This window comes from Schistocerca cancellata, chromosome 9, assembly GCF_023864275.1.
Source record: "Schistocerca cancellata isolate TAMUIC-IGC-003103 chromosome 9, iqSchCanc2.1, whole genome shotgun sequence".
Lineage (NCBI taxonomy): Eukaryota > Metazoa > Arthropoda > Insecta > Orthoptera > Acrididae > Schistocerca > Schistocerca cancellata.
Genome location: NC_064634.1, coordinates 182,578,821 through 182,650,909, shown reverse-complemented (window position 1 = coordinate 182,650,909; position 72,089 = coordinate 182,578,821).

The window sequence follows — 72,089 nt, the reverse complement described above, 5'->3', positions numbered from 1 at the left end:
TAGACCTTGTGTGTGTGGACGTTAATGGACCTTTGCCTAAGTCTAAGAATGGATTTTGTTATGTTCTTGTGGTGGTTGATGTATTTTCGAAATGCATAAGGTAGTTTCCTCTTAAGAAAGCTATCAGTAAACAAATCATTTGTAAGTCTGAAAACACATATTTTCATCGGGTTGGTATACCTCAAACAATTTTATCTGACAATGGTTCTCAGTTTACATCACAAGCTTGAAAGACTTTGTTGATCATGTTAAATTAAGGCATATTCTAACCTCTGTGTACCATCTGTCAAGTAATCCTGCAGAAAGATATACACTAAGTGATCAAAAGTATCCGGACACCCTCAAAAACATACGTATTCCATATTAGGTGCATTGTGCTGCCACCTACTACCAGGTACTCCATACCAACGACCTCAGTAGTCATTAGACATCGTGTGAGAGCAGAATGAGGCGCTCCGCAGAGCACATGGACTTCGAACGTGGTCAGGCGATTGGGTGTCACTTGTGTCATACGTCTGTACGCGAGATTTCCACAATCCTAAACATCCCTAGGTGCACTGTTTCCGATGCGACAGTAAAGTGGAGACGTGAAGGGACACGTACAGCACAAAAGCGTATAGGCCGACCTCGCCTGTTGACTGAAAGAGACCGCTGACAGTTGAAGAGGGTCGTAATGTGTAATAGGCAGCCATCGATCGAGACCATCATGCAGGAATTCCAAACTGCATCAGGATCCATTGGAAGTACTATGACAGTTAGGCGGGAGGTGAGATAACTTGGATTTCATGGTAGAGCGGCTGCTCATAAGCCACTCTTCATGCCAGTAAATGCCAAACGACGCCTCGCTTGGTGTAACGAGCGTAAACATTGGACGATTGAACAGTGGAAAAACGTTGTGTGGAGTGACGAATCACGGTGCACAATGTGGCGATCCGACGGCAGGGTGTGGGTATGGCGAATGCCCGGTGAACGTCATCTGCCAGCATGTGTAGTGCCAACAGTAAATTTCGGAGGTGATGGTGTTATGGTGTGGTCGTGTTTTTCAAGGAGGGGGCTTGAGCCCCCTCTTGTTTGGCGTGGTACTATCACAGCACAGGCCTACATTGATGTTTTAAGCACATTCTTGCTTCCCATTTTTGAAGAGCAATTCGGGGATGGCGATTGCATCTTTCAACATCATCGAGCACCTGTTCATAATGCAGGGCCTATGGCGGGGTGGTTACACGACAATAACATCCCTGTAATGGACTGCCTGCACAGAGTCCTGAGCTCACTTCTGTAGAACAACTTTGGGATGTTTTGGAACGCCGACTTCGTGCAGAACGACATCGATATCTCTCCCCAGTGCAGCACTCCCTGAAGCATTGGTTGCCATTTCGCAAGAAACCATCCATGACCTGACTGAAGGTATGCCTGTGAGAGTGGAAGCTGTCGTCAAGGCTAAGGGTGGGCCAACACCATACTGAATTCCAGCGTTATCGACGGAGGGCGCCACGAACTTGTAAGTCATTTTCAACCAGGTGTCCGGATAGTGTGTGAGAGAAATTGGAAGACGGTTTAGAACATACTGTAGAAAGAATCATCCCAGATGAATAGCTTACGTCAGTGTTTTTGAGGACATTATGGACAGCTTACAACGGTTTTTTTCACCATTTGAAATCACTTTTAACCACAGACCAGCTAACTTTTTTTCTGAGAACGTTGAGTTCCCACTATGTAAAATTCTTTCACCAGAGAGAGAGAGAGAAGATTGTGTCAGGGGGATAGGAGAAAGCAGAGACATGATGGTAAAGGCAGATTTTCAAAGTTTGAGGTAGGAGATTTTGTGTTGGTGAAATCCAAAGAGCAATCTAAAGAAATTCTTCGATATTTGTATGGGACCATTAGAAATTCTTGGAAATCCGCATCCTAATGCATAAAGACTTTTGTATGCTAAATCTAAGAAGTTGTACGTATTACACAATATCACTGAACTGAAAGCTTATAAACGTGATCCATTAGTATCTATTTATTTTTCTTTGTCCTTTGCCAGGAATGTAATATGTAAGATGATGTGATTTCCAAAGTTCTGTGTGTCTATTGTCTGAGTTTAAGTCTACGCCACACTATGTTTGCAGGTTCCTACAACTATATAATTCTGTCATTTAACAGATTTGTGCTTTAGATTTTGATATATTTGTGCCATGACACTAAACGGATAGATCCTTTTATAATTTTGAAATGTGACAATACCATTAAATATCTAGTGAAAGATTTCTTATTTTAGAATGCTATTAGTGTTAAATATTGTTATTATTATTGTGTACTGTGCGGCAACGGCCTTGCCGCAGTGGATACTCCGGTTCCCGTGAGATCACTGAAGTTAAGCGATGTCGGGCGTGGTCGGCTCTTGGATGGGTGACCATCCAGGCTGCCATGCGCTGTTGCCATTTTTCGGGGTGCACTCAGCCTCGTGATGCCAATTGAGGAGCTACTCGACCGAATAGTAGCGGCTTTGGTCAAGAATACCATCTTACGACCGGGAGTGCGGTGTGCTGAGCCCACGCCCCTCCTATCCACATCCTCCACCGAGGATGACACAGCGGTCGGATGGTCCCGGTAGGCCACCCGTGGCCTGAAGACGGAGTGTACTGTGCAGAAAGTGATCTAATTCAATTGTCAGGAACTCTTTTGGGTAAAGTAATGGATGTTACGGTGATTGAGTGAAGACTCGTTTTATTCATGTGTTTAACATTAGGAATGGTATCTTGAAGTTTCGTATGTGCAGATAAACACATGTGTATGTTAAACACAGAATTCTCATGTCAATATATCGTGGACTATGGTCCATACCTCATTTTGTAGGCATCTTGCTTGTGTACATAATTTCTTTTAATCTGCTGATTGCTAAGTGAATGTTATTTTGAGATATCATTAGTATATATGTGTATATTAACTTACAAGTTCTTGTTTTCATTGGATTTAGCTCTGCTTATTAATGTACCGTATATGTGAACACTTTTTGAGTCATTCTGACGTAAAGCCTGAATACTTATTTTTTCAATATAGATAGGCAAAACGTGCTGTGTGATGTGAGGGAGGTTGTGAACAGCATACTTAGTACATAAAACAAAGTTTCACAATTCCATGTGAAAGCTACACAGCAAGTTTCCTATCTATTAGAGCATGTGATGAGAAATCTAGGGAGGAAATGAAGATGTGATTGGATCCATTCCGACACCCCTGTATGACTGCACCCCTGCTGGTCCAGTTGACTTTCAATAGATCATAGATGCTGGGTAATATACTCAAACATCTGTCTATTAGATCAGTCTTGTGACTGAAATTTGTAAACTGTTAGCCAAGAAATTACCCTATATGCAAAATTCTTCTACTCTCATAAATTTCAAGGAATTATTTGTTTAGAAAAGAAGTCACTGCTGAGGACAGTGTTATTCAACATAAATGTATGTTTTTCAAGTAACTTTAAATCTGGTTTGACTTGTGTATAATGCTTTGGAAGGTTGATGTTCTATGACTGATGATTTGTTATGTTCAACACAGAAATCTGAAAACTTAGAAAGGTGAGGAGTATGTTCTATGAACCATGTTGTAATTAGGTTAGTAGTCATACATTTCAATGAATTTTCTTATCTCAGCGCTCAGTAAGAATTTTTTTAATCAATTGTAAATGAATCTTCTAGATTTCTACATACATAGGTTAGTTTGTATGAACAATTAGTAAATAGTGTGGAAAAAATTTACGTTTGGGATCATAAATTGTGTGTAGTCTGTATAACAAGGTGTATACATTTCTGAATTCACAAACTGATTTTGGTCCTCATGTAACTCGATTATGTCATTACTCAAAGCTATTAATGACTCTGATTGCCTGTATTTCTTCTGAGTACTGAATTATTGTATCTCATTGGAACTTGAGTTGTATGAAAACTCATGCTTGAGTCTGTTTTGTGTACCCCTAGTCATTGCAACTGTGTGTGTGTACTCAGGGAGGGTGTGCAGCTATTGATAGAGGCTAAATGCTTCTTCTAACTATTCTTTATATATGACTGAACTTATTGATATATGATTATGAATTTATTCATTTTGTTGTGTCAAAACATTTCTGCTGGTGTGTACCCATTGTGGTCTGGGTTGATGGGTCAGTCCTCACATCATAAGCATAGGTCCTAATATTTTTTCATTATTTTCTCTTTTCACAAGTCAACATATTCTTACACATTCTGGTTTATGTCGCTGTTTGATTTTGTGCTGTACTCCTACTTGTGACTGAGTATATTCCTCTGCTCAGTAACTGTCATTGTGAGTTTTTCGAATTGTACACTTAGATTCTGAATTTTTTCTTCTCTTTTTATGATTTTGAAGGTGTGACTTTATATATTTAAACCTGCAATTTGTAATTCTAGTAATTTACATTCCCTCTGAACTTATTTCTATATTTTAGTCTTGTAATGTCGTTGTACTGACTTTTTATCATCTGTCTTGGATTAGACTGTTCCATAGATCTAAGAATTCGAATGTCATGTCCTCATATATGCATAGATTATGACTTATATAATGGATGTTTTTCTTACACTTTGAACAGCTTTATATGTGCATATTGTCCATAATTTTGGAAATTGTCACCATATGTTAATTTTGCCATTTCACTACTCAGGTTTCACACTTATTTGGACTATTGACTAATTGTAAGCAAGAAGAACTTTGTTTGTTGTAGTCAGAAATTTGTCAGATGCTGTGATTTTCTTCTGCACCTTTTGCAGTTCTCTGTAAGTTAACCTATACTTATGTTCATAGGGAAGTGATGATCATATAACCTAAAATTTTCCTGTAATTTTGGAATTTAACTTTGACAATCTGTATATTATCTTTTGGCATCACTTTGTACACCGTTTGGCCAATCTTATAGTAGGTCGCAAAATACTGTAAACACATTGTTTCCAGACTATGTGAGGGGGATGTTGTAATAGGACATCCCCCTCTAGCATTACTTTTCCTCAAAGTAGGTGATGGTACCAGTATTATTTTTCGGATTATGGAAAGGGCAATATTATGTCAGTTGCTTTTTTGAAAAAGCTAAAATTTATGTAAAGGAATTACTTTATAAGATATTTTAGTTTCGATGTCAAAACCAATACGTACTAGTTCTGAATGTACAGTTAAAATTATTTTTTTTATAAACATTTGAAATTACGAAATATTTTCACACTTACAATTTCTGCTATTAATTACACAATCCTTTACTGTTTCTTATGTTTATTTCTGGATTAATTTATGAAATAATAATCGAAATTAATAATGCAGCGAAAACTATTAAGAATTCATTTGTTAAGAAAAAACTCTTTGGAATATTGTTTTTTCCGCAGAGTGTGAGAATCGTAAGCTTCCCTCTGATATGATCGGACGTAGTTTTGTCTAATAGGTGCGAACAGTATAATTTCGGCTTTGTTAACGTGAAAATATAAGATTGTATGATATACTAAAATGTGAGAAAATATATTTACGTAATAAAACTTCTGCAATAAGAATCTTCAAATCTATTTAGTTCGAACCAGCTGTGAGAACCTAATGTGAGATTTTCAGCTTCAAGAATCAGACCCCTAGACAAGAAGAACTGAAGCTATCTCAACATTACAAGCTAATAAACTTGACAGTTTATTGCAGTCTTCGCTCCTCTCAGAATCTTCGTAAATACTTTGCTTATTAATTACTTGGACTGGGCATTGTTTAATGTGGACAATAGCTGGATGAGAAGGAAGGAGGGAAGAGATTACATCTGGATGGGTTAATTTTCGTTTTTAGCAGATTACATTTCGAAATCGGGATAGAGTGTATATGCATGGAAGACTCTGGTTGTAATGGAACATTTGTTTATGGTTAGAGGAAGTAACAAACATAGCATCATTGTGCTTAAATACCACTGACTGAAGTTTGAAAACTGTTGTTGTTGTTGTTGTTGTTGTTGTGGTCTTCTGTCCCAAGACAGCAGCTCTCCATGCTACTCTATCCTGTGCAAGCTTCTTCATTTCCAAGTAACTACTGCACCCTATATCCTTCTTAATCTGCTTAGTGTATTCATCTCTTGGTCTCCCTCTACGATTTTTACCCTCCACGCTGCCCTCCAGTACTAAATTGGTGATCCCTTGACGCCTCACAACATTTCCTATCAATAATCCCTTCTTCCTGACATGTTGTGCCACAAATTCCTCTTCTCCCCAATTGTATTCAGTACCTCCTCATTAGTTACTGATCTACCCATCTAATCTTCGGCATTCTTCTGAAGCACCACGTTTCGAAATCTTCTATTCTCTTCTTGTCTAAACTATTTATCGTCCACATTTCACATCCATACATGGCTACACTCCATACAAATACTTTGAGAAAAGACTTCCTGACACTCGATGTTAACAAACTTCTCTTCTTCAGAAACACTTTTCTTGCTGCTAACAGTCTACATTTTATATCCTCCCTATTTCACCATCATTAGTTATTTTGCTCCCCAAATAGCAAAACTCATTTACTACTTTAAATGTCTCGTTTCCTAATCTAATTCCCTCAGCATCACCTGATTTAGTTACACTACATTCCATTATCCTCGTTTTGCTTTTGTTGATGTTCATCTTATAGTCTCCTTTCAAGACACTGTCCACTTCGTTCAACTGCTGTTCCAGGTCTTTTGCTGTCTCTGACAGAATTACAAAGTTATCGGCAAACCTCAAAGTTTTCATTTCTTCTCCATGGATTTTAATTCCTACTCCAAATTTTTCTTTTGTTTCCTTTACTGCTCGATCAATATATAGATTGAGTAACAATGGGGATAGGCTACAACCCTGTCTCACTCCCCTTCCCAATCACTGCTTCCCTTTCATGCCCCTCGACTCTTACAATTGCCATCTGGTTTCTGTACAAATTGTAAATAGCCTTTCGCTCCCTGTATTTGATCCCTCCCACCTTCAGAATTTGAAAGAGAGTATTCCATTCAACATTGTCAAAAGATTTCTCTAGGTCTACAAATGCTAGAAACGTAGAATTGCCTTTCCTTAATCTATCTTCTAAGGTTAATCGTAGGGTCAGTCATCCTTCTTAATCCAAACTGATCTTCCCCAAGGCCGGCTTCTACCAGTTCTTCCACTCGTCTGTAATGAATTTGTGTTAGTATTTTGCAGCCGTGACTTATTAAACTGATAGTTCGGTAATTTTCACGCCTGGTTTCTTTGAGATTGGAATTATTATATTCTTCTTGAAGTCTGAGTGTGTTTCGCCTGTCTCATACATCTTGCTCACCAGACGGTAGAGTTTTGTGATGGCTGGCTCTCCCGAGGCTATCAGTAGTTCTAATGGAATGTTGTCTTCTCCCAGGGCCTTGTTTCGATTTATACCTTTCAGCGCTCTGTCAAATTCTTCATGCAATATCATATCTCCCATTTCATCTTCATCTTCGTCCTCTTCCATTTCCACAATATTTCCCTTGTATAGAACCTCTATATACTCCTTCCAGCTTCCTGCTTTCCCCTTTTTTTTTTATTAGAACTTGTTTTCCATCACAGCTCTTGATATTCATACAAGTGGTTCTCTTTTCTCCAAAGGTCTCTTTAATTTTCCTGTAGGCATTATCTATCTTATCGCTAGTGGTATATGCCTCTACATCCTTACATTTGTCCTCTAGCCATCCCTGCTTAGCCATTTTGCACTTCCTGTCGATCTCATTTTCTAGACGTTTGTATTTCGTTTTGCCTGCATCATTTACTGCACTTTTATATTTTCTCCTTTCATAAATTAAATCCAATATCTCTTCTGTTACCCAAGGATTTCTACTAGCCCTCGTCTTTTTACCTACTTGATCCTCGGTTGCCTTCACTATTTCATCTCTCAAATTCACCCAGTCTTCTTCTACTGTATTTCTTTCCCCTGTTCTTGTCAATGGTTCCCTAATGCTCTCTATGAAACTCTCTACAACATCTGGTTCTTTCAGTTTATCCAAGTCCCTTCTCCTTTAATTCCTACCTTTATGCAATTTCTTTGGTTTTAATCTACAGTTTATAACCAATAGATTGTGGTCAGGATCCACAACTGCCCCTGTAAATGTCTTACAGTTTAAAACCTGGTTCCTAAATCTCTATCTTACCATCATATAATCTATCTGAAACTTCTTTTTTTTTAATTCCTAAGAGGAAAATCTTCTTAGGGCATCGGTCAATAGACTTACACACTAATTGAAGTAACTTAAACTAACCTATGCTAAGAACAACTCACACATCCAAGCTCGAGGGAGGACTCGAACCTCCGGCGGGAGGGGCCGTCTGAAACTTTCGTGTCTCCAGGCCTCTTACACGTACACAACCTTCTTTCATGATTCTTAAACCAACTGTTAGCTATGATTAAGTTATGCTCTGTGCAAAATGCTACCAAGCGGCTTCCTCTTTCATTCCTTACACCCTTTCCATATTCACCTACTACTTTTCCCTCTCTTCCTTTTCCTATTGTCGAATTTCAGTCTCCCATGACTTTTAAATTTTCCTCTCTCTTCACTATCCGAATAATTTCTTTTATCTCTTCACACATTTCTTCAAACTCTTTGTCATCTGTGGAGCTAGTTAGCATATAAACTTGTACTGCTGTAGTAGGCTTGGGCTTTGTGCGTATCTTGGGTACAATAATGCGTTCACTATGCAGTTTGTAGTAGCTTACTCACGCTTCTATTTTTGTCATTATTAAACCTACTCCTGCATTAGCCCTATTTGATTTTGTATTTATAACCCTGTATTCACTTGACCAGAAGTCTTGTTCCTCCTGCCACCGAACTTCACTAATTCCCACTATATCTAACTTCAATCTAGCCATTTTCATTTTGAAATTTTCTAACCTACCTGCCCGATTAAGGTACCTGACATTCTACGCTGCGCTCCGTAGAACGCCAATTTTGTTTCTCCCGATAACGACGTCCTCCTTAGTAGTTCCCGCCCGGAGATCCGACTAGGGGCTATTTTACCTCCGGAATATTTTGCCCAAGAGGACACCATCATCATTTAACCATACAGTGAAGTTGGATACCCTCGGGAAATTACGGCTGTAGTTTCCCTTTACTTTCAGCCGTTCGCAGTACCAGCACAGCAAGGCCGTTTTGGTTTATGTTACAAGGCCAGATCAGTCAATCACCCAGCCTGTTGTCCCTGCAACTATTGGAAAGGCTGCGGCCTCTGTTCAGGAACCACATGTTTGTTTGGCCTCTCAACAGATACCCCTCCGTTGTGGTTGCACCTACGGTACGGCTATCTTTATCGCTGAGGCACGCAAGCGTCCCCACCAACGGTAATGTCCATTGTTCATGTGGGAGCTTGGAAACTATCCGACAATATTTCGCTAATAACTTTTTGTGTATGCTTTTTATTCCACATTTATTGCGTATAACACCCGTTGGAATAGGTACACTACCTTGCAATGAACTTTCGTTGATCTTAGAAAGATTGAGTGACAAAAATCACGAACAGCACATATCCATCTCAATGCTCACACTATCTTAAGCAAAACAATACCACTGATATTCTCTCGCTCCACTGCATCGGATACCATTTCCTGCAGACTATGTGTGTGTGTGTGTGTGTGTGCGAGCGAGCTCGCGCGTGTGTGTGTGTGAAAGCATTTTTTTGCTATAGAAATACGTTCTGTGATGCCTCTCGAGCAGTCAATTTTAACGTAGCAACACCAGGCACAGTGAGAAATTGCCGCACTAACACAGCTGTTGTCGAAGAAGGGGGATGCTGAAACAGAATCTGTCAACTGCCTCCCGATATATTTCTCCCGGAAACATGAGGATGCATTAGGATGTATATGTATGTATATAGGCAATTTTTTCTTACTTGATCAGCGTGTGAGATTGGGATAGAGGGGTAATCGATAATACAGGTGTTATTTATCCTCCACCATGCACCAGAGCCGCTTTCAGTGTGTTTGTTTTAGATGAGGAATATTCGTCGGTGTTGGAGTTGTCTGCCAGTAGTCGAGATGACCTGTGGTGGAATTGGTTGTTGACGTGAACGTGCGTAAATGTATGGCATGTTAATAGGGCTAGAAATACCCTACAATGTTAATGCATGCTAGTGTGTGTTGTTTATAGTATTTAGTATGTGTTGCCGTTGGGCTCGCACTGCCTGCTGTTAAGAAAGTGATTGTTTTTGCTGATATGACTGCGCGAAACGCTGCTATCTCGTTCGGGGTGCTACGGCAGACACCCTCTCGAGCATCCCGAAGACTTCTTGAGCCCTCGACTGTGATGGGTTTCAGGCTACCAAAAGAACTATCGTGTGTGCATGCGCGGACGAGAGAAAGGCTGAGGGAACTTTGAGTGCACAAGGATGGACTTTTTGTGTCCATCGTTTCCGTAGTGTAGCGGTTATCACGTCTGCTTCACACGCAGAAGGTCCCCGCTTCAAAAAATGGTTCAAATGACTCTGAGCACTATTGGACTTAAAATCTGTGGTCATCAGTCCCCTAGAACTTAGAACTAATTAAACCTAACTAACCTAAGGACAATACACACATCCATGCCCGACGCAGGATTCGAACCTGCGACCGTAGCAGTCGCGCGGTTCCGGACTGAGCGCCTAGAACCGCTAGACCACCGCGGCCGGCCCCCGGCTTCAATCCCGGGCGGGAACAGTATTTGTTTGCCTGTGTACAGTGAGCCACGTCATGTGTGGATCTGCTGCATGTACCTTCGTTATGCAAGTATCGCATTTATTGAATTTTTAAGTTACGATGGCAACCTCATTACAAGTTCTGTGTGAAATAAAGCACACAGAAGCAGTTTCCGTGGTGTAGCGGTTATCACGCAGAAGGTCCCCGGCTCGATTCCGGGCGGAAACAGTTTTTCATCACTTTAAACAATACATACTATATAACAAAATACAACAAAAAAGGTGACATATTTCCCATAATACATTATGCTGTCTACGAAGACACTGATGCCATTACATTGTTCATGTAGTAATCACAGAAATTTGCAGTCCATGGCATATTATTGTACATCGTTTTCACGAACTTTAGCGACGTGGAAACGTGTTTCTATGAATAGAAGGCGGGGATATACATTTGGGAACGGGTGGTCGGTAAACAGGTATTTTGCTATTGTTCACAATGCAAGCACGTTTCGGTTTGCAGAAAGCGTTTACCCTCAGTGCTCAGGAATGTCATTGAAGCCAGAACGATTAACGGTTTGTGAGATATTCTAGACAGGAATTTTTCCTATGAATAACTGTTTGGTTCCATTGGCCAGATACCACACACACACACACACACACACACACACACACACACACACACACACACATAAACACACACACTCACAAATATACACACAGGTATTGTTTCAATGCAGCACCTGCTTGTGCTTGCTTTCCTCGATCTATACATGTAAGATTAATTGCACTTTTCTGTGTTTGCATCGTACAGAATGGACATCATCGAAGAAAACAGGGAGAGGGTTAGGGAAGGAGGACTGTACCCTTCTCAGCTACTCTTTGTACACTACGTGTGTCGATTCTTCCTGCTCAGGCATACCCTGACTACCGTGCAAGATTGAAAATAATATAAATAAAAGACGCGAGGGATTCAGGTGGGCGACAGGAAATGAGCGTCAGGCAGGTGCGGAAATCAACCTTCTATGGGGTGTTTGTATTACACATCACAGAACGGGCATCGTCGACATCCAAGAAATTTTAAAAACAAACCATTAACTTACATCTCAAACACCGAATGAAAAATGGCGCGCCACAGTGATAAAAAGGTTCACCATCAAGATCGAAGACGAACTCCTTCCAAATTACAAACCGTGCAGGACGTTCAGACAGGTATCCACTGTTAAATGAAGTACACACAATCATATTGGTGTAAGGGGGTGATGGGAACTGAGGGAATGTGATGGCATGTAACCGAATGCGAAACAGTCTATCGTGGGGCTCATCCTGACACTACCTGCTCTTTAAGGTGTAGCTGCAGATGGTGTGGTAATATGTTTTACAGGCACGGAAAAAGCAAACATCCGGAGGCTGAATTTGTCCAGTGGTTCCAGATGGTATGAATTGCAATGTCACACAGTTTTCACGAGAGATAATTTGCTCTAAAGCAGTATGATTTTTATACTAAGACCAGAAATGGAGAAAAAGCAAGTTACTTTGAGTAGCTATTGGCAAAAACCAGCGCTCACACCAAAATTGCAGTTCTCTTACGCCCATTTTCCAGCTCTTGCTTGTTGCGACGTAAATATTCCCTATTGCCCTTGCAACATCACGCAAACGAGAAAAATCGAAGGGGTCAGAGCACGTCCAATTTCTTGAACCGTAATAAATAACTTTCCAGCTAGTTTACCATCCAAATAAACAGTCACCATAATTGTATGCGAATACGTTAAGATATTCATGTTGATCTTGATGCAACTCTCTTGGTACCTCTAATATCCAGGGTCCCTTTCATATGCATTTTCTATTCAAATCCCAGTTGGCAGGAGTTGAAAACAAATTGCTCACTGAGCAATGCGATAAGTTTGTTTATCTCATCTACAAATTTTCGGGCCGATTCCGCAGTTTGCTGTGCATCCTCAAGTTGACGCTTTGCTTGAAATTTCGTTATCTTATATCTTACAGTTCTGTAGCACTTTTGAAGTTGTGCATCCATCCGCTGCTTCCCTTGAAATCAATGTTATCTATGTCGCTTGCAATTTGACGTACGTAACGTAGTAGGTAATTATCACGCAAATCCTGTAAATTATATAGAGAATCCTTGAAAGGCGGAATAACCAGTTTTTGTAACAAGTACGCCTTCTAGTCCCTTGAATATCTGTAGTTCTTCTTATGCATCTTGGGCTACCATTCCTCTACAGGTATTCAGATATCTCACTGAAAGTGCCCCAGAAGATTTCGAGCGATCATAAAAGCGAAGGATGGACACATTAACAGCTGTCAAGTGTTTACAAAATATTGAAAAATTCTAAAAATTGGTAATTGGATCTTTAGAGGGGTGTACTTTCGCTGTATAACATGGACGGCCGCGGTGGTCTCGCGGTTCTAGGCGCTCATCCGGAACCGCGCGACTGCTACGGTCGCAGGTTCGAATCCTGCCTCGGGCATGGATGTGTGTGATGTCCTTACGTTAGTTAGGTTTAAATAGTTCTAGGTTCTAGGGGACTGATGACCAGAGATGTTAAGTCCCACAGTGCTCAGAGCCAGCCATAACGTAGAATTTTTCGTTGCCGCGGGCTTTCTTCAGAAAAAAATCCTGCTTATAAACTGTTCGTTATTGCAGTAATCACACTGATTAGGTTAACTAAGGAACGCAAAATGAACACTCATGTTGTGACATACTTACATTCAAAGACTCAAAGACTAACCGAAAGCAGAACTCATGATTTTGAAGTCAAGGTTCATTCATCAAAACTGGCTTGTGCTTCACAACGAAAACAAGTACGAAACGTAATCGGAATTACGATGCATGACGTGAATCGTCAACAGCTGAATCTGAATCTGTTTAAACGATAGCAAAATAATCACTCACAAGAACCCAGTAACGCTTGTGACAACTGACTATAAGTTGTAGAAAGTGTCTTACACGAAAATCGTAACTAACTTCGATTCAAAGTCACCTTCCAATCGCACCTAGTGGCGGCAGATCATACTCACTGGAACCCAGAAACGATTGTTGCTGTGCAGAAAATCCAACTTGACTCGACTCTGCTAACACAGACACAAAGAAACCTGGAAGAGATTGAAGTGATCAATCAGCGAGACGAGGTTTCCTGTGGTACTGTGTACTGTAGTGGGGACCTAGAAACGACGGAGAGCCTTCGTTCCCGCCGTAGCCCTCAGTGGTTCACAGCCCCACAACAGGCCACATCAGTCCACCGACCTCACCGCCGCCCCACACCGAACCCAGGGTTATTGTGCGGTTCGGCCCCGAGTGGATGCCCCCCCCCCCCCCTTACCGTCCCTGCCCTCCACCCTACTGGAATATGTCATACCAGACGAGTATAACCCCCAAATGTGTGCGTGGTAAAGTAATTGTGGTGTACGCGTACATAGAGGCAGTGTTTGCGCAGCAATCGCCGACATGGTGTAACTGAGACGGAATAAGGGGAAGCAGCCAGCATTCGCCGAGCAGACGGAAAACCACGTTAAAAACCATCCACAGCCTGGCTGGCACACCAGATCTCGATACTAATCCGCCGGGCGGATTCGCACTGGGGACCGGCACGCCTTCCCGCTCGGGAAGCAGCGTGTTAGACCGCGTGGCTAGCCGGGCGGTACTAGGCGTCTTTCCCAGTCAGAAGGTGGGATATACAATGCATCGTTCCTCTTCTCAAAATGTTCGATCAGTTGAACGTCTAAAATATGAAGAAACGCTTGGCTTATGTGTGGGTATAAGGGAATCATTTCCGAGGCTGTGCGTTAACAGCGTCTGCACAGACAGAAGCTCCGCAAAACTGGCACCTCAAGCTTCGAAAAATTAAATTCATTGGCCGTTGCTGCTGTCAAGCTGTGCCAAGCAAGTCTACCTGAATTTACCTGTCTGCATGTGTTTGAAGAGGATGGTATGATAAGACCGGTAAATTTCCATGAAAGAAGGGAACATTTTTGTTGCACCTTTATGGTTGGTGAACTTTATTATTCCAGGAATCGTGTAAAAAATTTCAACAACGTACAGCGTTAGTTCATTGTTGGATGCTGGCTGAATTGATCAGTGCGTCGACTGCTATTAAAGATGAAGGAAACAAAATTTCGTGCTGTTGTTAAATATTTTCGTTTGAAGTGTTGGACTGACGCACAAATCAAAATAGAATTGGATAAGTTCACGTGGATCATCACTGAGGACCGATTACTTTTGGATTAATGAGCTTAAAAGTTGTTGGACAAGCAGCGAAAAGGAAGCTCGCTCCGGCCGTCCAACTGAGATCACCACAAAGGAAACAAATGACAAAATCCATGATATGGTAAAGCAAGACAGTTGACTGAAAATTTGTGAGCTTCTGAGGCTGTAGGCATCTCAACTGAGCGAGTGTATGGAATTGGCAATGAAGAAGCCGTGTGCGAGGTGGGTACGGTGATTGCTCACAGTCGACCAAAAGCGCATCCAGCACAGAAATTCAACACAATGTCTAGCGACGTTTAATCGCAATTCGGAAGACTTTCTTGCGCCGATTTGTGACTCTTGATGAAAGCTGGATCCATCATTACACCACAGTCGGCTGTCGAAACAATCGGCAAAAGCTGGTGAAAGTACACCGAAGGAGACAAAGACCATTTTGTCAGCTGGTAAGGTGTCGACCACTGTTTTTTGGAATTCCTAACGAATAATCCTCACAGAACACTTGGAAAAAGCCAGAACCACAATTGGACCCTATTATGCTTCATTGTTGGATCGTTTGAAACTCATGTTGGATGAAGAAAGACCAAAATTGGCACGCAAAATTCGCATTTCACCAGGATAATGTACAATTCAACACATCAGTGATAACAAAGGCGAAAATGCATGAATCGGGCTTTGAACCCTATTCACCATGCTTAGCCCCAAGTGACTTCTTCCTGTTCCTGAACTTGAAACCTTGGCTTTCTGGGAAGAAATTTTCATCAAAGGAGGAAGTGATAGAAGTAATCAGACTTAGTCCCAAGCGAATTATTCCTGTTCTCTAACTTGAAACTTTCGAATGCTGGGGAGAAATTTTCATCAAATGAGGAAGCGATAGTTTCTGTTGATCAATATTTTGCAGAGTTTGTAAGAACCTATTTTTACTATGGGATGAAAAACTGGAGGAGCGCTGCACCAAATGTACATCCCTACGTCGAGAAGTGAGGTGCTTTTTTAGCAAATTTATCAAGCCACATTCATACAATCCAGCAAACATCTATGTTGAGGAAAGGTGATTAAAGATACGGGAGATGCTGAACACAAAGCGTAATAAAAATGAAGATTAAAAATCAATCATTTTCGTTCCCATGATCTTCTCCGCTGGTATGATAGAAGTATGAGAAAACACAGGCAGAGGAAAGACAGAAATGCAAAACTTGATAAACTTACAAATTCATAAGAAAGGTGAATTGGCTGCTGGTTTCCAACACTTCATATCAATGCTCATTAAAAGATTGCAAGAGGTCGCTTGCTTTATCATAAAAATATGTCCAAGTGATGCTAAATGTTGCTATCTTTACATACAGAAAAGTATTATCTACTGAACAATCTTCAAATCGTGAGCTACAGCCATAATTTTTATACATAAAATTAGTAAATTAACTTTTGTTGCCTTTTTCTGCGGTCACTTTCAGAACTCAAATTAATCATCAACTTAACTAATTTAGAACAATTGCATTCTGAATTGTTGCTGTATCCACGTATATCACCACACTAAAATAAAAACAATGAATGACTAGGGGAGCATGGATGAGAATAGTGGCGTATTTTAGTTTAAAAAACAATGACGAGTTTTTATTCAAGCTTTTCTAACTACACTTGAGCTGATAAATTTTCCAAAAAAAAAAAAAAATGACGGACATAAATCAGGAAAGGAATGGTACTTGACTGGCAAAGGATTCCTTGGGGTGGAAACTATACAAATTCTCCCCTGAATTAATCCGTTTTACAACGCTATCAGACTTTGTTGATATGAATATGATACGAATCCATTCTATTCAAATGGAATCAACTACGGCCAGGTACACCACAAATTAAGTTCACGCAGAACACGGAGGTGTGAATATCATTTAACAACCAGATGCCGGTGCAGAAGTACCTTACCATTTCACCTCGATTCAGGCGGCAGCAGAAAACGGCATACTGTGGGCTAGGAGCGGCGCGCTGCGGCGGCTGTAGTGATCTGACGCGTTCGCGAAAACTTCCAAACCACGTGGACTGGTGTTCTGATCATCAGAACTTGGAAGATTTCTCTATCAGAGGCCTGAAATCCCGTCAGATTTCAGCGTGAGTTGCCTCTGTTCGCTGGTCTGGCCAACCAATTTGACTCAGAGTCACGAGGGCGCGTGCTGGAATTATCAAACGTCAGACGGCCGACTTAGGAGAATAAATTTACCCTCGTAACACACGGTATGTCCGAGATGATATGCAGTTCCACTGACGGTACAGATGGAAACTGCCTTTGACTCTTAGTCCGCTACAAGTTGCATACCACAAGTCTCACTCACTAGGGAAAGACCTGAAGTTCTCCACTAGGGGAGGACCAGAAGACGAAAAAGGCAAAGAATCTGAATCGAATTTCACAAAGCCTCGTACAGGAGCCGAAGTAGCAAAAAAAGAACCCACCTCCAAGTTGTACAAACCAATCGAACTACCCTACAGTCATTGAATCTACCCTCTTGACTGTTCTGCTGGCCGGGTAGCCAATCAAGACACAGCACCAGAGTTCCCACGCTCGGTAAGAAAACCTCTGCTTTGCATATCCTGAGGGGACGCAGGGAGCCAATCAGTGACTCAAAATCTCTCTTGTCTGAGAAAAGAAGATTTTGATTAGGGAGGTGTCATTCTTACAGTAAGCTAGACCATAATTTGGCAAAAAAAAAAAAAAAAGAAAATCGGCCTAGACGGGACCACAGTCCCTCATTTACGGGGAGATCTGATCTTTCCAGGCTGACTATTTCCAGTTTCTGAAAGAAGGCTGTTAGGCTTCTCAGACAGTCGTCCCCGTGAAATATATATGTTTTTGATTAACTTCTAATAGGATTCACAGTCATATATTATTTCTTAAAAGACATCATAGTCGCAGTTGACTGTATAAAGTATTTATTATTACGATTGCAGTTTCGAGTAACATTGCAAAAGTTACCTAAACACAAAAAATACAAAATTAAAGTACATGGTGTATGTTCATAATTAAGCAAACATTTCATTAAGATTGTAGCGCACTTCAAAATATTGGTGAAGGACAGTAAGATATTTGTGCGGAGGCATTTTGATGTTTTGTCCCAATTTGTGGTGCTGCACAGTGATTTGGATTGCTGGAGAGCGTTTTACGCCATTCATATTCGTAAAATGTATACGCATCTAAAGTATTATATATCAGAGCTCTGTCTTGATCTCATCTGTATCGCACTTAAGTCAATGTGAGAGCTTATTAACAGATAACACATGTATTATACTCCATTATGTAATAAATAAATATTCCTATCCTATCCCACTGCCCCTTAGAATCATAGCAATATTTAGAAAGCTGTAGGATGACGACAGATGAAAAGACTTTACGATATAAAGCTTATAAGTTGTATCCTTGGTGTGCACTATCTTTGGTTCAAATGGCTCTGAGCACTATGGGACTTAACATCTATGGTCATCAGTCCCCTAGAACTTAGAACTACTTAAACCTAACTAACCTAAGGACAGCACACAACACCCAGCCATCACGAGGCAGAGAAAATCCCTGACCCCGCCGGGAATCGAACACGGGAACCCGGGCGTGGGAAGCGAGAACGCTACCGCACGACCACGAGATGCGGGCTGCACTATCTTTGCTACGTGCTCAGGCAGTATCTTCTATAAATGTATTTTCGTGCCAACGGACTTAGCCCCGCATGTCGTCAGTGCACCTGAGCTTGTATGTATGATAGATTATTAGAACGATGGTAATATCGACAGTTGCGTACATATTTAACAACATATTACGATGTAATAAGTGTCGTACCTATCGGAACTTGCGGGACTCTCACAGTCAAAATGTTGCATTTTGACGACGACATGTACTTATGCCAGATAGTCTTATATTCTGACAGAATGTCAATAATGTACGTTTATAACCAATCTTAATGAAATGTTTGCTTAATTATGTATGTACGCTCTGTGCTTCATTTTTGTATGTTTTATGTTTAGGTAACATTTGCAGTGTTACTTGAAAATGGCCGTAAGGCCGAAATTGCAGTCGTAATAATAAATATTTTATACAGTGAACGGCGACTATGATGTCTTTTAAGAAATATATGTTTTTGCCGCTCGCTAAAGGATCTTGGCGACTTCCTGCCATCAGGACAGTTACAGTGTTGCCTCCAATAAACACGTGCACCAGTCACTCTGTCTGTGGTGTCCCAGCTTCTAACATGACAATGCTTATAGTTTTGTGACCGTCCCGCCATTTGCACAAAAGCTCAGATTACAGCAGTCTCTCTTAAATGGATTCCTCCACCCTTTTTCTGCCAACTGGCCGCCTTTGCGATGAACTGCAGCCTGGCCCAGGTAAATTTTTTTTGAGAACTGTTGCCCTCCTACTCTGACCCTAAGCGGAAAGAGGGGAGTGCTACAGCCAGAAGTCTGTCTGCAGGTACGATCCACTGAGTGCTGCTTCGCAGAATCACTCGCACGGCGTGGTCGCTGCACACAGAATTTATGGCCCGCAATCCATCTCACTCCCTGTTCTCCGTCGCCTCCACTACTACCTTCGGGTGCAAGTTCTCTGCAGGCTACTCATCCACTTATAAGAACATTCTGCTTACAATTCCCTCGTGTAAAAAAGTCATAAGCCCCACATACCAAATGTAGTTTTGGGGAACATGGAGATCATGACCTAAAATACGAATATTAGTCTGACCGACAGAGTAGAGAGAGTGAGAGAGGTGTCTGGATACTTTTGATTAGATAGTGTATATTAACGCTTACCTTTGAAATCGAATCATTCACATTACTTCGAGCCATGTAACAAGGTAGTTTTTTTTGTCTCCTTATGTCAGACAGTGCCATTATGTTGCCAAGAAAAGTAGTGTGTAAATCGTCTACGTGTTGTTAGTTAAAAAGAAAATCATCTGATTGTAGAGGTGGTATATTTTTTCATGATGCGTAGTGAAAATACCCATAAAACTGTCTGATTCCTATTATTTGTGTATTTAATTTCAAGTAATGCGTATTAAATGCTCTGGAATCGGAAAATTGATTTGGTTGCAGAAGTTTCCCGTAAAAAGGGTAAAACATGATATTACTGAATGAAAGTCGGCTAAAGAGACAACGTCTTTGGTTTTCTTTATGGCTCTGACCTCTCAACATTCGCATTGAAAGTAAACTTTTTCTCTTATACCTTTTAACGTTTTTGCTATATGGCTGAGACTGTGTGTGTTACTTCCGTATCTGGCCTTACTTGCTGACGTACGACGGGCGGTTACCTAGTGTTACGTAAACTGAGCGGGCGGCGTTTCTCTAAAGGCGGACAGCGCAGTTCAGAACCGGTTACACCAGTCCTGTGAAACTGTCATGCAAATCATGTGGGCAGAAAATGGCAACTTCCCAAGGAAGGAACTCCTATCTGCCAGAGCACAATGTTGAGTCTTCCAGAGCCTGGCATTACAGAGGTCACAGCACTTTAGCGGCGTTCTCGGTATCCATAGAAAACAAAATTACAGCATTCGAAGGCGTGTCTGGGTCACCTTCTCTGATAGCTGATGTCCCTCAAGGACCCATCTTAGGACCTTGTTTTGTCCTGCACGTTTGAATGATTCTCTCGTCAGTAACATTACTGGATGCTAAATTTGTTCATTTGTTCGTCTGCAGACAGTACAAACATTGCGGTAAACAGCAAATTAGTTTTAGGAACAGCTGTTAACAAAATTTTCATGGAAGCAAAAAAAAAAAAAAAAAAGTGATTTGAGTTCGTAGGCTTTCCAGGCGTAATAAGTCTTGAAAGTCTCTTCGGGTTTGCTGACGGATCCTAAAACCAACTTCGTTCGATGTTTCGGCGATCCAACTGGTCGAGTTTATTCGACGATTGAAATCTTTGAGGCTGAGTCCTTCAAATCTATTAGTGAGTTTTGATGTGATATCTCTGTTTACACGAGTCCCTCTGGAAGAGTCCCTTAGTTTGATTAGTGAAAAACAGGATGAAGAGTTAGTGAAGCTTTATCGTCATGTCCATTCTTGGAGGGCAGCAACCGTGATGGGCGGCGCATGCGCCGTGTACGGTACGGTGGGCTATGTGGGACGTAGATTTGCAGCCTGATGCCCGATCTCAGCGGGACTCATCAGCAGAGGCAGCTTCTCCTGGAGATGGTGACCAGTTGGATCGCCGAAATATCGAATCAAATTGATTTTAGGATCCGGCAGCAAAACCGAAGAGACTTTAAAAATGATACCTGTAATTTCTAGTTAAATCTCAATCAATTAACTTAAACCATATGCCTCTCAGAACTTGTAAGAGGTCCCCACGCAGCATGTATTTAAAATATGATGCATAGAAGATAGAAGTTTATTGTTAAATTCTTAATACAACAAGGAGAGCGTATCGCAGAATTGCTAAAACGCCAAACCAGATCTTGATTTGCAATGCGATTGTCGTCAGATACAGATGATATGAAATAAAATATTAATAAAAAAAAGGGTAGACTTCTCATACTTACAGTCCATACTCTCATACAGGATCACAGAAAGGTCAAAAGCGAATACAGCGAATTATTTCTAGTGTGGAATCAGTATCATCCTGAAGAGATTTTTTCAATAGATTAGGAACACTCGCTACTGATTCGCAGTATATTTATTGCTGAGTGAATTTTTCATCGTGTTTGAGAATTAACAGCTCGATTCATGTAGTCAGTACTACAAGTAAGAAAAATATACATAAAGACTGAAAGTCACTTACTTTGGTCCAGATTACTATATATTATTAAACATACACTTTCAACAGCTTGCGAATACTCATGGAACATTTATCAGCTATTTAAAATTACACACATCAAAAAAAGTTTGCACCACTTCGGTTCCGGAACCTGTACAGAAAATTGGAATAGAGATCAACATAAACCTCATTTTCGTCCTTTTTATTTCTCATAAAAACCACACATTGCATGTTATACCACCATACAGCGAGACCTTCAAAGGTAGTGTTCTAGATTGCTGTACATACAGGTACTTCTAATACCCAGTAGCACGTCCTCTTGCATTGATGCATGCCTGTATTCGTCATGGTATACTATCCACAAGTTCATAAAGTTCCATATCGTCCCACTCCTCAACGGCGATTCGGCGTAGATCCCTGAGAGTGTTTGGTGGGTCACGTCGTCCATTAACAGCCCCTTTCAATCTATCTTTAGCATGTTCAATTGGGTTCATGTCTGGAGAACTTGCTGGCCACTCTAATAGAGCGATGTCTTTATCCTGAAGGAAGTCATTCACAAGATATGGACGATCGGGGTGCGAATTGTCGTCCATGAAGACGAATACCTCGCCAATATGCTGCCGATATGGTTGCACTATCGGCCCGAGGATGGTATTCACATATCGTACAGCCATTACGGCGCCTTCCATGTCCACCAGCGGCGTACGTCAGCCCCACATAATGCAACCCCAAAACAGCAGGGAATCTCCACCTCGCTGCACTCGCTGGACAGTGTGTTTAAGGCTTTCAGCCTGACCGGGTTGCCTCCAAAAACGTCTCCGACGATTGTGTGGTTGAAGGCATATGCGACACTCATCGGTGAAGAGAATGTGATGCCAATCCTAAGCGGTCCTTTCAGCACGTTGTTGGGTCCATCTGTACCGCGCTGCATGGTGTCATGGTTGCAAAGATGGACCTCGCCATGGACGTCGGGAGTGCAGTAGCGCATCATGCATCCTGTTGCGCGCAGTTTGAGTGTAACACGACATCCTGTAGCTGCACGAAAAGCATTATTCAACAAGGTGGCGTTGCTGCCAGGGTTCCTCCGAGCCATACTCCGTAGGTAGCGGTCATCCACTGCAACAGTAACTCTTGGGCGGCCTGAGCGAGGCATGACATCGACAGTTCCTGACTCTGTGTACCTCCTCCGAAGAACATCGCTTTGGTTCACTCCGGGACACCTGGACTCTTCCTTTATTGAGAGCCCTTCCTGGCACAAAGTAACAATGCGGACGCTATCGAACCGCGGTATTGACCGTCTAGGCATGGTTGAACTACAAATAACACGAGCCGTGTACCTCCTTCTTGGTGGAATGACTGGAACTGATCAGCTGTCTGACCCCTCCGTCTAATAGGCGCTGCTCGTGCATGGTTGTTTACATCTTTGGGCGGGTTTAGTGACATCTCTGAACAGTCAAAGGGGCTGTGCCTGTGATACAATATCCACAGTCAACGTCTATCTTCTGGAGTTCTGGGAGCCGGGGTGATGCAAAACTTTTTTTTGATGTGTGTACATGGCGGCGTTTAACTCAAAACGAAGGGGACCGACAATTTTTTAGGTGTCAGCAGTAGTTCGTGTTAAACGATGCATACGAAAAGGATTGTATTTTGGATCTGGTCAAAATTTGGCATGGAGCATCAACTCCATTTCCTACTAAGATTTGTACCTTGAAAGCTTTTAAAGTTCATATGTACACTTAACCGCAAGTGTAAGGGATTTTATACATGGTATTCCAGGAGGCATTATCAGTAGTCAGCGGTATAATAGGATCGGTCATTTGATGCAAATCGCTTATTAAACATGGGCTCTAAAATTTATACCTAAGAAAGAACTATGAGCACTTGTTCACAGAAAATATGTGTAGGTTTGGAGTCCTCCCTGGCTAGACGTTATGGTCTTGGAAAATCGGATATTCCTCGAAAAATCAGCGTCGTACTTTCACGATATTTCGATCGCGTAACTCGCAGTCTTCATTATGTGCTCCCTGGATCTGAGTTAAAAAAAAAAAAAAAAAAAAAAAATAACTTTCCATTCTCGAGAGCAGATAACTCTATTGTGCCTTAGATTGGACCGTACCTCAAGATGGAGAGCTAATTATAGTGCCCCTTCTCCCAAAAGTCCTAAATGTAGTTAGTTATAAATATAGTTGTAATGTCAATAAAAAATCCATACAATAAAATGTTCTTAAGCTAAGGTCATTCTGCTCTCGAGAAGCCAGCCCACTTCCTTAAGAATTGTTATAAAATGAAAGAAAAAACACTGGATTCAGCTTCAGGCAGCACCTCATGAAAAGTGCGAGTCACGCGATTTAAATATCGGCAAGTACGAAGCTGGTTACCGGCAGAAAACCCGATTTTCCGAGATGACAGAAGAGATGAGTTTCACGGTAGCAAGGGTGGACAAGCTCTTAAGCTACGCATTTTAGGCCCCATGTTTACAAGACGTTTTTTGGATCGAATGATCTTTCTTGATACATCCCTGAATGTTGAGAATTCCGCATGGGACACTCTGTGGACTACCGGCCTTGCAGGCGACCGGCGTAGGTTCTCTGCAGTGTTCGAATATTCTTATTTATCTTGTTTTTTGAAACACTGTGTTAGTATCGTGTTTTCTGAGTACTCTGCTGATGCGATCTGTGACAGTTTTTGCAAATGGAAGGAAAACTTTCGCTTTACTTGATTCTTTTTTCATTAGAGGCTCTAGACATTTTAGGGTGTAGTGCCCTATTTATGTCTTTGTCAAAGTAGTTGCTTCTTCCGAATAAAGTTCTTAAATGATCAATCACTGATTCCTTTAACGTTTTGATCATTCAACGATTTGATAATTCTTCTTTTCTGCTTGGGGCGAACTTAAAAATGGCATCAACACCTACCTTAAGGAAAACAAGAGCAGTTTTTGCCTGGGCAAGAGGGATAAATCAGTAGTAGCAGACCATGCACTGGGGCCAGGGAACCACGAAATTCGTTTGTCTGACACTGTGGTTTTAGCAAGATCTAATCATTAGTACACCAGAATGTAAAAAGAGGCCTTAAAAATTCAAAAGTACAAAAACAACTTTAACAGAAAAGAAGAAATGGTATTGGAATTAGACAAATTGTGGCCCTTAGTCCTATGTAAAACAAACAGCGGCATCCCTTCCATACTACAAGCTCCATAAAATGGCAGAGGTCTGACGACGTGGCGAACTAATGTTAATAATATATATTTTGTTAAAAAGCTTCAAGTATTTTTATATATAAATTTGGAGTCATTAATTTTCGACACACCCACGTATTTCGTCTAGATGTGACCTCTTGAACTTCTGTTGCAGGTCGTTTTAATACAAGCGGTAACCACCACAAACTGAAGATATGAAACTACTCCGCATTTACGTTCTACATCTACATCTACGTGATTACTCTGCTATTCACAATAAAGTGCCTGGGAGAGGGTTTTCTCTCTCTCTACCGTTCCACTCTCGAACGGCGCGCGGGAAAAACGAGCCCTTAAATTTTTCTGTGCGAGCCCTGATTTCTCTTATTTCATCGTGATAATCATTTCTCCTTATGTAGGCGGGTGCCAACAGTATGTTTTCGCAATCAGAGGAGAAAACTGTGATTGAAATTTCATGAGAAGATGTCGTCGCAACGAAAAACGACTTTGTTTTAATGATTGCCCCTCCATTTCACGTATCACGTGGACAAGCGTGGTATGAGCTGTCTCTTTAGTAGACCTGTTGCACATTCTAAGTATTCTGCCAATGAACCGCAGTCTTTGGTTTGCTCTACCCACAACATTATCTATATGATAGTACCAATTTAGGTTATTTGTGATTGTAATCGCTAAGTATTTGGTTGAATTTACAGCCTTCAGATTTGTGTGACTATCGCGTAGTCGAAATTTAGCGGATTTCTTTTAGTACTCATGTGAATAACTTCGCACTTTTCTTTATTTATGGTCAATTGCCACTTTTATCACCATACAGATATCTTATATAAATCATTTTGCAATTTGTTTTGGTCATCTGATGACTTTACAAGACGATAAATGACAGCACCATCCGCAACCAATCTGAGAGGGCTACTCAGATTGTCTCCTATGTCGTTAATACAGACCGGGAACAATAGAGGGCCTATGACACTTCCTTGGGGAGCGCCGGATATTACTTCTGTTTTAGTCGATGACTTTCCGTCTATTACTACGAACTGTGAGCTTCCTGACAGGAAATCACGAATCCAGTCGCATAACTGAGGCGATATTCCATAGGCACGCAGTTAGGTTAAAAGACGCTTGTGAGGAACGGAGTCGAAAGCCTTCTGTTTCCCATTATTCTAATTTTAAAACGAAATTCTGCACACTACTTGTACCAACATTGTATTGTAATTCTAATACCAAATTCTGCACAATACGTACCATAATATTGTACTTAAAGTACGTAACATAAATCAGTGCAAGGTATCAAGTGAGGAAACAGCGTACCTCTATTTTAGAAGTTATATGCTAGTTAAGTTCACTGATTACTTTAATTCCGGGTTCTTAGAACGTTATAGAAGACTTTCAAAGGAACTTGTTCCCTAATGTCTTTCAAAAATGGACAAACTAATACAACTTTCTCGAGAGTTGGTTCAAATGGCTCTGAGCACTATGGGACTTAACATCTGAGGTCATCAGTCCCCTAGAACTTAGAACTACTTAAACCTAACTAACCTAAGGACATCACACACATCCATGCTCGAGGCAGGATTCTAACCTGCAACTGTAGCAGTCACACGGTTCCGGATTGAAGCGCCTAGAACCGCTCGGCCACCGCGGCCGGCTTCTCGCGAGTCCCGGCCTGTGCACAGGCACACGTTTCTTAACATTCCGTTAATGTGGCACGGTCTCGCAGTCGACTCTTTCTACATTTTTGATTATTTTTCTACCAAATAGGGTGCACGAGCTGTTCTGCCGTGTACTTTTCTCGTTGACATTTCTCTGCACGCCACGATTTAATCAGATCGGTGTTGTGACGAAGGCACTGTTCGGACCCCTAGAGCGGTCACACCAACTTTGTAGTGCTAAAACATTGTCGGCTGTTAGTTAAAAGGTATGTTTAACTCAATAGCTTTGCTGTTTGGTTAATATTTTTGTGCTTTTACATACTCGTAAGGTTTATGTATTTGCCATGAATCCTGAGGTGTACATATTTAAAATTTTAAATTTTATTTGAGACAGTCTCTGAGATCTGCAAAGTAGATCAAAGATTCCAACAAGACCAAGCGCCTGCTGGCACTTTCGACAGATGCCGTATATTTCCAGCAAAACAAAACAGGAAAACGAAGTCACTGTAGAGAGTGCAAAGAATACATATGTCTTGAAGATACGAAAGTTTTGTGCAAGGACGATGAATATGTGCGAAGTGTGAAATAATAAATAACTGTACAAGTAATTTTCTCGTTTCTTCAAAGTTTCTGAAATTGATGACATAGTCTGATGTATATCGTGGGCAAGTGATTAAAAGTATTGCTTGTTTATGCTTCATTTCTCGGGTATGTGCTAGCATGTCGTACGTATTAATTATTTCATCAAAGAGTTGAATTTTATTTATTTAATTTTTATTTACTGTCACATTTGATGATTGCACAGCTGTTCTATTCTTGTTTGTAACTGAAATACTAATAAGCACTATGTTTGTTCTGTTGTTTATTGCGTTGGTGTGAGAGACCGGCCTCACTAAACGTGGAACATGAAGTTACCACACTGATGAGAGGTTAATGGCGATTCCTCATTTTCAACAAGTGTTGTGGAAGGGAACCACGACCGTTGATGATATGAAGGAAGACATGACTAGAGTTGCTTGACAAAAGCATCAATTTCGATGAACGAAATCAAGTTCTCAATTTTAGTTGCATCCTGGTTTCAGGGAATATGCCATATCTTTAGTACGTTTGTCCCACTCACGTTGCTATTTGTTTATTTTCGAGAGTTTTGGGCTGCCCTTATCCATGATCGCGAAACCTGTAGTTTCATAGATTCTGTTTATACCTTATCGCCGGAACCAGTACGACGCAGCCATGTATCTCTCAGTTTCATCTCGGACTATATCAGAGGCGTATTGCGTTAGAGCAGGGGCGAGCAGGAATCCTGCACATGTGCGGTGCACTTGCACGCGTGCGGTTAACAGGTGTTCCGCGTGAACACAGGGGCAAACTGGCCACCCGCTTATCTCCCATCCCCACCATACCTTCTGTCCGCTCCTTCCTCTGTAATGCGTTTTGTTTCCTAGTTTGCTTTATTGAGTGAATGAATAAGGTTAGTAGGATTGCTTGAAGGAAATCATGCTTTGAAAGAGTACCTATTACCTGCGATACGTTTTACTTAATTATCACAGGTGGAGTTTACAATACGTTTAATAACTGGAACAAAATTTCTACATACAGACACACACAAACAGTTACGTAAATTTTCATCACTGATGTTTGCTCTTAAGCGAGACTTATTAATTCAGCAGATGGTTTTCCAGCTCTCGCTATATTAAGCGCAGTCTTATAACTTGCACATACCGCTGGGCTATTATTGTTGTCGTCCTGAAAACTTGAAAACAGTGCTCCATAAAATTTTAAATCAGTTAGATGAGAGAAATGACGAGAGAAAGTCGCAGATCTCTCGTGACAACAGCAACTACGACAAATTCAAATGGCTCTGAGCACTATGGGACTTAACTGCTGTGGTCATCGGTCCCCTAGAACTTAGAACTACTTAAACCTAACTAACCTAAGGACATCATACACATCCATGCCGGAGGCAGGATTCGAACCTGCGACCATAGCGGTCGCGCGGTTCCAGACTGTAGTGCCTAGAACCGCTCGGCCACTCCGGCAGGCCAACTACGACAGATTCATCTGGTATCGTCAGATCGCTCTTCTTAAGCTCAGTCAATTCCCCATCCGCTCAGAATCCGACAATAAATTGTACTCGTCCTTGTGAAATTTATTATAATGGCCTTCAATGCTAAACTTCCGTTGACCAGCGAGAATGCTGCCACATATTAAACATTTAGAATTTTCACGTTTTTGCACAAAGAAAAATGATTCTCCCATACTTTTTAAAAGATAGCAAATCTCCACTTCTCCGTTTCTTGAAATACAACGTTCACTACATAATGCTCGCTTCGCATCAACGTCCGCAGCTTAGCCTGGCACTACACTGCCGCAACCTGCCGGCTGTCGCCACAGCCCCGGTCGACGCCTGCGCGCGAGCAGCACACGTGCAGCGCTGTGCGCTCATGAGCCGCGTGCAACGTTTGCCCGCCCCTGCGTTAGAGGAATACTGTGGGAATGCAGGAGACGGGGACCAAGCCGTGGAACGAGACGCCTAACGGTCAGCCGCCCAGGCTGCTCAGTGGCCGACCTTGCCAGAGCGCACAGATTACAGTCTTCGCTTCCCTGTACGCCCGTTGACGCTGCAAGTTGTGCGGAATAAATATGTGGTTCCTCCCCACATTCACTCACCGCTTCCTGTCCACATTCCTAGTCAGTCTTTCAACAGGTTACCGACCTCTCTCAGTTATGGCACTATTACGAAAAAGGCGGGAAGTCCCTGCCGGGTTTTCAGATGGCATTGTTGTTGACGAAATTTTTGTGTTCCATGTTAGACCATTTTGTGTAGTAAAATAACTCAATTGTCTACCTCATCTTCAAAGCAGTTCTCTTTGTTTGGCTTCTGAAGATAGTCCTGTTGTGTGGGCTTCGTTCAATCGGATGAAATGCACGGAAATATTAAAAAGCTTACTCGTCCAAAGGCATAAACTGAAATAGCGTGCCATCGTAATTTGTCTTTGTTTTGGACAGCTTACTGGCGGCGGCACCTCATCCATAGTTGTTTAAGGTTTCTAAGTTTCCTCATAGATTTTTGAGAACTGACACTAAGAACTGGGCATTTGAACTGAAACTTGCGGTAGTTCTGTGGAAGATAATCCACGTGAAGCATCTCCAAAAGCTGGTGCAGGTACCACAGATTAAAGCTATGTGGATGTGCACAATATGACATCGGCATGAGGGGCAACGAACGTACCGATCAGTTTGCCAAAAATGTGCAGCATGTTCTGCACTGTTATTACCATTTATGCATTGAAGTTAAGGAAAAGGGAAAGGCCAAATCGTCAACGCTGTGTACTGAGGACATTAATTCGAGGAAGTTTGGTATTTTGCTACTATCCTGTCCAACACCACGCTCCTCATACCTTATGGCTTCTTAATTGTGCGGGAGGAGATTCTCACCATTAATAGGTTAAGGGCAGACCAGATGACTACCAATAAAGCGGTACACCTGTTAACATTAGTACAGTCTTAGAATTGTTGTAGAACTTGAGGCAACGTTCTGTATCTTTTGTTGGCGTGTGTAAAACCAGTAATACGCGAAATCAAAACTGTTCATTACTTCTCACTACGGACAGATCTAAGTTCCCTGAAATATCGTTAAACCTTTAATGTTAATGTAAGTTTGTACTTGTTACGTGATTATTTCGTTCATATGATTTGTATAGGCCGGCCGGGGTGGCCGAGCGGTTCTAGGCGCTACAGTCTGAAACCGCGCGACCGCTACGGTTGCAGGTTCGAATCCTGCCGCGGGCATGGATGTGTGTGATGTTCTTGGGTTAGTTAGGTTTAAGTAGTGCTAAGTTGTAGGGGACTGATGACCTCAGATGTTAAGTACCATTGTGCTCAGAGCCATTTGAACAATTTTTTGATTTGTATAAGGAAAAGCTTCTTGACTTTGAATGACACAACGTTCATTTTCTTTACAGGGTGTTGTTACAAAAAGGTAACTTTCAGAAAACATTCCTCACACACAAATAAAGAAAAGATGTTATGTAGACATGTGTCCAGAAACGCTTAATTTCCATGTTAGAGCTAATTTTAGTTTCGTCAGTATGTATTGTACTTCCTCGATTCACCGCCAGTTGCCCCAATTGAAGGAAGGTAATGTTGACTTCGGTGCTTGTATTGACATGCGACTCATTGCTCTACAGTACTGTGAACGTTTGGGCAGGCATTGTTGGTGACGTCTTGATTGGGCCCCATGTTCTTCCACCTACACTCAATGGAGCACGTTATCATGATTTCATACGGGATACTCTACCTGTGCTGCTAGAACGTGTGCCTTTACAAGTACGACACGTGGTTCATGCACGATGGAGCTCCTGCACATTTCAGTCGAAGTTTTCGTACGCTTCTCAACAACAGATGGACAGATGGACTGGTAGAGGCGGACCAATTCCATGGACTCCACGCTCCCCTGACCTCAACCCTCTTGACTTTCATTTATGGGGGCATTTGAAAGCTCTTGTCTACGCAACCCCGGTACCAAATGTAGAGACTCTTCGTGCTCGTATTGTGGACGGCTGTGATACAATACGTCATTCTCCAGGGCTGCATCAGCGCATCAGGGATTCCATGCGATGGAGGGTGGATGCATGTATCCTCGCTAACGGAGGACATTTTGAACATTTCCTGTAACAAAGTGTTTGAAGTCACGTTGGTACGTTCTGTTGCTGTGTGTTTCCATTCCATGATTCTTGTGATTTGAAGAGAAGTAATAAAATGAGCTCTAACATGGAAAGTAAGCGTTTCCGGACACATGTCCAAATAACATATTTTCTTTCTTTGTGTGTGAGGAATGTTTCCTGAAAGTTTGGCCGTACCTTTTTGTAACACCCTGTATATTGATGGTAACAAGGTGAGAAGTATTATTTGTAAAAATTGTTGTACGTTCATATCCCATGCATGGCAATATTTTCCACCTCATACAATCTCTAGGGATTGACCGAGAGAGAATGCGGAACAGAAAAGGTCTGAGGGAAAAGGTCCAGAAATGCATGGTTTCCATGCTGGAGACCATTTATTCAATCATAGATTGATACAGATAGTGCGTTCTAATACGCGCTTTACCATGAAGACACAGTTACATTATCTATTGAAAATAGTTTGCATGTGCCTCAACGCGCGGGTGTACGCGCCGTGGCATGTTTTGTCTCACACGTTCAGATCGGCCAGGCTGCATCCGAACATTGTCAAAGGCAGCACGAATACACATCTGGAATGGGCTCTGCACACACGATACTTTTCAGACGGCCCCGTAACCAGGAATCGTACGGGTTGAGATCCGGTGAACGAGCAGGCCATGGCATTGGACCCCGTCGTCCGAACCATCGACCAGGGAAGACATGATTGAGATGCGTCCGGACGTTTAACGGCGAAGTGGGCTGGGGCAGCCACATAACTCTCGTCAACGGCAGTTCTCCCAGCAGTGGAGGCAAAGTCACCTGCAAGAAGTGCAGATAGTCCTGGTCTGTTAGGCGACGTGGAAGAAAGACTGGTCCCAAAAGACTGGCCAGTGAAATGAAATGAAATGATTGTGTGGTAATGTTGGCCGGGAGGCACCAACCGGGGAAGTTCGGCCGCCGGCTGCAAGTCTTTATTTCAGGTGACACCTAATTAGGCGACTTGCGCGTCGGTGATAATGAAGTGATGATAAGGCAACGCAACACCCAATCCACGGGTGGGGAAACTCTCCAACCCGATCGGGAATCGAAACCGGGCCCACTGCATGGTAGGCAAACACGTACAAGTCAGCTAAGCAGGCGGACTGTCGCCAATTATCACGGCCCACAGATTCCGGCTGCACAGATGCTGATGGTTAGCTGTCACCGTACGGTGGGGGTTCTGCATAGTATCCCGCAGATGACTGTTATGAAAGCTGAAGATATTACTCCGAGTAAAGGTGGCCTCATTTGTGAATAGGGTGGATGACAAATCCCGGAATCGTTGCAGCTTGATGTAGATACCAGTGACAAAACTCCTCCCGAAAAGTCTGGCCTTGCACACGCTGTAAGTGATAAGGGTGGTAACACTCTCATGAAGAATGTTCCACACGGTCGTCTGGCTTACCCTGTATTGGCGGGCGAGCTGCCTGGTACTGATATGGCTGTCGCAGCGTTAATCACATTTTCCTCAAAGTCTGGTGTCCGAACATTTCGGGTACGTCCTTTATGATTTCCTGCTTCCTGAAACGTCCCTGTCTCAGACAAACGGCGAAACCCTGTCACAAACATTAAACGCCGTGGACGTCTGGACGCCGTTCGGGGGGTGTGGGGTGTGGGGTGGGGGGGCGGAGGTGGGGGTGGGGGTGATACAACCTTGCTGCCCGCCGTCCACTGCCATTTGCTTTTCCGCAAGTAAACACCACGTCGGATAGCTCTCGATTTGAATAAGGAACCATTGTGTAGAACGCTGTAGCACATCCACTACAAGATGAGTGAGCAAGAGAAGTGAATTGGAGACAACATTACCAATCACTATGCCAGAATAGGGCGCTAGGGCATAACGTATGAGCAACAGTGCTACCCTCTAGGAGGAATGAGCAACAGTGCTACCCTCTAGGAGGAAACCATGCATATTGTAATTGTGACTGCATAGTACAGCGCGTATTAGACCGCAGTCTCAGTAACAATGTGAGTTTGAATAAATGGTCTCTGGCATGGAAACCATGCATTTCCAGACAGGTTCATTAGACATTTTTTATTCCGTATCCAATCATCGATCAGTCCCTGGAGTTTGCAAACGGTGGAAAAAATCATCCTGTTCGCAGAGTGTAACGGGTATACATGTAGACATTTTTATATGTGGTACCTTAATATGTTCACACGTGAGTGGTTGGTTGTTTTTTTCTCTGCATCGAAGAGTCTTCCCACAGACGTATAACAAACTCCATGACCTGATGTTTTCTGCATGACCGTATTGCACCACTAATTGGACTACACATGTCGTTATACGAGGGTTGTCCAGAAAGTAAGTTCCGATCGGTCGCTAAATGGAAACCACAGTGAAAAATCAGAAACATTTTATTTGCGAGAGTTAGCTACACTTTCCAGATAATTCTCTACATCGTCGCCGCTCCGACTTAGACATTTGTCGGCCAGAGCGTTATATCAAATTTCCAACACAATCGTCATAGGAGCCAGCCGCCTGTGCTTTCCAATAATTCTCTAGGCTGGTCTATAGCGCGTACCCTGCGCCCAAGTGTTGTCTTCGTATCCAGCGTTTCATGTGAACAGAGATGATACTCAGGACGAGGCAATGAGGGCTGTGTTGTGGGTGATCGAACACTTCCCATCGAAAAGGCTGCAGGAACGTCTTCACTGCCCCTGCAGAGTGCGCTGAGAATTGCCATGAAGAAGTAAGTGCGTGGCAGTTGTGTTAGGTGGGCTGCATTCATTAAGGCGAAGCCTCTCAGCCGGCCCTGCTACTTGGCGGGAGACATCGTTGTCCTAGGGACATTTACTCGCTCACTGTTCGCTCACAACCGAAAAGAGCGTCTTCATGCGATCAACAGTCATATTAGAGACACTACCCAACACATCTGTGCAAAGCTTCATCGGGTTTTCACTGTGGTGTCCATTTCGCGACCGATCAGAACTTAACTTTCTGTCAACCCTTGTCGATTGACGTTCTTGCATTCTAAGGTCCGCACTTCAACTCCGGATCTGCTGTCTAGGGGGAAATGAGCATTTATGGCTTGCCCTTGCCACATGTAGTCGGAGGTACCTAAAGCCGACTTGCTATAACTATAATCATTAGCCTGAAAACGTCGTAAATACTGATGTAATGTTGCTCAGTACACCGTCCTCAATCATAAGTAAAAATATCTGCCTGTTAAAGTCTGGATAAAGTGATTTAAAATTAAATTTGTACCTTGTTTCGAAGTATTGTATTTGGTTATTGTCCTAAGCTATATTAAATAATATAAATAAGAAAATGTTGTGGTGTGAGGGATTAACTACGAAAATTAATTTGGGATTTGTTTGGAGAAAAGAGAAACAGCTGTTTGTATATCAAGACTTCAATGGGAAGCCAGTACCAAGCAAAGAAGGGTAGGCTGAAAGATGGATCGAACATATGGAAGGACTATATAAAAGAAAATATAGTTGGTGACAATATTATAGATAGAGAAGAAGGAATGGATGAAGATGAGATGGGGGACGCAAAACAGGGATAAGTGTTTAACAGAGTACTGAAAGACCTAAATCGAAAGAAGTCACCTAAGTTGTATGACATGGCCTTAGAATTATCAATGTCCTTGCGAGAACCAACCTCGACAAAGCTGCTCGATCTTATTTGCGGGATAAATGAGACAGACGAATAATCTGCAGACTTAAATAAAAATGCAATAATTCCTATACAAAAGAAAGTAGTGAGTAACTGTTACAGACTATAAGTTTAGTTGCTAATGGTTGAAGAATGCTGACTTAAATCACTATACATAAGAATGCTGGATGTTCATCGTTCCTGCGGTTTGAATTCGGGCGCCCGTACCTGGAGTTCTTGACGTCATTGCAGCTGCCGCTCGTATTTTTGCAGGTACGCCTTCTAAGGTGATACTGGCTGATGCACACAGATGAATGTATTACAGAGTGATCCGTTACTGGAGCATTTAGTTTCACTGTGCATCCGAGTGTTAACTTTTAATAGAATCGGGATAGGTAGTGCAAACTGGTCTCACTGTATAACCGACAGCCAACGTTGAGAATTGCATAAACTGCTGGGCAGTCGGCAGTACAGAACGAATACTGCTGGATGCTACTGACTTCCTACGGTACCGATCGGCGCGAAACAGTGTTAATATTGTTAGAGTCTGATGCGAACTGGTATCACGAAGTGTGGCCCTTTTAGGTGCTCCGTCGTTGTCGCGTTAATTGCTGCTACTGGTCTGGTTTGCCGAAATTACGGAAAATTATGGTTTGTTCCTTTTTGTACCTTGTTCACTGCAGTAGGGGCTTAGCACCCTTACGCGGGAATTTGGTTACACATATCTTCCCAGTGTATGTTGTCTGTGCAAAGGGCTATCCAATTTTGCTAAATTATTGAAGCGTTTGCTTCTGGCCCCTGGTGGGTGCTGCAGTCAGAGTTTTCCCTGTAACCATAACATTGGTTAAGGTGTAATATGCCGTAAGGATTATAGGGATCAAACACTAAGCACGTGATAGTGGACTGTTTTCTTATTACTGTTTTAATTGCAGGTTGAGATCGATGCTTATGACTGGAGAAACCGCGGTGGCCAGCGTGTCCGTCTGAGGTGATCGTTTTGCAACCACGAGCCGGCAGCTCTCTGAATCCAGCCAAGAGTACTGGCTTAATCTGAGGGGTGTTTTGTTAATAAATCGTATTCAGCTCAGCCTCGTCAGGTAATTAGCCCAGCCCTCCACTGCTAACCGCGAACAATCTTGTGCACTAACAGAAGTTAACTTCGGGGAAGGATAGTTTGGGTTCCGCAGGAATGTAGAACACACTAGCAATATTTACCCCACAGCTTATCTTAGAAGATAGATTCGACACAGTCAAATCCACATTAATAGTATTAGTAGATTTAGAAACAACATTTGACAATGTTCACTGAGATGCACACTTTGGAACTCTGAAGTTATCAGGGAAGAAATACAGAGTACTTAAGGTAATCTACAACTTGCTCACTAACCAGACTGTAGCTATGTTTTAGAGAAAGCATATTAGTTCCATCAGATTACAGTTTTATGTTTATTCTTTACCAGTTTCGATTGCTAAAATCATCTTCAAGGACAAAAACATTGTACATTAATGGATCAACTATACATTTCAGTGATATATGAGCCATACAAATGTAGAATATATATAATTGTCATAACAGTCAACACAGTCCATATAAACATGCTGCCAAGGCACAGCGTGTTATATAAACTGTATTAAGACAGGTTGTCATGACAACTACATAGTACTACATTTGTATAGTTCGTATATGACGAAAATGCATAGTTGATTCATTAATGTAGAATGTTTTTCCCCTTGAAGATGATTGTAACAATTGAAACTTGTTAAGAATAAATATAACATTGTACAGTCCATGGTAGAAATATGCTTTCTCCAAATCTGACAGCTGTAGACAATCACCTACGAAAGGCAAGTATAAAAGCCTGCGGAGGTGAAAGGGAGACTGTAATTGAGAAGCGGGTGAGACAGGGTTTTAGCCTATCCTCTTGGCGTTCAATCTACACTAATGAGAAATTTGGAAGCGAATAAAGTTCAAGGAGAAGAAATGAAACCATTTTAGTATTACAGGTATATTGTAATTCTGCCACTGACGCCAAAGGATTAGAAGAGCACTAGATGGTATATTTAGAGCCATGAAAAGTGGTTACAAGATGAACACTAACAAAGAAAAATCAGGAGAGGCCGAGGGAACTAAATTAGGAAATAAGACATTAAAAATAGAGTAGTTGTGGTATTTGGGCAGCAAAATAACGATGGCAGGAGGATGCAAAATGCAAGCTGGAAATATGAATGAAAGCTTAAGTTAAAAACATAAATTTGTCAATAAACAAAGTAAATTTGAGTGCCTTTTCTAGAAGTATACATCTGGAGTGTCGCCTTACATAGACGTAAAATATGGGCGGTAAACAGTGCAGACAAAGAGAGTACAGAAGTTTTCGAAACGTGTCGTTACAGAAGAATGCGGAAGGTAAGATGACTATGTTGTTGTTGTTGTGGTCCTCAGTCCTGAGACTGGTTTGATGCAGCTCTCCATGCTACTCTATCCTGTGCAAGCTTCTTCATCTCCCAGTACCTACTGCAACCTACATCCTTCTGAATCTGCTTAGTGTATTCATCTCTTGGTCTCCCTCTACGATTTTTACCCTCCACACTGCCCTCCAATACTAAATTGGTGATCCCTTGATGCCTCAGAACATGTCCTACCAACCGATCCCTTCTTCTGGTCAACTTATGCCACAAACTTCTCTTCTCCCCAACCCTATTTAATACTTCCTCATTAGTTATGTGATCTACCCATCTAATCTTCAGCATTCTTCTGTAGCACCACAATTCGAAAGCTTCTATTCTCTTCTTGTCCAAACTATTTATCGTCCATGTTTCACTTCCATACATGACTACACTCCATACAAATACTTTCAGAAACAACTTCCTGACATTTAAATCTATACTCGATGTTAACAAATTACTCTTCTTCAGAAACGCTTTCCTTGCCATTGCCAGTCTACATTTTATATCATCTCTACTTCGACCATCATCAGTTATTTTGCTCCCCAAATAGCAAAACTCCTTTACTACTTTAAGTGTCTCATTTCCCAATCTAATTCCCTCAGCATCACCCGACTTAATTCGACTACATTCCATTATCCTCGTTTTGCTTTTGTTGATGTTCATCTTATACTCTCCTTTCAAGACACTGTCCATTCCATTCAACTGCTCTTCCAAGTCCTTTGCTGTCTCTGACAGAATTACAATGTCATCGGCGAACCTCAAAGTTTTTATTATTTCTCCATGGATTTTAATACCTACTCCGAATTTTTCTTTTGTTTCCTTTACTGGTTGCTCAATATACAGATTGAATAACATCGGGGAGAGGCTACAACCCTGTCTTACTCCCTTCCCAACCACTGCTTCCCTTTCATGTCCCTCGACTCTTATAACTGCCATCTGGTTTCTGTACAAATTGTAAATAGCCTTTCGCTCCCTGTATTTTACCCCTGCCACCTTCAGAATTTGGAAGAGAGTATTCCAGTCAACAATGTCAAAAGCTTTCTCGAAGTCTACAAATGCTAGAAACATAGGTTTGTCTTTCCTTAATCTTTCTTCTAAGGTAAGCCGTAAGGTCAGTATTGCCTCACATGTTCCAATATTTCTACGGAATCCAAACTGATCTTCCCCGAGGTCGGCTTCTACTAGTTTTTCCATTCGTCTGTAAAAAATTCGTGTTAGTATTTTGCAGCTGTGGCTTATTAAACTGATTGTTCGGTAATTTTCACATCTGTCAACACCTGCTTTCTTTGGGATTGGAATTATTATATTCTTCTTGAAGTCTGAGGGTATTTCACCTGTTTCATACATCTTGCTCACCAGATGGTAAAGTTTTGTCAGGACTGGCTCTCCCAAGGCCGTCAGTAGTTTCAGTGGAATGTTGTCTACTCCGGGGGCCTTGTTTCGGCTCAGGTCTTTCAGTGCTCTGTCAAACTCTTCACGCGGTATCGTATCTCCCATTTCATCTTCATCTACATCCTCTTCCATTTCCATAATATTGTCCTCAAGTACAGCGCCCTTGTATAAACCCTCTATATACTCCTTCCACCTTTCTGCTTTCCCTTCTTTGCTTAGAACTTGGTTTCCATCTGAGCTCTTGATGTTCATACAAGTGGTTCTCTTATCTCCAAAGGTCTCTTCAATTTTCCTGTAGACAGTATCTATCTTACCTCTAGTGAGGTAAGCCTCTACATCCTTACATTTGTGCTCTAGCCATCCCTGCTTAGCCATTTTGCGCTTCCTGTCGATCTCATTTTTGAGACGTTTGTATTCCCTTTTGCCTGCTTCATTTACTGCATTTTTATATTTTCTCCTTTCATCAATCAAATTCAATATTTCTTCTGTTACCCAAGGATTTCTACTAGGCCTCGTCTTTTTACCTACTAGATCCTGTGCTGCCTTCACTACTTCATCCCTCAAAGCTACCCATTCTTCTTCTACTGTATTTCTTTCCCCCAATCCTGTCAATTGTTCCCTTATGCTCTCCCTGAAACTCTGTACATCCTCTGGTTCTTTCAGTTTATCCAGGTCCCATCTCCTTAAATTCCCACCTTTTTGCAGTTTCTTCAGTTTTAATCTACAGGTCATAACCAATAGATTGTGGTCAGAGTCCACATCTGCCCCTGGAAATGTCTTACAATTTAAAACCTGGTTCCTAAATCTCTGTCTTACCATTATATAATCTATCTGATACCTTTTAGTATCTCCAGGGTTCTTCCATGTATACAACCTTCTTTCATTATTCTTAAACCAAGTGTTAGCTATGATTAAGTGGTGCTCTGTGCAAAATTCTACGAAGCGGCTTCCTCTTTCATTTCTTAGCCCCAATCCATATTCACCTACTACGTTTCCTTCTCTCCCTTTTCCTACACTAGAATTCCAGTCACCCATGACTATTAAATTTTCGTCTCCCTTCACTATCTGAATAATTTCTTTTATTTCATCATACATTTCTTCAATTTCTTCGTCATCTGCAGAGCTAGTTGGCATATAAACTTGTACTACTGTAGTAGGTGTGGGCTTCATATCTATCTTGGCCACAATAATGCGTTCACTATGCTGTTTGTAGTAGCTTACCCGCATTCCTATTTTCCTATTCGTTACTACACCTACTCCTGCATTACCCATATTTGATTTTGTGTTTATAACCCTGTAGTCACCTGACCAGAAGTCTTGTTCTTCCTGCCACCGAACTTCACTAATTCCCACTATATCTAACTTTAACCTATCCATTTCCCTTTTTAAATTTTCTAACCCAGCTGCCCGATTAAGGGATCTGACGTTCCACGCCCCGATCCGTAAAACGCCAGTTTTCTTTCTCCTGATAACGACATCCTCTTGAGTAGTCCCTGCCCGGAGATCCGAACGGGGGACTATTTTACCTCCGGAATATTTTACCCAAGAGGACGCCATCATCATTTAATCGTACAGTAAAGCTGCATGCCCTCGGGAAAAATTACGGCCGTAGTTTCCCCCTGCTTTCAGCCGTTCGCAGTACCAGCACAGCAAGACCGTTTTGGTTATTGTTACAAGGCCAGATCAGTCAATCATCCAGACTGTTGCCCTTGCAACTACTGAAAAGCCTGCTGCCCCTCTTCAGGAACCACACGTTTGTCTGTCCTCTCAACAGATACCCCTCCGTTGTGGTTGTACCTACGGTACGGCTATCTGTATCGCTGAGGCACGCAAGCCTCCCCACCAACGGCAAGGTCCATGGTTCATGGGGGGGAAGATGACTATGTAGAATAACAAATGAAGAGGTACTGAATCGATTCAGGCATAAATGAAATTTATGGCACAAATTAACTAAAAGAATAGATAGAGTGAGAGGACAAATCCTGAGACAACAATAAGTAATTTCTTTTGCTATTAGTACGAAGTTTATGTGTGTGTGTGTGTGGGGGGGGGGAGATGGTGGGGGAGGAGTGGAAGGTGGGTTAAAAACTGCAGACGATGTCTCAACTATAGTAAGCTCAGGCCATTTGTCGGACTAAGGACCACAGAAAGAGATTAAAGGGGTATGAAATAGCTGATGTCACACGCACATAAAAAAATAACATTCAGTGCATATTAAATGAATAATGAAGTCTGAAAAAGATGGATGCTGCATTTGTTGAGTGCCCTCGACGAAAAAGATCGTTTCTACCGGCTGATCGGAAATGGCCTGTATTCTCCTGGGCGAAAACGGTTTTTAACGGGTTTTACTTATTGATTGTTTTGCTAAGAGTGATGAGATAAACCACAAAAAATATAAGTTTTTCTGCACTGACTAAATCAAAAGATACACGAGAAGAGATTTGGACTGCAAAAGAAGAGAATAATCTCATCATGACGATGCTGGTGATGAATAAATTGACAGATTTGAAGCACAGATTTTGGAACACCCACTCTGTTCATAAAATTTATCTCTGACTTATACCTCTTTCACTATTCAAGAAAATTTGTCGCAGAAAAGAGTTACTGAGTCGAAGTGTGGAGAAAGTAGACTGGTATTTTGCAAACCTCGCACAATGTTGCTTATGAGATGGAATATATTCGCTGGAAAATTAAAGGACAAAGTGCATGCACCTAAACCGGCAATTTGTAGAAAAAAGTACTATTTTATGATCTAAAACCCTGCTTTGCAGACAACAATTCACCTTATTCCTGAAACCACACGACAGATTTGATCTCTTCCTTACGTGACGCTGGCAGTGGGAACACGTGATCCGTTAGCACGTGAGAGGCGTGATGCCCTTCGCTTACGATCGCAGTTCACATTTCAAGGCCGTATTTCGCCGCAGGCTTTGGTTTCAGCACAGCTTATTTTGTCCTTCCACTAGCAGCGGGTATACTCTGAAATGCAGCGCGCGTCCATGGAGGTAAAAATAAGAGGAGATGGCGCTACAGATTTATGAAGTACGTTATTTTAAATGCCACAAAACATTGGCAGAATACTGTTTATTCGGAGATAGTTTAGAATTGCTTTTTGCTTGTAATTTACGTCGTGTGCATGTGACAGTTGTTGTGAATAGTAAATATCACAGTGCTTACTTTAATAACTTGGTGTCAGGAAGGCATTTTCGGACATTTTTGTGGTCTTAAACGCGTATTTGATCCTGTAATATGACGTGTGTGCCCTAGTAAGTATGACTTTATTTTTATCTATATATTTTAAATAATCAAGAACAGAAGTACGTGATGTGGTTTTCGTAATCCGCGTAAATCGTCTTTTACTGTATTTACATCGGTAGTTGATGAAGTTTGAACTTCGAAACTTGTTTGCATACTGGTATTCGTTACATTCTTAATTTTCACATCATATGCACAACATGTTTAATGTTCACGTATGCAAGGAACTTCACATTTTTTTTCTTTTTTAGCCCATAATTTTGTGAAATGTGGAAAGAAGTAAGCAAGGCATACTGTCATGACTCGTGGATGTCAGCAAAGTTAAATATTCTTGAAATACCGAAGAAATAGAACTGCATGGAGGTATACCTCCAAGCAGAAGCGAGTTTTTGTTTTATTAGACCGTCAGCGCGTCACTGTCACTATAATTTACACATCCTCTAACTTTGAAATCTTACCCTTGAAGTATCATTCAGTGTGTGGCCAATAATAGCGAAAAATGATAAATTTATTTTTCGAAGGAAGCATGTTCCAGTAATTTTTAGTTCAGTAAATGTCACCAGTAGGCAGTTCTGATGGTACTAGTGGGCACTTGCACATATACAGATGGAAATAGTATCGGGTACACAAAGTATAAAAGGGAAGTGCATTAGCGAAGCTGTCATTTGTAGTCAAGTGATTATGGTAGTGCGACGGGAATTGACAGACTTCGAAAATCATTAGGGAATTCAATATTCCGAGAGCCACAATGTCAAAGTGCGACGAGAATACTACATTTCAGGCAATATCTCTCACCACGGACAACACAGTGGCTGACGGTCTTCACTTAACGACCGATAGCAGCGGCGCTTGTGTAGAGCTATCAGTGCTGACAGACAAGCGCCACTGCGTGAAATAACCGCAGTCAATGTGATACGTACAACGAACGTACCCGTTAGGACAATGTGGCAAAATTTGGCGTTAGTGGGTTATGGCAACAGAAGGCCGACAGGAGAGCCTTTGCTAATAGCATGACGTCGCCTACAGTGCCTCTCCTGGGCTCGTGACCATATAGCTTGGACCCTAGGTGACTGGAAACTGTGACCTGGTCAGATGAGTCTCGATTTCAGTTGGTGAGAGCTGGTGGTAGGTTTCAAGTGTGGCCCATGAAGCCAGAGACCCATGTCGTCATAAAGGCACTGCGAAATCCAGTGGTAGCTCCATAATGGTGTGGGCAGTGTTTACATGGAATGCACAGACTTCTCTAGTTCAACTGAGCCGTTCATTGACTGGAAATGGTTATGTTCGGTTACTTGTAGACCATTTGTTCCCAAACAACGATGGAATTTTTACGGACGAGAATGCCCTATGTCACTGGACCGCAACTGTTTGCGATTGGTCTGAAGAACATTCTGGACAGTTTGGGCGAACGATTTGACCACCAAGATTTCACAAAATGAATCCCATCAAACTTTTATGGGACGTGATAGAGAGGTCATTTCGTGCTTAAAATGCTCCGCTGCCAACACTTTTGCAATTACGGTTGGCTGTAGAAGGCAGCTTTGCTCAGTATTTCAGCAGGAGGCTTCCAATGACTTGTTGAGTCAATGCCACACAGAGTTGCTGTACTACACTTGGTTTAAAGAGGTTCAACACGATTCTAGGAGATGTCCCTTGAGTTTCGTCGCCTCTGTGTGAACTAATACCAGACATGGGGCAAAGAGAGTTCTGGTGAAATTTTGATATCAAATTGATATCAAATTAATTATGCAAATTGATCAATTAATTACCCTCCCAACCACTGATGGCATCATGGGTTATCTCCAGCCGGCATGTGGGCCCCCTCAGGGATCTCCCAGCCCCCTACCGCTCACCCTTTCCGCTCCCCTCCCCCTCCCCATCTGTGATGTAATCCAAGATGCTCGTCCAGAAAAAAAAAGTGGTGGGGAAAAGTGTGCAGTCTGTGTTTGGCTGATGGACTGGGAGGCTCTCATGACAGTAGTCTAACACAGTGTCAATCACAATGCATTGAACAACTTCCACGGATAATGTTTATTTATTTGTAATACATCTCACTGGTGCTTAAACAATTTGCAGGTGTATTATTTATGCAGAATATTGTTTCATACACACACACACACACACACACACACACATACACAGCTAGTCGCAGGGTGATTAAAAAGATCGTAACTAAATGTTTTATGTGATATTTAAACAATTTTCTGGAATATGGTATATTGCTTGAACAATTCGGGTGCTGTGTGGAATATTTCAAACAGATAATACATTAAAGATGACACAGCATCTAAATGAAACACAGCAGAAAGAGAGAGAGAGCTTTGCAGAAGACACAACAAGAATATTTAAACAATTTTGGATGTAATTAGTCTTTTAATTCCGAGGAATACCGCTACACCTGAACACAGACTGCAAAAAGATCGCAGTGGGTTCTGGCACTCTTGTGAAGCCTCCAACTCTTTTCCAGCATTTTTGTGGCAAATACCCCAGCCTTCCCTTGCCCTTGATCACGATCTGGTTTAGGATTTATTAAGTCCAGTTGAATATGACTCTAAATACACTTTCAAAAAGATCGCTGCACAGTAGTTTGCTTCAAGATGCGTCATAAATAAATCTTTGATCAATTTGCGGGGATAAATTTCACGAACTGAAAATACAGTTGTACAGTAGGAAATATTAATTAAAACCATAGATCGACTCTACTTTGGAATATTTGTGCGCATTGTAAGTAGGCTGTTTAGGATTTTATATTGGTAACGCCACGTAGCGCTCTGTATGAAAATCGCTGGCTGTGATGTATGCAGTCTGTTGCTGGTTAGCACTGTTGTAATATTCGCCATTGTAGTGTTGGGCAGTTGGATGTAAACAGCGCGTAGTTGGAGGTGAGCAGTCAGCAGTGGTGGATGTGGGGAGAGAGATGGTAGAATTTTAAGAGCAGACGATCTGGACGTGTCCGCCAGAAAGAGTAAATTTGTAAGTCTGGATGTCATGAACTGATATATATTATGACTTTTGAACACTATTAAGGTAAATACATTGTTTGTTCTCTACCAAAATCTTTCATTTGCTAACTATGCCTATCAGTAGTTAGTGCCTTCAGTAGTTAGAATCTTTTATTTAGCTGGCAGTATTGACCCTCGCTGTATTGCAGTAGTTCGAGTAACGAAGATTTTTGTGAGGTAAGTGATTCATGAAAGGTGTAGGTTATTGTTAGTCATGGCCATTCTTTTGTAGGGATTTTTGAAAGTCAGCCTGCGTTGCGCTAAAAATATTGTGTGTTAATTTAGTGTTGATCAGAATAAGTAAAGAGAGAAATGTCTGAGTACGTTCATTTTTGCTCAGTTGGTCAAAAATCAAATAACGCAAGGGGTTTATCAGCACAATCATTCATAAATTTTTCTAAGGGGAGGTTTCATATGTCGACGCGTAGCCGAGGATACCTCACTGGAATCTTCTGATTTTTTCTTGTAGTTTGTGTAATTAGTGTAGCTATTGTTTATTGCTAGTGCGTAATTGTAGAGAGAATCTTCTTTGTAGTTGTAGTTTTTCATTGTTGTGCAGTAAACCAGATGTGGCATGCACGTAGATTTGCACCAAGTATTTCGCAGCAGCGCCTGCAATGAACGAGAAACTATTTTCAGTGCTATGCTAATGTGTTTTCTTATTTTTTCTCTTCAAATTGTGCTTTTCTTGTTATCGTGTGAAATACGTGATAACTATGGCGTGTGAAAAACGTAACACTAGGCTCCAAAGTAAACTGAGAAATGATAGTGACGACGAGCATAGCTTATCAAAACCACCGTGTAATGAATTAACAGACATTCAAAGTAGTAATTTGGTAATTGTGCATAGGGAAATGGAACAGGCGACAAATAATGGTGTAGACAGTCAAACAATTAGTGAACAGGGAAACATTCTCGATCGTTCGCTCGGCAACAGCTCGCCTCAGGATTCCGAAATGACAGGACACAATCTTGTAAATACTGCCGATTTAGGTTTTGCGTCATTAAGCGTTTCTCAATCAAGTCAAGACACATTTTCTGCCTTTCAAAATGCGAATGTTGCCTGTTATGCATTGCTGATAAGCACAAAGGAACAAGTTCCAGACACTAATACATTGTTATTGCAATTCATGCAACGAATGGAACAAAATCAGGAACGAACGCAGCAACAGCTACACAAGTTAGGCACAATGGAACAAAATCTTCAAAAGTTAAACACAATTGAGCAAACGCTTGAACAAACTCGTAAAGATTTAACTGCTGAGTTACTTAAATTCGAATCGAAATGTCAACAAGTCTGTAATGACGTAAAAACACAAATTTGTGAGCATTTTCAACCTATTTTTTCGTGTCATCAAAATGCATTACAGAGTCACAAAGCAGCGATAAAAGAACTGCAAACTATTGTTCATGAAAATCACGACACCTTGCAAGCTAAAACTGACTCAGTTGCATCTACCGATTCGGTTATGCAACTTGCAAAAACTCAAGGAAACTTAAATGATATGGTAGAGACGCTTTCACCACAAATGGACACTTGGTTCAGAAAAACACACTGAGGAGAAAGTAGCCGCACTTTCGGATCAGTTCACTAACTTATCTACAAAGGTAGATGATAATCTGAATGACACAAAACCGGTAGCCTTCACTGACACAGAAGAGTGTGAACAAATTAGAAAATTCAAACAAAATTAAAATCAAATCAATACACAGTACAAAAGAGAAATCCGGGAAATACAAGATCAGTTGACACAGGTAATACAAGAATTACATATTTCAGAGGACACTCGCGCTCCAATACGGGAAGAGGGACATAGAAATACGTAACAGCCACAAAATAATAAGACAGGGCACTTCGGAAATTTAAAAAAAAGTTGGCAAGATAGACCGAATTTTGAGATGGAACCGACGAAACGACGTGACAATGACCTACATGCGACTCGCCGACATGATGATTTTGACTATAAGCTGTTTATTACTACACGTAAATTCAAAACATTTAAGAATACCGGCAACGACATTCATAAACAAGTGTGGCTTCAACAATTCGCTCATTGTTATCCTCCCAACTGGTCATTAGAGCACAGATTAGAATTTATGTGTGGCTACTTAGAGAATGAACCAGCTGTAAGAATGCGATCGGTCATTCACAGTTGTCACAGTGAAGGAGAATTTTATCATGCCTTCCTCTCACCATATTGGTCTCAAGCTACACAAGACTGAGTAAAACATAGCATCATAATGATGAAACATTTCGAACAATCTGAATTTTCCAGTCTTGTGAAATATTTTGAAGACATGTTGCATAAGAATCAGTATCTGTCAAACCCATACAGCCTCTCAGAACTCATCCACATTTGCTTAATCAAATTGCCTGAACATTTAAGACACATTATTTTGGCAGGAAGCTTTTCAGGGACTCTTACAAGAGTTAGAAATTGACAGACAGTCGTGGGATGCTAAAACAGGAAAACAATCATTACAGGTCACATCCGTCACAATTACGTGACGACAGAAACAATAACTGGACACGACAAGGCTATTCATACAACGAAAATCGTGACCAAAACAGACACCACCCATATGACAAACACTGGTAGAGTAATAATAATCACAGGGAAAGATCACCTCTCCGTGGTAATGACTATAACAGAGAAAATCAGAGAAACAGACAATATGGGAACCAACATAATTATTATTAAGTGAGACAGAACAATTTCAGACGCAACGGTCCACCGCACAGTTACAAATTCCGGGAGAAATTCTCCACCACATGACCGACTAGGAAGAAAGTATGGAATCTACCGACATGACGACAAACGATATAATCGTAACGACAGACCTGAATTTCATCAGAACTGGCGGGATTCAAACAGGGAAGGGCCCTCTTGACAAGGTGAATTTGTAGAAGTTAGATCTCCTAATCCTAATAACGATGCACGCCAACGAAGAGACAGACAATGACTCGCCCGCAGGCAGCCACTTGCGCCGACTGGCTCAGAGAAAAATAACATAGACGCTAACCTTGAGAAAAATTTGAGCGTTCCTTACTGACGTATACAACATGATAATTTCTTTGAAGTTGAAACTCTTCGTACTAGGAAGGGTAAAGGATTGCAGCACATTTCACAGGTAAAACCGTTTACTGAGAGATAATTCGTCAAGAACCTAGGCAACTTATTTAGACAGTAATTACGAATGCATTTTTATAGTGAACAGACGACACAGTGTTGTTGTGTGTACATTCTTGCTTGTTAGTTGCACAATTACGTAACGACTATTAGGCTTACATATTTAAAACATATACCGATACTGCTAATGAGGTTTTAATGCAACATTTTGGTTTACTTGAAAAGACATTCTTTATTTGAAGTACTTTCTGTGAGATTAAAGATGGCGTAGTATTTGGTTTATTTGACAGCTACACGATTATATCACTACGCTACTACTGAGTGACACAATTTATATTATCGCTTTTGCGGTGTATCTGTTTTATATCTGCATAGTTTTTCTGAATTCTTCTGGAAAGGAAAACATGTTTTAGGAGTAACTTTTGTGGTATGGCTACAATGAGACAGCCTTCTTCATAGCACAACAATACATTACAGTATAATACTTTCTTGATCACAGTACTGTATGTAATAACTACAATATCTATATGCATAGCATTTCGCTTTTGTTTATTACGAGGTAAGTGCATTGACGTCTACAGAATTTTGCTTGCAGCCGGCGATAATTACACTTGGCACATTTTTTTACCCTTAAGTAACGACAGAGATTATTTTGCAACAAGACGCAGAGTTTAGCGCTACAGTACACGTATTTGAGTGTCTGATTTTGTACTTAAAATATTTATTTTTAAAGATTTTTGAATTACAAAGATACAAAGGTTTTCCGTGATACATTTCATTCCATTGCTGCAATCTGTAACACCTGAGGGCATAATTACATTAATCCTCAGGGGGTACATGCCTACTTTGTGTACTAAGTGTGTAGCGAGCGCTAGGAGCCCTAGCTAATATGGTATTTGCGTATACAACTTTACACATCGGTACCATATTTCTGTAACACAGAATTACACAGCTATCTGATCATTTAACTGAGAGAGACAAACATTTTTTTTACTACGTCAGTGACACATGTTTACGCAATTACACAGTTGGATAACTTCACACTTATGAAATTGTATTTTGTCTGTACTTTGTGAACTCTTCATATTTTTTCGGAACCATTGTGATACTATGAGAGCTTTGAATAATGTATTTGGTATGGGATTATGATTTTTAAAGTAAGTTCGAGGTAGATGACAGTATTGAAATGAGCAGAGAATTTTTTTTATGTTTTGAAATTATTGCAGAAAGCTACAACATTTTTGAGATTTGACTGAGGTGTTATGATGTTATTATTACGACAACGATGTGTATTATGCTGTTGAGGTATGTTTATGATTAATAAGCTGATGCTATATGAGGAACTTGATTATGCTACGTATTTATTATGATGAAATATTGAAGAAGTGTCGACAAATATGTATATGTGTAATAAGGTAAGGAATAATAGTAGTGGTTAGGGACTCTGATTTGTGAAAAAGGATGTTGGAAACCAAGAATCAAACTTTAAGAATTATGAAATGTGTGTATATGCGTGAATGTATCACAATGCCGGCGAAAATTTTTTGGACACTGTTATATTTATAGGATTTTGTTTCTACACATTTGTAACGCAAATTCTAGACCTGTGAAATTTTTTATATGAGTATGTCACTGTAGCACAAACTGCTGTCGTAAATATTTCGGTAAGAAAGCTAAGTGACCTTGACATAACGTGTTGTGGGCGCCCAGCTGTGCTAGTCACCTGGAGAAAAAGCCATTACGTGGAGAAAAAAAAGAGGCCATTAACCTCGCTATTGACATTTCTTTGTAGAAAGCATTTCAAATAAGACACGCTCATATTTGAAACATATGATTACAGTCAGGAGCTGTACTTTCTGATATTTACTGAAATGACCAATGAAATGATGAGAAACATTTCACGTCTATTGTATTGCTAGTTGAGAGATTTTTTATTGCATTATGAAAAGCCATATGGCTAGTGAATGATGTTTCACGCCTTGCTTTATTATACACTCCTGGAAATGGAAAAAAGAACACATAGACACCGGTGTGTCAGACCCACCATACTTGCTCCGGACACTGCGAGAGGGCTGTACAAGCAATGATCACACGCACGGCACAGCGGACACACCAGGAACCGCTGTGTTGGCGTGTTGGCCGTCGAATGGCGCTAGCTGCGCAGCATTTGTGCACCGCCGCCGTCAGTGTCAGCCAGTTTGCCGTGGCATACGGAGCTCCATCGCAATCTTTAACACTGGTAGCATGCCGCGACAGCGTGGACGTGAACCGTATGTGCAGTTGACGGACTTTGAGCGAGGGCGTATAGTGGGCATGCGGGAGGTCGGGTGGACGTACCGCCGAATTGCTCAACACGTGGGGCGTGAGGTCTCCACAGTACATCGATGTTGTCGCCAGTGGTCGGCGGAGGGTGCACGTGCCCGTTGACCTGGGACCGGACCGCAGCGACGCACGGATGCACGCCAAGACCGTAGGATCCTACGCAGTGCCGTAGGGGACCGCACCGCCACTTCCCAGCAAATTAGGGACACTGTTGCTCCTGGGGTATCGGCGAGGACCATTCGCAACCGTCTCCATGAAGCTGGGCTACGGTCCCGCACACCGTTAGGCCGTCTTCCGCTCACGCCCCAACATCGTGCAGCCCGCCTCCAGTGGTGTCGCGACAGGCGTGAATGGAGACGTGTCGTCTTCAGCGATGAGAGTCGCTTCTGCCTTGGTGCCAATGATGGTCGTATGCGTGTTTGGCGCCGTGCAGGTGAGCGCCACAATCAGGACTGCATACGACCAAGGCACACAGGGCCAACACCCGGCATCATGGTGTGGGGAGCGATCTCCTACACTGGCCGTACACCACTGGTGATCGTCGAGGGGACACTGAATAGTACATCCAAACCGTCATCGAACCCATCGTTCTACCATTCCTAGACCGGCAAGGGAACTTGCTGTTCCAACAGGACGATGTACGTCCGCATGTATCCCGTGCCACCCAACGTATTCTAGAAGGTGTAAGTCAACTACCCTCGCCAGCAAGATCTCCGGATCTGTCCCCCATTGAGCATGTTTGGGACTGGATGAAGCGTCGTCTCACGCGGTCTGCACGTCCAGCACGAACGCTGGTCCAACTGAGGCGCCAGGTGGAAATGGCATGGCAAGCCGTTCCACAGGACTACATCCAGCATCTCTACGATCGTCTCCATGGGAGAATAGCAGCCTGCATTGCTGCGAAAGGTGGATATACACTGTACTAGTGCCGACATTGTGCATGCTCTGTTGTCTGTGTCTATGTGCCTGTGGTTCTGTCAGTGTGATCATGTGATGTATCTGACCCCAGGAATGTGTCAATAAAGTTTCCCCTTCCTGGGACAATGAATTCACGGTGTTCTTATTTCAATTTCCAGGAGTGTATATTTGCTCATTTTGTTTAATAGCTAGTTTCTAGTTGCACTGCAGCATTGGTTCAAATAAAATTTAATATATGTACTAATATCACTATTTTCTATCTACATACAGAGTAAAGAAGAATTTTATGATGTACTTTCTTAGAAAAGAGAGCACAAATAGACATTTCCCTTCACAGGAATTGCGTACATCATTTTTTCAACGATTTGGTAACTTTTTGCAGAGTACATTATTGTGATGCATCACTCTAGTGTTAAGATCTGACATAGGTATTAGACATTTACTATCTTTACTGTAATATTTTTTCTGCTTGAGCTTTGTCATGTTTAGATAAAAGTTATAGCATTTGCTGCTGCTGTTTGCCAGGCATAGTGCTACCGAATTTCACTTTATTTTACTCTGTTAAGCCAGTTTTACTACTAATTTATTTTTCTTGTTGCTGCACATTGACTCATATTAGTTGTAATGTTGCATTTGCTTTGCTAATTTAGTTTTACTGCTGCTAGCTTTGCCAATTTGCATTTATTGTCATTGCTGTTTGTGTTAATTTGTTTTGTGCTGCTGCACTGCCTCGCTCCTTAGTTTATGCATCTGAGCTCAGTAGATTTAAGTTAGCTTAAGAGGGGGTGGGCTATATAAGAGAATGAGTTGTGATTAATTGGAAGAAATGCATTGAGAAGTTATAAGGAAAAAGTTTGTAAAAGAAAAGGTTCTGTACAATGAAGAATAATCATTTTGAAAGAGGATATGAACAGAATACAGAAAGCAGGTATAGATAGGACTTTTTGGGAATAATGATAAACCACGGGAGACCTCCAAGAAGTAAAGAAAGTTTTCAAAATATCCACAGGTGTACTGCTGGTCTACAGTGTCCAACGGGCACAATATTTCGGCGCTCATACGCGGCCGATTTAAATACCCTCCGCCCGCGGCGCGCTCCTTCCGCCGTCCGCGCCCCGCGCCACGGTCGCGCGGTAGAACAGATTGCGACGGCGTCTGAGATGACGTCGGTGTGATGGCTCTGTCCGCCGTGATCGTCACAACTATGCGTTTGCTCGATTTACTCTTGATTAACCCAATCGCTGGTTCCCAAGCCTTGCTAAGATTGTAGCCACAGTCACGGTTTATGAGGTCGTCATTGGTGCGAATTTCGATGGCCTCTCTAACAACGCTGGCCCAGTATCTGGACGTCTGTACCAGAATCCTCGTGCGTTCATACTCCATAGCGTGATTTTCTGACAAACAATGTTCAGCGACCGCCGACGTACGGATCTCCGTGCCGGCACATTCACTGGTGCTCAGTCCGTCAGTTCACCTGATGATGGCGACATGTATGATCGCCGAAATATTCTGCCCGTTGGACACTGTATACCGGCAGTACACCCGTGGATATTTTGATTATCAAATACGCCGGGAGAAACTCAAGAACCACAAGTAAAATTTTGTTTGCAAAATACTGCAGTAAAACAAACCCTGTCCTTCCCTTTTGTGTTATCCGCTATGTGTTTGTGTACCTTTGTGTATTTGTGTTTTTCCTGTCTTTATGTGTTTATCTGATAAGAGTTATGTTGTAGAATTTTTCTAATACTATGTTATTTACTTTGTAAAGATGTTTAGACTTTATTAATTCTGTTCTGTTTCAATGCTCATGTGTGAAATTAATGTTTCGAAAACTATTCTCATTATTTTATTTACTTACTTATGTCATAATTCCTGTAACACTGATGTACATGTTTATTTCCATTCTTTTGTAAAGCCTGTGTTACTACAAACGTTGTCTGTACTATTATGTTCTTTAATGATGTATTTTATACCTTTGTAATTGTACTCTTATGTTGTAAATTTATAATTGTATAGACACCAGTTCTTCAAATTAAGTTTCATTTCAGTGCACACATTTCTGTTGGTCATTGTATATGCACAATATGTGAGAAGTTGGGACTGTTAGTGTTTGAACGTGTGTTACTAATTCAGCAAGGGACTGGTTAACAGCGTTGTTGGTTCTAAGGACAATTCCAAAAACATTGTGAGTATACAAGTGGTGGTTTATGGACTTGCCATATTGTCTGCAAGACTCTTCGATGGTGATTGTGCACCTACACAGTCGCAACAGATGGCTGCTGGCCGTCTCTGTAAGGACTGTAGTGGGTCTGCACCTTTGATGGCCCACCAATAACATACTCTCTACCAGGACTACAGTGGGTTTGCTCTGTGATGACCTACCTACCAATATTCTTTAACTTCGACTGACTCTGCTGTGGGTTTGCTCTGTTGTGGACCATTACCTATCTGCATGTCAAGAGTCAGCATTATCTTTCTGTTGGAAGGACAACACTACTTCATCAAGACTGCATGGAAATCCACTACTTCCGTGTGCATTTTCTTTTACTGCTCAGACTTTGTGCATAAATTTGTAATTAATACTGTGATGAATGATCAGGACTGTCTTTATGGACTGTGAGAAAATTTTACCTTTTGACCAACATTGTATCGATAAGTGTGTGCATTTGATATATTTGTTAGCTTTAATATAAATTTTTTTTAACAAATATTTATTGGCTAGTGCCCAAAACAATTTGTAAAATTTTTTGTGGGGAGCATGGGGGCTATGTAAGTAGGCTGTTTAGGTTTTTATATTGGTAATGCCACATAGCGCTCTGTATGAAAATCACTGGCTGTGCTGTGTGCAGTCTGTGGCTGGTTGGCATTGTTGTAATATTCGCTATTGTAGTGTTGGGCAGTTGGATGTGAACAGCACGTAGCACGTTGCGCAGTTGGAGGTGAGCCGCCAGCAGTGGTGGATGTGGGGAGAGAGTTGGCAGAATTTTAAGAGCGGACGATCTGGACGTGTGTCCGCCAGAAAGAGTAAAATTGTAAGACTGGATGTTATGAACTGATATATATATATATATACATATATATATATATATATATATATATATATATATATATATATACACATATATATATGATGACTTTTGAACATTAGTAAGGTGAATGCATTGATTGTTCTCTATCAAAATCTTTCATTTGATAACTATGCCCAACGACCTATATAAACAACATAGACTGGCTATGGTACCGCCATCTTTGAAGCAACTTCAAAACTGAGCCGCCATGTCTTGTAACGTCAAGGTGCAGCCTACACGTCGTCTGCTAATACTGATTGTTGTTATTGTTTACTACGCATGGCGTAAAAAAAAAGCCAATCTGCACTGACAATCTGATTTCTCTACTGTAAAACATATAGTGATGAAGGCTAAAAGAAATGAAACACACTTCTGACATCGATTACTTGAAAAGTTTATTACGAAATGTTGCAGTTCATTTCGCTGCAATGCCATATAGATTAGGTCAAAAACAATTTTAGACAGTTCAGTAGGTCCAAAAATGACCAATTGACTGTGCAGGATTGGGTAATTTAACAGACTTCCTCAAATAATTATAAACTTTGAAGGAGTAAAAATTGAGTGTAAGGGCAAACTGTCTTATTTCTTTAGGATATTCAGGAATTGAACATTTGTTTTGAATTGCAAAAAGTGCTTCAGAATATCACTATTTTTGTCACATCCTATCACTTCAGAAGCACAGTCTTGAAGTCTCTTATTTAGGCCTACAACCACTGTTTCATATTTCACAATTTGTTTCTTCTTTCTTGAAACACTTTGCCTTGCATGTTCCGCTTGCTTCCTCAGCTTCTCAGTCCTTTTCTGGAGTGCCTCATAATTCTGTTTCAAATTTTTGGGGCTAGGCAAACAATAAGAATGATCTGTATGATCATTCTGATTCACTCTTTCGCGTACAAAAATGAAGTTTATCATTAAGCTTTATTTTTCTTTGAACATACATTGATTAATAGTAAAATTCACACATAACCCTTATAGCAAATAAATAACAGGAAAACTATTTTACCTGGTTCATTTGATAAGGAAGCTGATTCTTCACTGACAGGCCGTTTTCTTGGTTGTCTCTATACTATAGTTGTTTTCTGCAGATGGTTAGCAAACGTAAATACTGTCGGTACTGCGTTTGCCAGAAGTCGCCTTTTCTCGTTTGTACTATACATGTATCTATCTTCAAAGTGAAACGAGCATATGTAACTATATTGAGTTGCCTGTCACTTATCTCGCCTCATATTGGCTACTCACCGACTTAACAGCTCTTTCTTTTTCAGAGGAAATCTAAAAATAAAGAGACGTGTATACAATAGCTTATTTACATTTTGTATACAGCTTAAACACGAAAATTATGCACAAGACGCTAAGTACAACACGCATTAAGATACTCACCTGAAATATGATATTCCAGTTGTTTTATCACTTCTATTAGCGCAATTGCTGCACATACACTGGGCATGATTCGCGATCGGTCAATAAGACTTTTAAAACAAATTACAACCGGAAAACAGTGATTTTCTAACGCCAGTACTATACACCAAATGTAAATAATAAATATACTGACATGTAGACGTTTCAAAAAATGGCGGCCGGTGTTGCTTTTTGCTGCCGCTGGAAGCGCTGTTACCTCACAGATAGCCACTCTATGTAGTTTATATACCTCCTTGACTATGCCTATCAGTAGTTAGTGCCTTCAGTAGTTAGTATCTTTTATTTAGCTGGCAGTATTGACGCTCGCTGTATTGCACTAGTTCGAGTAACGTTTTGTGAGGTAAGTAATTCATGAAAGGTGTAGTTTATTGTTAGTCAGGGCCATTCTTTTGTAGGGATTTTTGAAAGTCAGATTGAGTTGCGCTAAAAATATTGTGTGTCAATTTAGTGTTGATCAGAATAAGTAAAGAGAGAAATGTCTGAGTACGTTCAGTTTTTCTCAGTTGTTTGAAAATCAAATAACGTAAGGGGTTTATCAGCACAATCCGCAGATTCCCGCCCGCGAGTGCCACGTTTCCCTTGCCTGGCCCACTGGCTGTCGACTGTTACCACACTCTGCCAGCGGCTCCAGATTTCATCGCCCTTTCCCTCGACTAGGACTGCGTGTTAAGTTGCTGGTTGCATTTAAAAGATTTTATTATAATCCTAGTAAAATTATTGTTAGGCGTTTCATCATGGATGAGCCTTCGTGTAGTAGACAAACCAATCAAAAGCTGTGGAGAGAAAAGTTTCTGGAGCAAATTTTGCAGAGTGAAAAGAAAAAGTATTCTCATTATAATGTGTTATCAGTAGACGAATATGCGGATTTGGTTAAACAAGTTGAAGACCCTGAAAAGTTGGAAGAAAGAAAATCATTGCAAAAAAGAAGACTGAAACGATTTGCTGTTTTGAAAATTGGTGAGGTGAAAAAACTCAGTGCACGGTGTGAAGGGAATATATAATACTTTGTTCCAGTTGATGAACTTTATGATTTGATTGACGCAGCTCATGTAGCTGTGGCCATGGTGGTCACGATAGGATATTAGATGAGACATCAAAAAAATATGCCAATATCACAAAGGGAATGATATGTCTCTATTTATCAATGTGTGGTGTTTGTCAGCAAAAGAAGACAAAAAGAAAAGAGGGCTAGTTTCAAAGCCAATTCTCCATTCGGAAATGAATAGCAGATGTTAAGTCGATTTGATTGATTTCCAGACACAACCAGACGGGAATTTAAAATTCATTCGAGCTTACCAAGACCATCTCATAAAATTTGTTCTCATTGGTGCGTTAACATCAAAGAGGGCTGAAGAAGTGGCTTATCATTTCAATGACATAGGGGTGCCGTGCATGCTAAATGGGGCGCAGCCGGTGTGCTAGGCACGTCCGAGCCGCTGCAACGTCAAAGGTGGACTGTGCATCTGAGCCACCGAGGGCACAGAGGATAATGCGACTGCAGGGATTTATTCCTTGCACGCTCTCCATGAGGCCCACATTCCGAACTTAATGTCCACACACTACATTCGTAGTGCCCCTGCCCATTACACTCATTACTCGAACAGACAATCTTACCGAGTCCTGTAAGAGTTCGGGCAATGCGTGTGCATCCAGCACAGAAGAAGGTTAATGGCCAGTTAGCCTTAACTGTATGAAGACGGTATCTGTTCTTTCGGACATGTCCGCTCAGGGACTGGATGTTGTGTTGTCCTAATCATCATCATTTCATCCCCATCGAAGCGCAAGTCACCGAAGCGGCGTCAAATTGAAAGACTTGCACCCAGTGAACGGCCTACCCGATGGGAGAGCCTAGTCACACGACATTTACATTTTATTGACAATTTTCCCAGTGTGCTTATACACACAATGTACCTTTTCACATAAAGTAATTAAGCATGAAAGCTGAAATCTTGCAGCTAACATCTGTGTCAGCTGGCTGACGCTTCCTCCACCTTGTGCCCAGGCTGACCTCCGATTCTCCTTCTCCATCCGCCATCAACTGGTGGCCATTAACGGGGTGCTCCTCCATGCAGAAAATGAAGCCAATCCATGAGTCATTCCTGCGGTCCCAGATTCTCCATGTCTTACATCAACGTCACTGGGGTAATGCCCGGACAAAAACCCTCGCACGTCGCCATGTCTTCTGGGTAGGCATTACAGCGGACGTGGAGCGCATGGTCCGGGGTTGTCAGCAGTGTACTCAGTTCCTTCCCATACTGCGTTGGTCCTTCCAATCCTGGCCGGCCACTTACCTCTCATGGGAACGCATCCATGTGGATTTTGCGGGGCTCTTCCTCGGCCCTTACTGGTTACTCGTCGTGGATTCCTACTCCCACTTCCCTTTCATTATCCGATGTTACTCTATCACCATAGAGAATACCATCATGACCCTGTCAAAAATATTTTCTATTGAAGGCCTTCCTGTCACCTTGGTATCTGACAACAGCCCGCAATTTCACAGTCGAGAGTGCGCCGAATCTGCCACGATAATGGTATCCACCCCTCCTTTTCATCCCAAATAGAGAGGCAGAGCGCCTTGTTCACACTTTTAAAACTCAGATGAAGGAGTACACAGAGGACTGTTCTCCGGAAGAAGCTCTTTTTCTCAGTACCTACAGGGCCGCGCTGGTGGGTGACAAGAGTCCAGCCGAACTGCTCCATGGTTGTCTGCCTCAGACCCTACTTCATCTCCTCCTGCTGCAGGTTGGACCTCACGGCTTGCCTGGTGCTTCCTGATATTCATTCGTCTCCAAGGAGTCGACTCATGGTTTCAGGCCCCAGCCCAGCTGGCTTCCAGGTGGTTGTTATCCGGCCCCATGGTCGACAACTGTTTGACATACGCCTGGACGACAGGGTGGTTTCATGTCACCACAACCAACTGTGTCCTCGTTTCCTCGAGCAGCCACAGCCCCAACTGCTGGCTCCTTTCTCTCTCCCAGCGCTGACCCCTTCGTTGGGATCTACGTTGATGCCCTCTCCTCAGTTGGTCGATGATCTTCCCGGAGATAGCCAGCAGACGCCGGCTGCTAGCCCAGCGCCGCCGCATACTTCAGATCTGGGGCAGCTCTGGGACCTTCCCCTGAACCCACTTCCTGGTCCCTCTTCGGCGCCGCCTCGATTGGTCGACGCGAACGTCACCATGTCACTTACTGAGCCTGATGTCACCTCGCAACCACCACTGCTTCAGCGTTCCAGCTGCCTCGCTTGGAAGGTGGTGCCCTACTTTCTGGCGGCTGGGTTCCACCGCCTCCTTCAGGACGACTTAGCTGCAGATCAGCCTTGGCAACTGGCTATATTGGTACTCTCTCCCCCGCGGTCGCCCGAGCTGCACCAGCTTTTCCAAGGGGGGGGGGGGTTGTTATGCCTGAGCCAAGGTAGCCCCTGAGAGTCGGCAACTCATACTACACCACAGAGGATGGGGTTGTCTAGGTCCAAGGTGTACCAAAAGCAGCATGGTAAACACTGGCAATTTACATACAAGGTAGTGGAAAGAGACATTCTGAGCACTACTTCCTGCAGGGGGAGCTCGAGCCACGGCCTGCAGGGAGTATCACTATGCCAAAACCTGATTGGCTGGCGATAGCTATTTAGTCCTGAAGTTCGGTTCACTCCGGATGCCGATCTCGTGGACTACGACCGCTGAAGATTTCGTCTTCGTCACTGAACTGTACTTTTACTAGTATGCGTGTATTACCATGAACCTTTGTGGAAAATTAGAAGTGAACTTTTGTTTGCCTCAATTAGGAGACTTTTACTGGCATCGCTATTGGTACCTTTCTTTTATTGTTCAGTCACCAACCTTGTAAACGTACATAAATAAGTGTTTGTGAAAAATTGCTAATTGTCAGTCACAACAAGTATCACCTATGACAGGAAAACTAACAGAACACATGTGTCGGGTTGTGCCATACATTGTGTAATATGTCAGTTAGCACGTTTGTGATTATGTTGTTAATTGAGAATGTGGCTGCTAAGAAATATACCAGAACAATGTGTTGGGTACGTTCAAGGCATTGGAGGTTCAGATGTGCCATCTGAATAGCACTCGTCTGTAACATGAAAACAATAGAAAGAGAGAAAGTACTCACAACACTAACACCATAATGCCAATCAATGTAGCGTAGCAACTGTCGAAGACTGAAGGTAAGCAAGTAAGTGCTTGAGACAACGTTAGCCTACGTCATCTAGGACTTGTGAAAAAACTAGGAAACTGCAAAAAACTAACATCTGTACTATTTGAATAATAGTAACTGCACGGTTGTAGTGCAGCCTATATAAGTGACACTACAAGCCAAGTAATGAATATGTGTAAAGAAAAATTCCTGTACACATTGAAGATCAGTAAAAACAATATCGTGTGTCGTTGCACTTTATTGTACAAAACTGTTAGCAAGAAGTACGAAGGTCATAAACTCATATGTACAGTCATGCTCAAAAGTATCCGAACGACCTGAATTGCATTTCGCCTGATTCGCATGCAACCCACATAACCTAGCTGTCTAGCAGGTCCTCTAATCGCTCCTTGGTACAGTCGTTTGACTATTGAAAATGGTTCCAACAAGACACCACTAGAAAACACTGCTCTGTATCGCAATAACTCAAGATGTAAAGTAATACCACGATACTAGAAATATCAGGGAACACCTTATCACAGATAAGACTGTCCTTAAGGCTTGTAAGCTCACTTTTATTGCAATAAACGACATTCCTGAAATGTTGCCACTCTCATTTTACGTCAGATAGGTAATGCACGTAATAAGTTCGTCGTATTCATGATTTCCTCTTCAAAGTAACATATCGTACTTGTTATTTAACACAAAATGACATTAAAAATTTAAGTTATTCACGAGCAGCTAGTTGAGAATATGTATGAACTTCAAATGACACGACGAACCGTCTCGTTCTGCATATGGATTCAAACCCAGGTCATGCAGACTAAGATTTTGTGAATGACGGAAACTAACAGTCATTCCTGACTAGGCATACAGAGAGTGATATACCTCGATTTTAGAAAGTATCAGTTAGCAAATATCAACTTTAAATTACATAACGTAAACATTTTTAACAGACGCGAATTCCTCCCCAGCATCTATTGTCCCAGTTAACGAACTACGAGAGATGTTAAATGTTGCTTCTTCACAAGTAACTTACTTCAACTGCCGTGAGGTAAAGCTTTGTGTTGGTGAGGGATTCGAACCCAGAACCTAATCGGATTGTTATCGAAGCACAATCAACTGTGACTTATCGGATTTTCTCGGCAGTAGCTAGATGTTTTAACTGAAATGACTAGACGAAACATTAATTTTTTCCTCCCCAGGACTCCAACCCGGCACCTATCGCTGTTATATTCCAGAGAAAACGTACGTTAAATACGGGTTTGTTACACCAGCAGCGAGATGTGAGCAGTTTGAACTAGAAATAATATGACGAAGAGTGCAGTGCTGACTGGGAATCGAACTCCACACATATCGTTGTTGACTACACACAAACAGACGTCAGCTACCGAATTTTTCTCTGCCAGCACCTCGGAATAACATCCCTGAACTTAAAGTGATCTCGCAAATAGTGATATGTCTCACTGGGAGTCAAAAACGTCAGATACCGTTAGTGCTGACAACGAATGAAAATGCAATAAAATCAAAATTATTATCCACCAGCAGATAGGTGTTCTCATGCTAGAGCTTTCTAATTCATAATGAAAACCTTAGTGCCCGGCCAAGATTCGAACCCATTCACGCACAATATGTGGAGATGTTGAGGCATCCGCAGTTTTTAACGAACAACAAATTGTTGTCGAGCTGTATTGTCACGAAGGGATCAAATTCGTCGTTAAGGGCTGTCTGAGGTGCATTCCCCGTTCAGAACCAATTTTATCGGCATAAAGAAGCTCAAATAAAACATTGAATAAGTGTCCTGTCATCCTACATAGCGTTTGTTTCGTCACTAGAAATAAATAACTAGTAAAAGAAAGGATACTGGTGATAGAATTTCTGCATATCGCCACCCCTGACTTTATTGTGGTTTAACCTAACGTCTACTTGGTAGAGGAGTATCACGTTTAATGCGAATTTCAGATAACGATTCCATTATACCATCTTCACTTGGCGTAGCCAGGAGCGAATAGAATCTGTCTCTCCCTACAAAAAACCGTCAGTATACGAACATATCACCCATCCAACAAACCACCAAATCCTTTTCTCCGTTAATCATTTATATGCAGCACACTCGATGAGAATTCTGACACACTGGCTCCCTGTAGTGGTTTGCACCATGTTCAGTACAGTCATTTACTTGGTTGACCGAATCGCCATCAACTAGCTGCCTCGGCTATCCAATGCATACATTCGACTCTATTTTGCAATCACCGAAGTAAAATAATGTAACTGCCACCTATACAGAACTGCCAACAGTGTAGGGTGCAGAAATTTAAATAGGAAGTGTTCCTTTCCATTTGAGCTACTCTATTGCGCTATCTGTTTGTTGAAACCATCGCGCAGTGCAAAAGAAAAGCTGTAACTGTCTGTCTCTCAGAAATCTAGATCCGGCTATATGCATTATCTCACAGCACTGTGGAATGCGGAAGTTCTGGAGGAACTATTGTCGACTTCTGGAGCTGCTAGCTACTAGCATTACGGTAAGCGCCGTGCACTGTTGATAAGGCGTCGCGACTTCTACTACATCTGCTGCTAACTCTTTTAAAACGCAGTTCTGCTGTCTGCTGAAGTTATCAATTTAATGGAACTTTGAACATAATTCCCTTCACTTCTCAACCCAAAATAGTCGCATGTGGAAAAAGGGCTAACTTCTGCGACATTTAGTTCTTTTCAGGTTTAATAGACGGCCAAGCAGCAGACGCATCTCGAAGCTTTGAGTACAAAACATATTAACAAATGACATAAAGTGCATACGCACTGTAGTACAGAACATATCAAGCAATGACAAAATGTATACGAAATGAGTACAAAACATATTAACAAATGACATAAAGGGCATACACACTGTAGTACTTTTGTGTTACCATTTTACTAGAACTAGGATAGGAAAGGGAAGGATTGCATCATTGTTGTAGCATATTAGGTTGCACGTAGCTGCACTGAAAGTCCATATCTTTCTACAGAAGCACAACACCAAGTGAGACAATCTGAAGTTCTCCTCCCTGAAGTATTAATCAGTGTAGCCAAGACACTGAAATGTCATATTAATATTCCATGTTATCATTTTGGTAGTAGATTAGGTATACCAAAGAGTGGAACCATAGTAACATTTCCATTGTTCAAGGTGGTGGACACCATGATGTGTCAACACCACACTCATTCACCAATGTAGAATTAGTGCAGAAACCAAATATAGTGCTCCATGATCATAAGGATGGACAGGACAATGTATATTGCAGTAATTTCTGGTAATTAGGTCAGAAGGTGAAGGACATTAAGTCCCATGCTAGTCATCATTGAGAATTACACTAGTCTATCAACCAATTTGACTAATTGTTGGCAGTCATCGCCTAGTTACTGAACACTTCTGTACTATGTATGAAATATTACAGAATAATGTTCATAAATCATCTGATTACAGTGAACATTAGCACTCATTGGCCAGTTACAAACCATTTTTATACATTATTTAAAAGTGATCATTCAAAGCAAGAGTTAATTAATGGCATACTATTAACATAATTCACCTAGTTATAGTAGTCATTGGCACTCATTGGCCAGTTACAAACCATCAGAAGTCATCATTCAAAACAGGAGCTAATGAATGGCATAGTATTAACATAATTCACCTAGTTACAGTAGTCATTGGCACTCATTGGCCAGTTACAAACCATCAGAATTCATCATTCAAAACAGGAGCTAATGAATGGCATGGTATGAACGTAATTCACCTACTTATAGTAATCATTGGCACTCATTGGCCAGTTACAAACCATCAGAAGTCATTATTAAAAACAGGAGCTAATGAATGGCATAGTATTAACATAATTTACCTAGTTATAGTAGTCATTGGCACTCATTGGCCAGATACAAACCATCAGAAGTCATCATTCAAAACAGGAGCTAATGAATGTCATAGTATTAACATAATTCACCTAGTTATAATAATCATTGGCACTCATTGGCCAGTTACAAACCATCAGAAGTCATCATTCAAAACAGGAGCTAATGAATGGCATAGTATTAACATGATTCACGTAGTTATAGTAATCATTGGCACTCATTGGCCAGTTACAAACCATCAGAAGTCATCATTCAAAACAGGATCTAATGAATGTAGCATCAAGCTACTGGTACTCATATATAATAGCATGTAGGTGACATAATACAAAATTAAAATAAGAAACAGGGCATTCATTGTCCAGTTACTAGACATATAGCAAGTATTGAATAGTACAAAACATTTTTCATCAATCAAGTGACATACGACATATTTAAAATAATTATTGGCACTCATTGGCCAGTTACAAAGTATTCTTATATTTTTATAAAATCTTGTTCTGTATTATTCAGAAGTTATCATTCAAAATGAGAGTTAATTATTGGCATAGCATTTATAGAGTATAACAAAAATATTATTTACAGAAATTATTGGCATAGTATTTATGCATTATTACGAAACATCATTCAGTATTACTTAGATCTCATCATTCAAGTGACATAGGAAATATTGAAAATGTAACACATTGTAACTATTATTCAAGGCCTGTGATTAGAAAACATCATTCAGTATTACTTAGAACTCATCATTCAAGTGAAATAGGAAATATTGAAAATGTAACACACTGTAACTATTATTCAAGGTCTGTGACTAGAAAACATTACTCAGAATTACTCAGAACTCTCTTAAACTGGTAGCATTATTTGGGACTGGTAATACCTTTTTTTTGTTTTGTGCTAGCAATGCATTGCGTTGGGATCGATAATTAATTGCTGGGGCATGAAAATATTTGCATTTGACTTATTGCTGCAAATGAGGATAGGTAACGTCATTCATCATGAGTCAGTTGTAGCAAGGTTATGAAACAAGTAGAGTATATGTGATCACATTCATGAATGACACACACAAATGGGTAAAAAAAAATGCAAGTACTAGAACAGGTTTAATGATTAACTGCTTATAGCATATTAATTTCGTGAATAGCTTCTCCTAGAAAAAAAATACAAAATGGATTATTAAGCTGAAAGAAGAAACGCATATTTTGCTGAAAAGTAGTGAACTTCGATTTAACAGGTAATGAAATGTGTATTCAATATATATGTACTCTAGCTGTTCTTTCCAAAACTTTCAGTCATACCATGCGACATAAGGCATACTGTCAAAACGAACTGCAACAAATACTTAAATAACTTAATAGCATTTCTTAACTAACAGTAAATATATATATATCATTACTCTCATCTGCAAAGAAAAACTTCATTATTCATATTACCATAACTTCATTACTATCATCACCTGCAAAGAAAAACTTCATTATTCATATCACCATATTCTTCATCACTACTCATCATCATTCATTATCATCTGCAAAAAGACACTTCATTATTCATTATTCATATTACCATTTACTTCATACAACTATTCATAGTATAGAGTTCCTTATTTCTAGCATATTTCATCACTAAAATTAAGATGTGTAGTTCTGTCTGACAGCCTGCATCAATCGCCTCGTATTCTGAAAGAAAAAATTAGTTAAGACTGCTATCATACGATGTTTATAGTATATTCATGTTAATGTTTGTTAATTCTGATCCATTTACTCTTCGTGACGAGGTATTGCATCTTCTTTCGTTCATTCCAAAGGTGAAATTCCCATTTCATAGTAATCCACTGTGGTTTGTTTCATTTATTTCATTTACACGTTATTGCTTTCTGAAAATGATGAACAATGATTAATGTCTTGCATTTAAATCATATACCCATTAAATAAAAACTGGTTTCTAGTGATATAATTAAGCATACAGCATAGCATGACAGAAAACGTAATATGTCAAAAACACAGACAGTGTGCAGGTGCAAAAATGTACAGAGAGTACCATAATGTAGTAGCAAAAAATGTAAAATAGTCACGATGTTGAGATATCATAAGGCAAAAATGTCAAAGTCAACTGGTGTTATATCTTAAAGATTTCATAGTGCATACAAAGAAACAGGAAAACAATCATACATACATAAAAAATGGAAAATATGCTTGGTCTGATATATAACGACAAGAAATGACTTTCTTTGTGTTCAGCTTGTATGTTGTGTAGTTGATAGAGGCGAGAGTTGAAGACTATAATGGAGAGAGAATTTGATAAAATTAATATGTCACTAGATAGAATTGCATAATTGTTCATAAAATATGGAAGTTTATCTGGAAAAATGAGCACGGTCTGATATGTAACGACAAGAAAAGCGACCTGCTAACCTTACCTTGCCGGGCACTTGCCAAGAAAAAATATAATAATCAACAGTAAGTAACCACATAGATATAATTGCATAAGTGGTCATAAAATGTGTACGTTTATCTGGCTAAATGTGCACGGTCTGATGTATAACGACAAGAAAAGCGACCTGCTAACCTTACCTTGCCGGGCACTTGCCAAGAAAAAATATGATAATCATCAGTAAGTAATCACATAGATATAATTGCATAAGTGGTCATATAAAAATCAGGAAATGGCATTACAGTGTGATAAATCATAAAGTATGTTCATTCAATAAAGGGTTTAATATTGGAGACATGGTGATTGACTTTACTTTTTCTGGTTCTCAGAGTTTCGACGTGTACTACATTGGAGTGAGGAATGCTGCGAATTCTATATGGACCTGCGTATAGAAGCTCAAATTTACTACATCTACTCTTTCCTCTGCTAGATAAATAGTGTGTACGCACTAATATCTTCTGTCCAATGTCAAAGTCACGGCGTGTACAAACCTGTTTTTGCTGTCTTCTCCGGCGCTCTGCAGCACGTTTAATGTCGTTCAGCGCAATGTCAATTATTTCATGGTGTCGTAGTCGACGAGATGTAGGAAAGGATACTAATTCTTTAATTTTGTTAGGTGGTTCAACATTTTTCAATATAACAGTCGGAGATAGGATAGTAGATTCATTTGGTATGGAATTAATTACATCCTGGAATGAGAGTATTTGTGCGTCCCAATCAATACGTCTTTTATGGCAGTATATTCTACACAGCTTACCAATTTCTTTCATTAACCATTCACAAGGGTTCGAAGAAGCATGGTACCTGGATATATAGATCGGAGAAATGTTTCTTGTTCGTAACATACGTGTACATTGTCGGAAATTACTTTCAATACATGCCCTACATGAAATAAAAAATGTTTTACAAATGCTTTCGAAACAGATTTAGCAGTAGCTTTGCGTAACGGAGTGAAGGTAACAAATTTTGAAGTGAGTTCAACAGCGACAAAGATGTAGCAAAAACCTCTTTTAGTTCTGGGAATCGGACCAAAAATATCTACAGCAGCCATATGTCTCAATTTAACAGGTACAATGGGATGTAACGGAGGAATATGTGAAGTCGTGTCTGACTTAGCTTTCTGGCAGATTTTACGTGACGCTAAAACTCGTCGAATACGTTTCTCCATGTTGGTAAAATAACAGTTCTGTCTCAGTATTAGAAAAAATTTTCTGTCTCCATAATGTGCGTAACTTAAATGAGTATACCAAATTAATTTGTTAACAAGCTCGTCAGGAATGCATAGTAACCAGTTGTTGCTGTCAGGGCGAGAGCGGCGAAACAGAATATTATTGCGTACAGTGTAATGGTTTCTAATGGTAACATTATTCCTATCTTGCCAAAGGTGTTTTATTTCTTTCCATACGTTGTCTTTCCTCTGCTCTTGTGCTATGTCTCGTAATGACGACGAAATGAAATTTTCAAATGCAACTTGTTGAATATACATGACGCTGAAATTTGCTTTGCAGAAGTTGGTTGCGATGTCTTGCTGATTGTTGCTGAGGGAACGGGATAATGCGTCTGCTACAATATTTTGTGTGCCGGGAATGTGAACAATTGTAAAATTAAATTCCTGTAAATAAAGTTTCCATCTGCTTAACCTGTCGTGTGTAAATTTAGCGGAAAGTAAAAACTGTATAGCTCTATGATCTGTGTAAACGGTAGTGTGTCTTCCATAAAGAAAATGCCTAAATCTCGTAAATGCCCATACAACACATAATGTTTCAAGTTCTGTGACAGAAGAATTGCGTTCAGCAGGTGACAGAATGCGACTCGCAAAGGCGATGTTTTTAATTAGTGTACAACCGTCTTCTTCAATTTCCTGAAAAATGTGTACGCCTAAAGCGGTGTTAGAACTGTCGGTAGCAATGGAAAAATTTCTAGTAAGATCTGGATGTGATAAAAGTGGTGCATTCAACAAAGCTTCTTTCAGATTCACAAATTCAGAATGTGCTTGGCTATCCCAGGACCAAATAGTGTTTTTACCCGTCAACTGACACAATCTAGGGGTGTCTAAAGCAGAGTAATGAATAAATTTACGAAAAAAGTTAATTAAACCCAAAAAGCTGCGTAATTGTTTCTTTGTCGTAGGAACAGTAATGTCACGCAAAGCTTGAAGTTTTTCCGGGTCAGGCGCAATGCCTTCTGCTGAAATTACATGTCCAAGAAATTTTATAGAAGTTTTGCCAAAGTGCGATTTGCTAAGATTAACTGTGAGTCCTTGTGCACGTAAAGTTCGTAACAGTTGTTCAAGAATCAGATTGTGTTCAGAACAGTTAGCTTCTGCAATAAGAATGTCGTCTACATACGTTGTGATTCTGTCTTTAATGCAAAAGTGTGTATAGGATGTCGTCTAATCTAATAACATTTTCGTGAACAACATTCTGCGTGTAAAAAGTATTGCTTACGTTGCTGAAAGATGCAACCTGTACTGTATCGAGTCAAATTCTATCTGATGTGCTATTACTTGCGGGAGGATGCTGTGACATTTCGACTATTTGTACTGTTCTGTTATTTCTTCCTGACGTATTACGTTCGGGATGATATCTACTGTCTGGTTCATTCATGATAATCTGTTGTTGCGGATGATTCTGTTGCTGGTAAGACCGACTGTTATTAAACGTACGTTGAAAATTGTGCTCATTACTGTTACGTCTGTCATGATAGTCATTTCTATACGGTGCATTGCGATATGAGTTGAAATGGTGTGTTTTCTGTACGTACTGGTTTCCTTGTTGCGGTGCGTTACTATTTGGTGGAGCTGACGCTACACGTGTAGGCGGCGAAACATTAAAGCTTGGTTGACCTTGCAGACTGCATTGTTGGTTAGGTATGCTAACCGGTTGGTTTTGTTGCTGTTGTCGAGAAAAGCCTCTATTGTTACCAAAATGTGTTTGCGACTGCTGAAAATTCTACACATACTGATGATTAAATTTTTATCTGGTATTAAAGTTCTCGTGGTTGTCATTTCTGGAGCGTCTGATGAAAACTGTCACTTTCGGTAAAAATTTGTCACATCGCGTTTTCTTTACTAATTCCTAATTATAGATAGGTCGATAGTTGAAGAGCTGTTTTGATAGATATAAAGGATAGTAGAAGAGAAGGCAGCAGTGCAGAAAACTAAAGATGAAATAGCACTACTACGGCTCGGGGCCCTGTGCACGCTACGGCACATATTCATCGAAGTGTAATGAATCCCCTGAGGTCAATTACGCGCTACAATTAAATTTTAGTTTCTGCGTTACAGGCAATGGCGGTGAAAATTCAAAAACAAATTGTTATATCCAATCCAATTCTAGTTTCTGCATTACAGGCCAAGCTGATGCAAATATAAAAGCAAATTGTCGTATCCTGTAGAAGAGAATCTGTGTTCTATCATTATTAAGTACCTTAAATTTTTTCACGGATAAAAATTGTTTATAATCAACGTTATCGTCTCTGAATGTGTGAACAGGTTCAGGATTGAGTGAGAATCTATTTGTCTGTGAGTGTTCGGAATCTAACTCACGTACTCTCTGTAAATTACCTAAATTATACTGGCTGTGTGAGTCTGACAAATGTTCGCAAAGTGGCGTATGCTGTGATATGTTAAAGGCTGAAACATTTTTCATCTCTATTACCTCTTGCTGTAAAAATGACAATTTTCTACGTAATGTATTATTAGACGAACCTATCTCACTGATCGTCTGCTGTAAATTTAAGAATTCGGGTGTTTGATTAAACGAAACAGGTGACGTATCGTCTGATTTAGTGTCATTATTACTTTCGATAACGTCAACACGACTGGCCAATTCATCATATTTTTCAGTCAGTGCTTTTACCTGATCATCGTTTTTATTATCACAAGCATTAATTTGTTTTTGTATTTTACGTGTGGTTTCGTTTAATTTCTTAACGTCTGCTTTGATGGCATCGGGATCCTATACTAGTTCTAATTGTTCAAGTCTGTCGGTCACTGTCTGAAAGTCTACTGTGTGTGTGTCTGTTTTTGTTTTAAGATCGGAGATTTCATCATGCAATTCGGTGTTCAACTGTTTGATAGCATTAATTTCGTCTGATACTGTAGCAATATTGTTGTCTAAGTATGTTTTTGCCTTCGTAAACAATTTACGTTTATCTTCCTGTCTCTGTGCAGTAATTGTTTCCATGACTTGTCGCTTTTTCTTTATTCTGTTCGTGTATAAATTTACGGTAACGCGTTTCACTGTTTTGTAGGTGGTGATTAAAACGTTCGTCAATTTGGCTATTCTGTTGGTCAAATTTCGCGTCTACTTTCGCATCCAGTGTGCGTGAAAGTTCTGCTGACATTAATTTAAACTCGTCGCGTAACTGTGTTGCGTTCTCAGAACATTGTTTAGCGACTGCACTAATTTCGTCTCTAAGTAATTTAGTTGTGGCTGCATGTGTATTTTTTAATTCTTGTGCCACAGATCTAATTTCTTCACTACTGTTCCTAGCACAAGCCTTAATTTCCTCACGTAATTGTTCTTTAGTATCATGACATTGCGCGGCAACGGCTGTAATCTGTTCACTAAGTTGTTTAAAATTTTCACTAAGTTGTTTGTGATTGTTGTCTTGTCTTTCATTCTGTTGTAGCAATACTGCCATAATTTGATCCAAGCCAAAATTAGCGACTCTGTTTTCTATGCTGTGTGCTGGTGTATCTGCATTTGTCACGTTTTCTGTAGGCATTTGGTCATTCTGTAATTCTTGAAAAGGTTTGCCAATTGAATGTGCACTGTTAGTCACTACACCGGAATCAAACAAATCTGACGTACTTTGAGTACATTGTTCACCTTCGTTAGAAACAATTATTTGTTCACAATTCAAATTTTGCAAACCGGGTGTGTCAAATTGGGCAGCGTTCATTGTAATGGAACGTGCCGCGTCATCAATTGTCGTTGAATTAACAGTGGACGCAATTGAATTTGTTTGTTGATTATTAGGATTAAAATCATTACTAGTAATCGGAACACACTGATTGTCTGTAAATAGGGGATTACCACTATTACACTGAGTGTCGCTAGTATTATCAGTCAAATTATTCGAGTCGGCTGTTTCACTCATTGCACATCGCGATGTACTGTAAACAGTTTTTCGCGGCATTTTTCACAAATCAAAAAATAAGCACAAATGAAACAAAGACAAAGCGAAATTAAACGAACAATTACAACAAAGAGCAATAAATTGCCGATGATCTATGAAAGAAAGAGTGACAAATTAGTAAATGCGTTGCGCCAGATGCAAACTACATTTAAGTAAATAAGAGCAGATATCTGACTACTTCTCAGAAATTCACAAAGGAAATCCGATCCTGGCCGGTTGTCGCCAAGTGTAACCTCCCCACAGAAAATAATAAAATAAATATTATTTGGTTAATGATTCTAATTTAAGTGTAACGTCCCCACAAAATTCATTCCTTTCACATTTGTAACCTCCCTACAGAAATTCATTCACATTTAACCTGCACACAAAATTTGTTTCCCATTTAATGTAAAGTTCGAAACAGAAAAATTCCTAAACCTCGTAACAAAAAATAAATTCAGTAACCTGGTAGAATTTGGACGACAGCAGCGCTGCGTCATGGCCCTGTAAGATCATTCTGAATAAAAAAGGAAAAATTCTTACTTCAATAGAAACGGCGAATACACTCCTGGAAATGGAAAAAAGAACACATTGACACCGGTGTGTCAGACCCACCATACTTGCTCCGGACACTGCGAGACGGCTGTACAAGCAATGATCACACGCACGGCACAGCGGACACGCCAGGAACCGCGGTGTTGGCTGTTGAATGGCGCTAGCTGCGCAGCATTTGTGCACCGCCGCCGTCAGTGTCAGCCAGTTTGCCGTGGCATACGGAGCTCCATCGCACTCTTTAACACTGGTAGCATGCCACGACAGCGTGGACGTGAACC